The sequence below is a fragment of the Ipomoea nil genome, unplaced genomic scaffold (genome assembly GCF_001879475.1).
Source record: "Ipomoea nil cultivar Tokyo-kokei standard unplaced genomic scaffold, Asagao_1.1 scaffold0805, whole genome shotgun sequence".
Classification (NCBI taxonomy): Eukaryota; Viridiplantae; Streptophyta; class Magnoliopsida; order Solanales; family Convolvulaceae; genus Ipomoea; species Ipomoea nil.
Window position 1 is genome coordinate 3,440,134 of NW_017617233.1, and position 72,089 is coordinate 3,512,222.

The 72,089-nt window shown below is 34.2% G+C and overlaps 7 protein-coding genes across 7 annotated transcripts in view; 4 read left to right on the plus strand and 3 right to left on the minus strand.

Moving 5' to 3' along the window:
- The first annotated feature begins 13,030 nt into the window (after positions 1-13,030).
- Positions 13,031-13,792, plus strand: LOC109177580 (flagellar attachment zone protein 1-like). The gene has a single exon (XM_019326963.1). It carries the CDS (start codon positions 13,031-13,033, stop codon positions 13,790-13,792), a length of 762 nt encoding a protein of 253 aa, XP_019182508.1.
- A 386-nt stretch (positions 13,793-14,178) lies between these two features.
- On the minus strand, positions 14,179-37,789 carry LOC109177511. The gene is made up of 4 exons (XM_019326879.1): positions 37,765-37,789; positions 14,836-14,948; positions 14,636-14,746; positions 14,179-14,508 (listed from the first exon to the last, which is right to left on the minus strand). The coding sequence occupies exons 2-4, from the start codon at positions 14,917-14,919 to the stop codon at positions 14,368-14,370; spliced, it is 336 nt and encodes a 111-aa protein (XP_019182424.1). The 5' UTR covers positions 14,920-14,948; positions 37,765-37,789; the 3' UTR covers positions 14,179-14,367.
- LOC109177510 lies at positions 36,953-39,695 on the minus strand. The gene is made up of 11 exons (XM_019326878.1): positions 39,527-39,695; positions 38,863-38,946; positions 38,675-38,749; positions 38,553-38,595; positions 38,406-38,463; positions 38,141-38,305; positions 38,003-38,065; positions 37,831-37,925; positions 37,653-37,734; positions 37,453-37,563; positions 36,953-37,262 (listed from the first exon to the last, which is right to left on the minus strand). The coding sequence occupies exons 1-11, from the start codon at positions 39,633-39,635 to the stop codon at positions 37,122-37,124; spliced, it is 1,026 nt and encodes a 341-aa protein (XP_019182423.1). The 5' UTR covers positions 39,636-39,695; the 3' UTR covers positions 36,953-37,121.
- A 3,893-nt stretch (positions 39,696-43,588) lies between these two features.
- On the plus strand, positions 43,589-51,389 carry LOC109177936 (histone-lysine N-methyltransferase CLF). The gene is made up of 17 exons (XM_019327438.1): positions 43,589-43,867; positions 44,961-45,062; positions 45,153-45,475; positions 45,916-46,077; positions 46,315-46,399; positions 46,561-46,701; positions 46,790-46,837; positions 46,907-46,978; positions 47,159-47,865; positions 48,325-48,475; positions 49,092-49,312; positions 49,630-49,761; positions 50,131-50,221; positions 50,352-50,399; positions 50,481-50,609; positions 50,697-50,774; positions 50,857-51,389. The coding sequence occupies exons 1-17, from the start codon at positions 43,808-43,810 to the stop codon at positions 51,046-51,048; spliced, it is 2,742 nt and encodes a 913-aa protein (XP_019182983.1). The 5' UTR covers positions 43,589-43,807; the 3' UTR covers positions 51,049-51,389.
- Positions 51,390-52,028: 639 nt separating this feature from the next.
- Positions 52,029-53,121, minus strand: LOC109177504 (caffeoyl-CoA O-methyltransferase-like). Its single transcript, XM_019326871.1, has 2 exons — positions 52,603-53,121; positions 52,029-52,504 (listed from the first exon to the last, which is right to left on the minus strand). The coding sequence occupies exons 1-2, from the start codon at positions 53,035-53,037 to the stop codon at positions 52,211-52,213; spliced, it is 729 nt and encodes a 242-aa protein (XP_019182416.1). The 5' UTR covers positions 53,038-53,121; the 3' UTR covers positions 52,029-52,210.
- Positions 53,122-58,630: 5,509 nt separating this feature from the next.
- Positions 58,631-59,661, plus strand: LOC109177856 (caffeoyl-CoA O-methyltransferase-like). The gene is made up of 2 exons (XM_019327328.1): positions 58,631-59,101; positions 59,200-59,661. The coding sequence occupies exons 1-2, from the start codon at positions 58,667-58,669 to the stop codon at positions 59,491-59,493; spliced, it is 729 nt and encodes a 242-aa protein (XP_019182873.1). The 5' UTR covers positions 58,631-58,666; the 3' UTR covers positions 59,494-59,661.
- A 10,002-nt stretch (positions 59,662-69,663) lies between these two features.
- The window catches only part of LOC109177581 (E3 ubiquitin-protein ligase RNF12-like), a 2,542-nt gene continuing 116 nt past the window's right edge, over positions 69,664-72,089 (plus strand). The window contains exons 1-5 of the mRNA XM_019326964.1: positions 69,664-70,086; positions 70,430-70,495; positions 71,309-71,386; positions 71,568-71,699; positions 72,071-72,089. The exon at positions 72,071-72,089 is cut by the window's right edge and continues 116 nt beyond it. Coding sequence (XP_019182509.1) covers positions 69,664-70,086; positions 70,430-70,495; positions 71,309-71,386; positions 71,568-71,699; positions 72,071-72,089 — 718 coding nt within the window. The remainder of the gene's footprint in view (positions 70,087-70,429; positions 70,496-71,308; positions 71,387-71,567; positions 71,700-72,070) is intronic.

Genomic DNA, 72,089 nt, shown 5'->3' on the forward strand with positions numbered 1-72,089 from the left:
GGATGGACACGTGTGAAATACTTGTTGAGAGAGAGTTGAGCTGAGCCTGAAGTACAGTGTGTGACAGGTACGGAGGGACATGCGCAAGGTAGCTGAGCCTGAAGGACAGTGTGTGATAGGTACGGAGGAGGGGCATGCGCAGGGTAATGGTTGCTTTCAAAACTAACTCAGGCGTGTATTAAAATGCTTAATCCTTTTTACAGTACATTTTCAGACTTTTTATACAAGCCGGATGACTGTTATACACAATTAAAACTTTAAATGCTACTTAATCATTATTTCGGCTCCCTAATACGACTACACAATTAAAACTTTAAATGCTACTTAATCATTATTTCGGCTCCCTAATACGACTATTGATTTGAACTGAATTAATACAATAAATGAAACAATTAAAACTTTTGAACTGAATTAATACAATAAATGAAACAATTAAAACTTTAAATGCTACTTAATCATTATTTCGGCTTTTTAATACGATTATTTATTTGAACTGAGATGAGAACTGGGGAATAATTGAAAATATATATTGGATGGGCACGTGTGAAATACATGTTGGGTTGAACTGAGCCTGAAGGACAGTGTGTGACAGGTACGGAGGGACATGCGCAAGCTAATAGTTGCTTTCAAAACTAACTCAGGCGTGTATTAAAATGCTTAATCATTTTTACAGTACATTTTCAGACTTTTTTATACAAACCAGATGACTGTTATACTCAGCCAGTCATTAATACAATAAATGAAACAATTAAAACCTTAAATGCTACTTAATCATTATTTTGTCTCCCTAATTCATTTTCTCTCAACAATCGATCTTATCATTGCCATTCACTTTCACCTTAATTGCATCATCATTGTCCAATCGCCAGGTACTTAGATCATTCCACACTTGGATACATCTTCCCAACTCCTTCTATCACTTGGCCAAGCTTAATTGCTTGATCCCGTAAGACTGATTCCTACACTTGCACTACTTCTTTTTCGGCTGGCTCACTCATGCTTTCTCCCTTCTCAAACGACTGGATCCTTTAACCTTTCACCCTTCTGCATCACTGGTCACTTCACCATATCATCTTCCGCTCGTGCCTGCTGCCTAGATATAAAGCCAACGATTCATATTCCAAAATTAATGGCCCCTCACCGGAGAATTGTGCAAGAAAGTAAATCAACACTTTTTTAGCCCAAGACTAGATTCTTCCTCATTGAAGATTTAAACTCGGGTATTTGTTGGGTCACTACATCTACACTCAATTTTACCATCATTAAGTTATGCACCGGACACTAGTACAAAACAGCTCATTCGCAATGTACTTCAATCAGAAAGCTTCATCCAATTCCTTGCAAATCCCAAAATCTAAAAGAACTGCATTTACAGAAATTACTGCTAAAGAAATACAGGAGGGTATTTCTAAATTGTTCATTGATCAGGGAGCAAAGTGAAGATTTAAGACGGCGCACAAAAACATACCTAGAGAGAAACTAGCACATTACCAGGATGTAGATCACCATAGAATGTCACATACCAATTAAGCTCAAAAGTAATAGATTTCCTAAATTCTAATACAAGCCACTCAAACCTGCATTCTAGGAAAAACTGAAGAAAGAATAAAATGGCAAGTTATTGAGTAGATTAGGCCAAAGGGGAGAACTCTGCAACTACCAATACTAAATCACTGCAGATATTTGAAATGTAAAAAGATTATCATTGCATCCTCGTTTCAACTGTAGAGTGTTAGTATATCTGTATATGTGTACACAAACAAATTTAAGGATATAAACCAAATAACAAGACTTATGGCAACACACCTATATATATAATTATATAGTCAACAAACCATTGCAAGCTAAAATAAATTTGATATGATATTATTTTTACAAAGTAGAAATATAATATTGATATATTGACTCTGTAGGCTTTCAAGAGACCAATATCTGGATACGGAAGAATTATACTGAAGAATTCATTGATGCCATGGCAGATGAGCTGAACTAAGAGTTTTGGGCAGTCTGCCGGTGGTCCAACACAACTGGAAAAGGATTGTTACTTGTCGTAAAATAATGCAAAACACTCACGTTGTCCTCACAAATCACTAGTGTATATTCAGAATGCTCTCTCAAAACAGTGTCTTCTTAGACAGGGGCAGATCCAGAAATAGTTGGGTGCGGGCAAAATTTCAAATGATAATATATACGAGATCATACACTTGACACTTTAATACTACCATGAATAAATGAATCCTCAAAAGAATTTTATTTTAAAGAATTTCTCCATGACTGAATTAAAAAAAAAAAAAATGCATTCATATTATTAAAGAATTCTCTATTAACACAAATAAATTTCAGAAGCAAGCATGAGCTAATTTAACTTTAAGACATTAAAGTTTTAACCAAAGCAGACCGAAGACTACAGAGTTACTGAGTTAGAAGGTTTCATTTGATGCAGTAAATATTGTACAGAGTATTTGTTTTTCCTTTCTAGTTTCCTTGTTCACACAATATATTCAATCACATGCATGATCACAAAACCATTATCATCAAAATTAAAGCTATTGAAAAGAAACGTGAAAAATGGGCTTTAAAAGAGAAAAAATGCTCACCAACAAATAGAGAAACAACAATCTGCAATAAGAGATGATTTAGGTTGACTTTAATTTTCTTAATCGAGCAATTGTCGCTTAATCTGAAAATATCTTTCATTCTTCCTAAATTTTTAATCCAAATAGATTTTTGGAATTCTTTATTTCACCTTCTTTTGCTGAGAGGACTCCCAATATGAGTTTTAATATAACAAGGACTCTCAATATTAGATAGTTTAGGATTTCTATTCCTTGTCTAAAATATGTATAAATAGACTCCAACAAATTAAACAATATTCAGCAATACAATACTGATATATATTAGATCACTATGCCACCACCGCGCGCCGCTGCTACTCCACCTATGCCACCGCCGCCTGCCGCTGCTACTCCGCCCATGCCACCGCCGCCTGCCGCTGCTACTCCGCCCAGGCCTCCGCCGCGTGCCGCTCCTACTCCGCCGCCCATGCCACCGCCGCGTGCCGCTGCTACTCCGCCCATGCCACCGCCGCGTGCCACTGCTACTCCGCCGCCCATGCCACTGCCGCGTGCCGCTGCTACTCCGCCTATGCCACCGCCGAGTTGGAACGAAGAAAAAGGAGATGGGCCATGGACGAGTACGAAAAGGGCTGGTGAGTATCAAAAGATGATACAACAGCAACATATGAGGGCCGTTGAGTATCAAAAGATGATACAACAGCAACATATGAGGGCCGCTGAGTATCAAAAGATGATACTACAGCAGCATATGAGGGCTGGTGAATATCAAAAGATGATACAACAGCAGCATATGAGGGCTGGTGAATATCAAAAGATGATACAACAACAGCTTATGAGGGCTGGTGAGTATCAAAAGATGATACAACAGCAGCAAATGAGGGCTGCTGAGTATCAAAAGATGATACTACAGCAGCATATGAGAAGTGCTGCTCAGTGGCAAAAGATGGTACAACAGCAGCTTTGAAGCATAAACTTAAAAGCATCCCAACTCCAAACAATAGCCGCCACCCACCTCACAACACTAGAGTCTCTTTCTCTGCATGAGACTGTATGTTCAACTGCATAATTTTGTTGGTTTTGAGAATATCACTACATAATTCTTTTAGAAAGTCTTCGAATTCTTTTGGTTATCAAATTAATTTAATACAAGCCGGGATCACTTCTCTCAACTCTCAATATTATCATTGCCATTAACTTCACCTTATTACTTCATCTTTTAGAAAGTCTTCAAATTATTCAGAGCTGCTCCTTTTTTTGCCCATTCGCCTTCTTCGTCTCTGAGTCTCAGAATTTGGTTATTGAGACGTCTTTTCCGAACAGAATTGTGGAAGAATGTTGTGTTCACACCATCTTTTAGCCAAAATTCTTTGGCTCTCTGCCTCCAAAACCAATTTTGATGTTCAATGGGTCTCTGGTGTTGAAATTGTGCATCCTTGAACAGCGCACAGCCATACTGGTCCTCTCTTCGTTTCAATAATTCCATGCGCCTCTCCCAGTAGCTGATTCTTTTTGGAAAATTCTTTGTATAGTTTTTTCCCCAATTCCAAATGGCTTCTGTACAATGATTGATTCTGGCCGGTAAGTCCAGGCCTCTCGTTGTCGACCAGCTAGTAATGACAATCTCACGGCATTTTGTCTCTTGTCGAACATGCAACAAGATTGGTAGATGGTCACTCCTGGAAGAAACTATGGATTGCGCTTTAGCTCCCCCAAATTTTTCACGCCAGCCATCAGAAACTAGGACTCTATCAAGTTTAGCTTGAACCCAATCGAGTTACCTTTCCCAGGTAAGAGAGAATGAGAGATGTAGATTTTTTATTTTTTTTGGTTGCTCAAAGTATCCCTCCAGCCCTCCAGCCCAAGAGAGATGTAGATGATCTTTCATGTGATTCACTAAGGCCTTTTATGATGGAAAAAATTACCCTATACATGGTAGTAGAATATCCTTATGGTTCGATATTTATGGTAGAGTGACGTAATTAATGGGATATGGAGGTGAATTAGTAAGAAGAATGATATTTAGGCAATAAGAGATGATTTAGCTTGACTTTAATTTCCTTAATCGAGCAATGTCATTTAATTCCTTCTTCTACCGCTAAAGCTGGTAAGTCCTGGAGTTGAGTGCCTGTCTAACTACCATCCAATACCAGACTGACTTCTTGATTGACTACTCCTAGTCCATATTCCATCAAACATAAAAGTATACAAGTCCTTACCATGGTAAAGAAAATCAAACATTTAGAAAGAATAAGAAAGCAAATTGTAATGCACGGGACACTTTAATACACATTTATGAGATTTCTTACATCCTTCTACACCTCTCTTGAACTTTTATATAGCTTCTTATAGTTGGTAAAATTTTTCTAGAAACATGTATATAGTAATCTATAGAATATTGTGGAATGAATATAAATACCTCTCAAGGAAGCTCATTTATAATCATCAAATGATTTGAAACTTCATTAATTACCTAGAACGAACACAAACCACTGCCATCTCTAGTCTTACGGCAATTCATATAAGCACCAAGATATAAAGTGCAGTAAACCAATAGAACAATACAAGCCTACATAAATAGAGTAGGACAAAAATAAAGAGTATGAATTAGCAGCAATTAAAAAAAAAAGTTAGTAATGGCGAATTAGTTCAATATTCTTATCACGTACATAAAAACATAACGTATCAAAAGCTTTTTTTTGAATGCTACTGGTTCGAGACTCAAATTTACAACCTTCCAAGTGGAAGTCCAACCCAGGTACCATTAGACCACATAGTCCTGGTACATTCTTACGATTTTGAGGTAGGCCTATCCCTAAAATACGCTAATAAATAGAGGCAGACCTTTTCTGTTAAATATTATATTTTCTGTTAATTTTCATTAGTTTACCTTTAACTTATTGATTGCAATAAAAAAGGTTTTAAGTTCGAACCCCATCCAATCAAAGTCGGCATAATTAGTACTCTATTTTACTCTTATTAAATTAAACTAGTTTTTTTTACGCGCTTTGAGCGAATGAAATAATGCCCAATGATTATTTTTAAATAATTATTTCAAAGTATATCAATGCAATATTATATCGGAGATGTTCATGCATAGGTAAATAAATATTGAATTTGTTTATTTAAATCGTTAATTTAAAGTATATAAATGCAAGATAATATATGAGAGATTTTTTTTTTTTGAATGTATATATGAGAGATTGATTATATTGTCACTAAAATAAATGTTTGCAACTTTGTAATAACGCTAGTCTAAAAACGATAGTCTAAATAAATACTATTTTTATTTAAATTTCTCTAATTCTTTTTTGAGTAGCATTGTCATTGTCTTCATCTTCAGTACATGTCATCTTCTTTTTTAAAAAAAAAAATTTATTTGTAGTGTGTCATGTGCAATTGGGTTACTGGTGGTAGCATAGATAGATTCCTGGTGCAATGTGCAATGAGATTATGGTGTAGGAAGCTTTGGTAGTGGTAGTTTTTCCCTACAGGTTTCATGCGTTGTGAGATGTGTGTCGTAGGTTATCATGTGAAAGTATTGAACAAATTAAAATATTAATATTTATTATATTTGTATAAAATACTTGGTATATATATAATATATTTTGTGTTATAACTTTGATATTTAATTACAAGATAATGTAAAAATTAAAAAAAAAAAAAAAGACATTGAACAATGTAATGAATATAATAAATTAATAAATTTGAAGGTAATGAATCTTTGAATTGTATAAAATAAAGATAATATAACTAATGAAATTATCTCTTTTTAATTTTTTATAATGAATAATTTTTTTTTTTTTAAATAAAGACATTATAGACATCTAATTCTAAATTAATTAAATGCATATTTATTATTTTTTATTGTCGCTACTAATTTATTTAATTTAATAAGAGTAATAAAGTGACGTCCATACTTTTCATCAACAATAATGAAATTATTGATTTTTTTTTTTTAAATTTACATTCGTTGTTGAGACAAATTGTTTTGAGAGTTTGTCCATGACAATTGTTACAATTTCTGTCAATAGAGGATGATAAGAAATAATTCAAAATATATAGTTACAATAGATATTGTTATAATGATATAGTAAAAATTAACTTACAAATTTCTTTAGAAGTTTGATAAAATTCTGATGTGTAAACTTGCTCAATTGGAGTCAGTGGGATGTCAACATTGTCAATTCTTTGGAAAATGGTCCTATCGTTTTAGAGTCCAGGTGTAATTGTATTTATGATCAACAACTTTGTAGCTAGGTCGCGGAGGTCTGACAATGATGTAAGAACAATTTTGTCCGATAAAAAAAAATAACAGTATAATATTTGTAAAGTAATGTACAATTTTACCACTATAAAAATACATACAAATAAATATTAATACCATAACAACCTAAATCATACCAATAATGCGAAAGTATAATTTAAATATTATGTTTTGTTATGATCTAAATAATCAAAAGAAGATTAATTAGACGGGAAAAAAAAAAAAACTTCAACCTAAATTTGTTTTTTTTTTTAAATGCATAAAAATCAAATAATTTTTAAAGTTCTTGATTTATAATCTTTGGTGCTTAACTTTGAATGTTATGTATTTAGTTGGACTAATTATTTGACCAAAGTTTATGTTAAATTTTATATTATTTTTTTTTTGAATGCTACTAGCTCTATTACATTGTAGTATCTGTTCTAAATTTTATATTATATATTTTTAATACTTTTTAACATATTCGTAGTATATGTTTAACAATTATGCCAACTCTAATTGGGATGGGGTTCGAACCTAAGACCTTTCTTATAGAAATTAATGAGTAAGTTAAAAATAATAAATAGTTAACGGAATATTCCGTTACTAAAGTTTATACTTAACGGAATTTAGGTTATTTAAGGGAAGAAAATAATATAATAGAGGGTAAATAAGGAAAATTATTTAAAAAATACTAAAATCAAAATAATATGAACCATTCATTTTAAAAAACAATACTACCGACATTTTTTTGTTCCAGTTAAGGGCCTAATATTATTGGTTCTTATTAGAATTGTATGTATGTATTGTATGTAGATGTAGATGTTGATGTAGATAATAATTTAATAGCTAAAACAAAAAAATAATACATATGCATTTCTTTATTTTAGAATTATGTGTCTACATTGTCTTTATTCAAAAAAAAATTATTCATTATCAATAAATTAAATAAAAGAAATAATTTCATTAGTTATATTGTCTTTATTTTTCTCCAATATAAAAATTCTTTACATTCAAATTAATCAATTGATTACATTTGCTACATTATTGTCCCTACAATGTCTTTATTAAAAAAAAAATCCATTATCAATAAATTAACTAAGAGAAATAATTTTATTAGTTATATTGTCTTTATATTTCTCCAATGTAAAAATTCTTTACATTCAAATTCATCAATTGAATATATTCACTACATTGTCTATTATCTTTTTGTGCACTATTTTTTAATTAAATATCAAAGATATAATTCAAAATAATGCTATATATTTATTTACCAAGTATGTTATTAATACCATGAAAAAATTAAAAAATATATATAATTAATGAAGCCAACCATATTAACTACAAGAGGGATTTGTTGACAAAGAGAGTATTCAAATCACACAACAAATTGAAGTGGGAACTACCTCGCAATGTCCTTGTTTAACAATCAAGAGTTAGCGGTTATCGCTCAGATTATATTAGCGGATTTGACCAGCGAATTATATCAACGGTTGGTAAAAAGATATTTGAAAAAATTAACTGTTTAGATTAACATGTAAAATGACCTAAGGGTATACATATAATAATAATAATAATAATAATAATAATAATAATAATAATAATAATAATAATAATAATAATAATAATAATAATAATAATAATAATAATAATTGTTTTAAAAAATAAAAAAAATATAATTAAACCAATCATATTAACTACTTGTCGGATTTATTGACAAAAGAGTATTCAAATCACACAACAAATTGAAGTGGGAAACTACATCGCAATGTCCTTGTTTGGCAATCAGCAATTAGCTCTTCAATATTAGTATATATTTAATATTTTATGCTCTAATTTTTATTTGCTCTCTCTTATGTCCCGTATTGGTTTCAACCATACATATACAATTGTTTTATTGACAATTATAATCAATCTTAATTATATTATCTTAGCTTGCATTTGTAAACTTAGAATTACCTATTTAAATACGCAAATTCAACATTCAATTAGAACAATTCTCATATAATCTTGCATTGATATACTTTAAAGTATTTATTTAAAAAAATGGATATTATCTCAATCGCGCAATGCGTTTAAAAAATTAGTATAGTATAGATTTGGTGTTTGGATGAGGAAACGGCTCCCAGCACTGTGGAATCGATTAGGTGCTTCATACTTTGTGGAGCCACGAGTGGTGAGGAAAATAAGAGTGGTTGCTGAGAGGACTCCCAATATGAGTCTTAATATAAGGACTCTCAATATGAGACAGTTTAGGATTTCTATTCCTTGTAAGTTCTTAGTCTAAAATATCTATAAATAGACTCCACAATATCCAGCAATACAATATTGATATATGTTATATCAACCGTAGAGAAGAGAAACTATGGATTCCGATCATTATGCCGTTTTAGGCTTACCCTCCGGCAAAGAAGGAGCCAGGCTTTCTGATAAAGAGATAGCTAAGGCCTACCGTCGTAAAGCTTTGGAGTTACATCCAGACAAAAGACCTGACGATCCAAATGCAAAAATATATTTACAAAAGCTGAAGGCCTCATATGATATTCTTAAGGATGAGAAGGCTAGGAAACAGTATGACAGTCTGCTCCTTGCAAGGGCGGCAGAAATTCGCGCGAAGCATAAGAGAAAACATGAAGAGGAATTAGCTTCCATGTATGCTAAAAGACGTGCCGCTGCTACTCCGCCTATGCCACCGCCGGGTTGGAAGGAAGCAAAAGATGGGCCGTGGGCGAGTATGAGAAGGGCTGCTGAGAGGCAAAAGATGGCACAAGATTTAATGTTACAAAATATGTTACGGAATATGAGTGGCAAAATATGGTAAACTAGCAGCATATGAGGGTGCTGAGTGGTATGATACAACAACAGTATGATACAACAACATTATTATTGCCATTAACTTCATCGTTATCCTATCGCCGGGTACTTCCCAACCCATTCCACCCCAACTCATTCCATCACTCGGCCAAGCTTTCTTGAGCCCGAGCCCGGCATCACTGGTCACTTCACATCGTAGTGTATAGTAGAATTGTGCTAGAAAGTAAATCAACACTTTTAGCACGAGGCTAATTAAGATTCTCACTCATTAAAAATTTAAACTTAAGTATTTGTTGGGTCACTACATCTACACTAGTACAAAACAGTTCATTCGCGCCTATTGTAGGCTATTGTCAGTACTTCAGGCATCAGTTGTTCACAGTCGCCTAATGTTCAAACTAATATTCTTTTGCCTGTCAAATTTTCCTAATTCAATCATTTAAATTGGGAAGGAGGCATAAAAACATTAAAAAATGAAAGGAAAACAATATACTTCAATCTGCTGAAAGCTTCATCCAATTCCTTGCAAATCCCAAAATCCAAAAGAACTGCATTTACCGAATTGAAGTTACTGCTAAAGAAATACAGGACGGTATTTCTAAATTGTTCATTGATCGATCAGGGAGCAAAGTGAAGAGAGAGAAACCATTCATTCCTTCGGGAGAAACTAGCACATTACCAGGATGTAGATCACCAAGGACAAATATCATTTCTGAAAAGGCCTCTGCTAAGGCTTTTCCAACTTACAATAACATCAAAGATGGGAAATTTCTTCCATTATATCCTTATAAAACTTTGGAGTTGAAAACCCAAAAGAAATTCTTGGAGTGAAAAAACATTGATTGATTTCATGTGATAACCAAACAGTCAAATAGCTAGGTTTTACTTTCACTAAACATGAAATTCCAAGTGTAAAGATCAGAAAAAGAAGGAAATTCCAATTGTCATCTTGCCAATCCTAAATTTGCAAGGATAATGTTAGTCTTATTCAATATTGCAAAACGACATTGTTTTGAGTGAAATAATCCTAAATTGTTCAAACTCTAAATATTTTTTAGGTTAATATTTAATATTTTATTATTAACTATTAAAGTATTAAATAGTTTATAATTAAAAAATTAAAAACAAATTTAAAGAAATTTTTAAAAATAAAAAATGCACGGGCGCCTAGGCGTCGATTAATTCCCGCCTAGGTGCCCTAGGCGCTAGGCCCTCCCTAAGCGCCCGATGGGCGCCTAGCGATTTTTTCAACCATGGTCTTATTATTGGTGTAGTCATTCGGCAGGTCAACATGACCGATTGAATGAATGATAAAGGTAGATGGGTAGAAAAATTAAGTAAAGACACAACAATACTTTTTGCGTGAAAATCACAGATCTTTTTGGGCGGTACGAAGTCAAAATCCACTATTTCTTTAGGTGGTTTTGTAAATGATCAGTCTTTCTCTCCAGAGAGATGTAGATTTTTTATTTTTTTTGGTTGCCTAAGGTATCCCTCCAGCCCAAGAGAGATGTAGATGATCTTTCATGTGATTCACTAAGGCCTTTTATGGTAGAAAAAGGTGATTTAGGTTGACTTTAATTTCCTTAATCGAGCAATGTCATTTAATTCCTTCTTCTACCGCTAAAGTTGGTCAAGTCCTGGAGTCGAGTGCCTGTCTAACTATCATCCAATGCCAGACTGACTGCTTGATTGACTACTCCTAGTCCATATTCCATCAAACATAAAAGTATACAATTCCTTACCATGATAGAGAAATCAAACAATTATAAAGAACAAGAAAGCAAATTGTAACGCACGGGGCACTTTACTACACATTTCCGAGGTTTCTTACATCCTTCTACACCTCTCTTGGACTTTTATATAGCTTCTTATGGTTGGTAAAATTTCCTAGAAGCATGTACATAGTGATCTATAGAATATTGTAGAACCATTAACTTTGTGTAAAGATTTATGGAAGATTCTATAAATTAATTAGTCCTAAGATTTAGTAAATCTACACCATTCATTAAAGATGTGGAATGAATATAAATACCTCTCAAGGTAGCTCATTTATAATCATCCAATGATTTGAAACTTCATTAATTAGATAGAAGGAATACAAACCACTGCCATCTCTAGTCTCTAGTATATATGGCAATTCACATTAACACCAAGTTATAAAGTGCAGTGAACCAATAGAACAACACAAGCATACATAAATGAAGTAGGACCAAAATCAAGAGTATAAATTAGCAGCAATAAAAAAGTTAATAATGACAAATTAGATCAATATTCTTATCACGTACATACATAACGTATTAAAAGCTCAAAACATTTTTATGATTTTGAAGTAGGTCTATCCCTGAAATATTCTAATAAATAGAGGCAAAGCATTCGAGCTGAGCATGCTAAGGAATCAATGTATTATCACCTCTTCAAATTATACCAATTGTGTTGAATTTTGGGGTAGGTCTATTCCAAATACTCTAATAAACCGAGGCAGAGCAGTCGAGCTGATCATGATAAAGATGACAAGTTAAAAAGTTGTTGTTGTAAGTCCATAAAGGAGTTCACAAGTAAGAGTTTATAATCTATCACCATAACGTTGTTGTAAGTCCATAAAGAAGTTCATAAGTGAGTTAAGAGTTAATGTATCTTCTTTACTCTATTTAAGCTAAAGCAGGTGCAAAGACAACGTTGTTCATATCATCGGGATAAATCCACTAATAATTTTGTTGTTTTCATTTGGTTACAACTCTGTATTGTGTTTATGTCGAGGATCTAGTCATTCAGAAATTAAATTTTTATCAATGAAAATAACAAAATTACTAATGAATTTGGGATTATCTGGATATCCCGTATAATCAGAATCTGAAAATGCATCAATGTCAACATAGAGGCTAATTTTGTAAAAGAAGAAAATAACCAAGTGTGATTCCCGAACATATCAGCCTTGGCATGCCACTAATCAACTAGAGTAGTAATCTAACATTATAAACTTTCCAAATTTCACTAAAAATAAAATTGTTAACAAATGAAAAATGATACATTTTGAAAACAATATATTTTTTATCTTTGTGTAATGTCTCGTATTTGTGCACCGTCGGGTCTGTGATTTTCATTGTAGTGAGATTTTTCCCAACAAATTTGGTATTTGGATGAGGAAGCGGCTCCAAGCACTGTGGAGTCGATTAGGTGCTTCATACTTGGTGGAGCCACGGGTGGTGAGGAAAATAAGAGTGGTTGCTAAGAGAACTCCTAATATGAGTCTTAATATAACAAGGACTCCCAATATGAGATAGTTTAGGATTTCTATTCCTTGTAAGTTCCAGTCTAAAATATCTATAAATAGACTCCACCGTATCTAGCAATACAATACTAATATATGTTAGATCAACCGTAGAGAAGAGAAACTATGGATTCCGATCATTATGCCGTTTTAGGCTTACCCTCCGGCGAAGAAGGAGCCAGGATTTCTGATAAAGAGATAGCTAAAGCCTACCGTCGTAAAGCTTTGGAGTTACATCCAGACAAAAGACCTGACGATCCAAATGCAAAAATATACTTCCAAAAGCTGAAGGCCTCATATGATATTCTTAAGGATGAGAAGGCTAGGAAACAGTATGACGATCTGCTCCTGGCGAGGGCCGCAGAAATTTGCGCGAAGCATAAGAGAAAACAGGAAGAGGAATTAGCTTCCATGTATGCTAAAAGACATGCCGTTGCTACTCTGCATATGCCTATGCCGTGGACGAGTATGAGAAGGGCTGCTGAGAGGCAAAAGATGGCACAAGATTTAATGTTACAAAATATGTTACAGAATTTGAGAAGGGCTGTTGAGTGGCAAAATATGGTACAGAAGCTTATGAGGGCTGCTGAGTGGCAAAATATGGTAAACCAGCAGCATATGAGGGGGGCTGCCGAGTGCCAAAATATGGTAAACCAGCAGCATATGAGGGCTGCGGAGTGGCAAAATATGGTAAACCAACAACATATGAGGGCTGCGGAGTGGCAAAATATGGTAAACCAACAGCATATGAGGGCTGCGGAGTGGCAAAATATGGTAAACCAGCAACATATGAGGGCTGCCGAGTGGCAAAATATGGTAAACCAGCAGCATATGAGGGCTGCCGAGTGGCAAAACATGGTACAACAGCAGCATGTTTTCCATATATGAATATTTTTGGTTTTTAAATTGACATGGCATATACATTTCATAATGAGTCCCTTTGCATGAAACTATATGTTCAACTGCATAATTTTGTAATAAGTACTCCTCTTTGTTCTTGTGACAATTAAGTCCGTTTCATATTTATGGTGTTACATAATTCTTTTAGAAAGTCCAATTCGAATTTTTTTTAGTTATCAAATTAATTTAATCAATTCAGTTGTGATTTTGATATACTAACCTTACGTTAGGAAAGAAATTAAAATTTATCATCATATAAGAAACTAGTTTAACACCCTAGGATCACTTGCAACTAAAACTTTCAGTTGCAACATACTCTTGTCTTTGTGAGTGAAGTTTAAGTGAAAATCACAACAAAAGTGAACATGGAGGCATTTAAAGCTTTCACGGAGCAGATTAAAAATTTTGTTCTCTGGTGTTTTTCTTTTCCCCGTCTATAGGGTGAAGCACGATAATAATGATGATCCCGGTAAGAGAAAGTACAAAAAATTGGAAAGTATATTATGTTTCCAAAACAATCTAATGAGAATTGATGGTATTCCACATGATAATTGGCATTCAATTCAGTCCCTATAAACTACAAAACTGGCAATGTCATGAAGCCCAGCCTCCTTGTAACATTCAGCAATTCTCTCCAAATAGTCATCCCATTTACCATCAATAGAAGCTAAATCCAACAGGAATGCAGCTTCATCCAATGCAATCTACAACATATATATAAAGTGAGGGAAACATATTTGCATTTCTTTTTGGGTTTTCCCTAGATAATTGAAATCTATTTTGAAATTGACAATAGGACAAAATCAAAATTCTGGTTGAGGGGTTATAAACCTGAGCGGGATCTTTTCCTTTCTTTAGATCTTCTTGTCTACCCTCCTGAGTCACTTTCTCTTTGACAAATTCAATCTGTTCATCTTCCCATTGAGCCATATTTGCCACTTTCTGCATAGAATTCCATAAAAAAATTGGAGAATTATCAGACAGACGGCATGCTAAGAAGACTATATTCATTACTCACAGAGGAGGCAGGCCTGGTATTCACAACCCAAAGTCCACCATGGTGATTTTAAAGCACCCCTAGCCGCATCTTTAGCTTCCACATTACGCCCAACCATATATGAATGAAATGGAGATAATATACAAAATGTTGGAAATAGAAATCTTGAGAAAAGCAAATGATTAGATATAATGACCTCAACAAAACTTCTGCATTAAATACAAATAGCAAGATTAATTTGATGCCAAAATTTCAGAATAAAAGCGGGAAACTTTTGAACTAATAAATGCAGATCATTCCAATGTAACAAGCAAAAATTTTGGAATGCCACTATATATATACACACCACACACAAACATATTTTGGAATGCTACACAAATGAGAACCGAGGCATAATGTATACACGCAAACAGTATACTCATATAGTATTAGCGAAGTACCAGGATAAAGAGTAGCGGGAAAGCTGGCGGCGCGTGAAACTCCGATCACCGCTCCGCCGCACGTTTTCATATCTATAAGTTATGTTGTAAAGATAGGAACTGCACACAGCATAGACTCGTTATGATTTATGAATAACAAATCATGGGCCGGGCTGTATTCGAATTCGAAGTGGGCCTCAGTTTTGTTTAGCGTGCTTTATAATTTTCTTTTCTTTTCTTTTTCAGGTGAAAATCAACATCTACCCAATCACATTTCACAGGCAATTTATATCCTACACCACGGCGCGCGTTGCACTATGTACCCAGATGCAAAACGACGTCGTTTTAATTATTTTTTTTTTTTTTGAAATTTCCCGCCCCAGTGAATGGCAGTAGTTTTTTCTTTAAAAAAAAAAACCCCGCTGTTCAAGAATGTACATAATGTTATACTAGAATACACATAATGTTATACATGAATGTACATAATTATATAACAAAATATACATACTCTTTTTAAAAGATAATACACATAATCTAACATAATACATAATAAACATAAACTTTTAACATAATACACATCAACTATTAACATAATACACACAAATTTTCTGATTTGGATGTACATAATTGTATAAAAAGAATGTACATAATTGTATAAAAAATACACATAACTGTATGAACCAATACACATAACGTTGTGAACAAATACACATAACGTTGTGAACAAATACACATAATCTCAGCAACTTCCTACCGCGCCTCCCAACACTACCCCAAAACGACGTCGTTTTGGGAGGCGCGCGGCGCACAGTGCTATGTGTGCCGTGGTGTAGGATATAACGATTGCATTTCACATTATAATTTTAATTTATTTTTTGTGGCAATTTATATAGTGCACCAGGGTGCGCATTGCATTGTGCGCCCTGGTGCAAAACGATGTCATTTAGAAATTATTTTTTTTCAGAATTTCGTTTCTTGTGTCGATTGTTAATTTTCTTTTTAAAAAAATCTAATGTTTCAAAAATGTACATAATTTTATATTAAAAGGTACATAATTGTATACTAAAATGTACATAATTGTATAACAAAATACACATACTTTTTTAGAAAAGATAATACACATAATCTAACAAATACACATAAATTTTTAATATAATACGCATGAACTCTTAACATAATACACATAAATTCCTTGTTTCGGATGTACATAATTGTATAAAAAAATGTACATAATTGTATAAAAAAAATGTACGTAATTATATAAACATATGTACATAGTTGTATACCCAGGCCTGGTCATATCATTTTATAGGCCAGGGCGTAGCAACAAAATGGACCGTATACTAAATTAATATATATTTTTATAATTAAATAATAGAAAAATACTAATATTAAATAACTTAAATAAGATTCTCAAATTTTTAACAATTATATATACACATGAAAACAATTCTAGATGCATTTCTAAATCCAAACTAATCAATAACTGTACCAGTGCTTTCATAAATAAAGAATTACGGAGTATAAATAAAGAATTATAGTTTATAAAAACGAATAAAACTTAATTATTGGGATAAATAAATCAAAATACTCTAAACGTTTATAGAGAATCACATTATAATTATAATAAATAATAAAGTAATTTTTAATAAAAATTTGTAAAACAAAACTTACAAATAAGAGCATAACATAAAATCTTAATTATTGGGAGTAATAAATCAAAATACTCTAAACGTGATAAAATAGTTTGAGTAAAAAATACATAATAAATCACACATCTTGTATATTGATATCATATTTATAAAAAACTTTTTCTTTTAGTTAGATCAATTTTGAATTTTTCTAGATTAATTTGAATACGATGACACACAATAGGACTTCTAAACTATATTGACTAGATAATTCATAGAAAAACTAATATATCTTTTAAAATATTTTTCATAACTAAATCACAAAATATATTACATTTACATAACTCATTATAAAGTTCACAAAGTAACACATATTTTAAATATAAGTAATAAATTATTCGAATAGAAACAAATTCAAAATTTGATATGCATCAAAAGTCAATCTATATTACAAATATTACTATAATTATAGAAGAGTAAAAAAAAATCACAAAATTTACAAATTAAATTAAAAAATACAGAAATATAAATAAATTTCATAAGTTAACTATATAATCATCTACTAAAGAAAAAGGAGGAAAATTTTGATATAATATTATATTAGACAAGATTCGATCACTAGATCTAGTTTAAACAAACTTCAATTCTTTCCAATTTAGCTAATTGTCAATTAAGAACAAAGATTTATTAATTTATTATTATATCAAACATCTAATAGTATATATAAAAGGTAATTAAATAAGAATGTGGGCCCCTTCCAAGCATGGGCCCTAGGCAAGGGCCAACCTGCCCTTGCTCAGGGCCGGGCCTGTGTATACGTATACCATAATGTACATACTCGCGTCAACTTCCTACACAACTTAACAAAACGACGTCGTTTTGGGAGGCGCGGGGCGCACAGTGCTGTGTGCGTCATGGTGCAGGGTATAACGATTGATTTTTTGTCATACCACAATGTGTCCAAGCCTGTATCATACTTAGACTAATCTCCGTTCGTACCGGACCAGACCAATTAAGGGCAAAGTGTTGGCCATATTGATTTTTTTCATACGAGAGGGAGTTCGAACTTCCGACCTCTCTTAGGGAACGAGAGTGCACAGCCACTCACGCCAGCCAAATTGGTTATTTTTGTCCAATCAAGTCAGACTTTGACTCGAAGTCTCGGGCTTGGTACTGAAAGATTGACTTTATCTTTCGTTTTCTTTCCAAATCAAACGATCCATCTTATCATTTGATGTTTACACGAGAATTAGACCCTTCCACACTTCGGTCTTGACTGATCTCTCGGTCTTCTCTTGACCTCCTCTTTTCTTCAAAACGTCCTAATAGACTAAGAGAAGCTCTGATTCGTGCTAATATTGTGCTGATCATGAATCACAAGTTGAGCAAAGGAACTTTCGTCTAACACGAAAGATATACAAAAACAAGAACAAAAGAGGGGTCTACTTTCCTAGTAAGTTTGGTATCATCAAAATCTAAGTACACTTGTTCCTAACACATAGCATACTCGCATGCTCTGCCTCTGTTTGTTAGAGTATTTCAGGGATGGAATCCACTTCAAAATCCAACACATGGATTAGAGATTGTTTCGTCATGGAAGAATATGTTGCAAGACAACTCATCTCTTTATTGTCAGCTGTTGATGGAAGTAGTTTTTCCTGTTGAAAGAATGTCTGTGATTAACACTTGGCAGGCTTGGGATCCAGAACCCATGCTTCGATTTTTGGATTCCTGGGAGAAGTTGTTGCCTCCGGTAGTCCTTCACACCATTCTGGATAACATTGTTTTGCCAAAATTAGCAGCTGCTGTGGATTCGTGGGATCCACGTGGAGAGACAATTCCAATCCATTCTTGGATTCATCCTTGGCTGCCCTTGTTGGGACATAAGCTGGAAACATGCTATCACACTATAGGTTACAAATTGGAAAGTGTACTTCATGCTTGGCACCCAAGTGATATGTCTGCATACTACATATCAATGGAAGTTGATACATCAAAGGAAGCTGCACGCCAACGCATCCAAGAGCAGCTAAATGCGGTAACTGCTGATATGGTTATGCTAGCTTTCAATAGATGACACAGAGAAGCCCAAGACAACTAAGAAGGGTCATGGAAGTTGAAAGGCTAAGGCAAAAGATGAAGTCTCCCCTCTTGAGAGGCTTGCTGAGGAATCGAAGGAAATTTTGATATTCTGGAGGAAGAAAATATAGTTAAATGCTATGATGAGGGTCTTAAGAGCAATAAGGACTCTCCAGTTTGGAAGAATGCTAAACCTTTTGTCAAATGACTTCAAAGTGCAGTTTGGATGAATGATATCTTTGGCATCATCATCATATCATGCGAAACTGTTACTTCTGAATTGTAGACTCCCCACTTTTCTCCATCTCATTTAGAGTATTACTAAATACTTTCTTTATCTTTCTGTTTCAAGTGTGTTTGCCTCATGTGAAAATGTTACTTCTTACTCGATGCAGACTGCCTTATTGCCTAAGGGGATTTGCAAAGTGATGCGTGCTTCATTTTCTTGATCAGCTTTCTTCTTCAGTTTTCAGAACGCACATTCTCCTCCAATTCTAGTAGCACTCTGTTAATGGATATAGTTCTTACTTCTTAGGTCAAGAGAAACTTTGTTGGAGATTTAGGCTCTGATACCATGTTATGATAATACAAAGCTGATATATTGATGAATGAAATAGACCAAGTATAAATAGAGTACAGATGAGAAGAAGTATAAAAGAGTTACAACAATCCTAAACTACAAGAATACAAAAAAACTTTGTTTGAGATTTGGGCTCTAATACCATGTTATGATAATACAAAGTTGATATATTGATGAAAGAAATAAGCCAAGTATAAATAGAGTACCGATGAGAAAAAGTAGCAAGGAGTTACAATAATCCTAAACTACAGGAATACAAAAAAAACTTCGTTTGAGATTTAGGCTCTGATACCATGTTATGATAATACAAAGCTGATATATTGATGAATGAAATAAGCGAAGTATAAATAGAGTACAGATCAGAAGTAGCAAGGAGTTATAACAATCCTAAACTACAGAAATACAAAAAAAACAAAAAAAACAAAAAAACTTCGTTTTAGATTTAGGCTCTGATACCATGTTATGATAATACAAAGATGATATATTGATGAATGAAATAAGCCACGTATACCAAAAAAAAAAATATCAAATCGAAAAGCATTTGTAAGTGTACAAAATTATAAGCACAATGTACAAGTCAATAATGCAACGTATTATATTAACACATTTCCTTTTATTCTTAATGATTAAAAAAAAAAAAAAAAAAAAACTTTCTAACATTGGTCTTTGTATAATTTTTGTTAAAAAAATATTTATTTAATCTATTTTCTATTCAATTGTAAATCCTTCGCCGGAAAAAAAAAATCATAATTTGATTACTCCACATTTTATACCAACAACATACAGATATCAAAGCATAAGAAAAGGGGGTGACAAATTGCATTAAATTGGAGTGCAAAACCTGAATTACCAGTTTTACCCTTTATTTAATACTCACTTAACACCAAAACTAACGGATAGCCATTTTGGCTTAAAATTCAATAGTCGAAAGACCACTTTGGGTGCAATTAAAGTCAAGAAACCAATTTGAGAAAAAAGCCATAGTCAGAGGATCATTTTAGAAAAAATAACTCTACACTCATTTAAATAGTCAGCAAATTAATAAACTTAAGGTTAAACTAATATATAAAACTTGTTGATGTGTTATTTTGTAATGAGATTACACCACCGGCTGTCTGAGATGGCAATGACCGTCCGTCTTCCAAATCTGGACCTCAAGTTTGAGGTCCAAATCAGGAACGAGGGTGGTAGCCAAAGCCATGGTCGCCGCCCTCGTTCCTGACGGTCATAGCCGTCATGCTTAGATAGCATCGGCTGCTCGGCGAGGACAATCAGTGCTGTAATCTTTTTTTTTTTATAATTTTTTTAACTTCTAATAAATAAATTTTAAAATTTTAAATAAAAATAAAAATTATTTTTAAAAAACACGTGTCAAATTTTTGAAGAAATAACTTGCTAAATAGGCCAACTTGGACTTAATTGAACAATTTTACAGGTTTAGGGGATTTGAATGGAGCTTTTTTTAGGGGCCCCAACTTAGGGGCCCTAATTGCACTATTCACTTGACTTAGGAGGATACTTTGACCCCTTTTTTCGAAAATATATAAATAGAGATTACTATAAAATTACCATAGTAATTACACGAAAGAATAAGAATGGTAATTTATTTTGTTCTCCTAGTACTATACCATAAGTATTATATATATATATATATATATATATATATATATATATATATATATATATATATATATATATATATATATATACATTAATTGTAATTAATTAATTATAAAAAAAATCCAATAACTCATGTTTAATTACAATTATACTAATTTCTGTGTAATTTTTAGCTTAATTACCATAATAATTATTAGTCATTTATAATAATATTTATGTAATTAATTCCTTAATTATCATTATAATCCTTGTGTATTATACTAATATTGTGAAATTATACTTTTATACATTGAGTGTGTGTGTATATATATAGAGTAGATCGAGTTCAGGTGCGGCCCCGCCTTAACGTGTGGTAAGTGCGGCCACACCAATAGTTTTGCAAATATACACCAACAATGTTAGGAAATGCACAACACCAAGTGTACTCTACTATACATTTCTGTAAATTCAAAACAAGAGATTTTTTTTAGAAGTTAACGGCAGAAAGTCAGGAATGGGAACCATAATTTCAAAAAAAAAAAATACAAAACGACGTCGTTTTGGTCAGGGCGCACAATGCATTGTGCGCCCTAGTTCATGATATACCATCATTACCAAACCATACAATCCCCCTATTTTATTTTTGGAAATAATAGTAATTTTCAAGAATGAACTATTTCCCTTACAAGGGAAATAACTATTAATTAACTTATTTTGTTTGGTAAGTTATTTTATTGGCGATAATAGTATTCCCGAGGAATGAGCTATTCCCTTGCAAGAGAGATAATTATTAGCTTATTTTAAGAGCTCAAGATCCCGAAAATAGAAGCATATTGTTGTTTTGTAAGTCATTTTATAATTCAAAATAATAATATTCCTCAATAATGAGTTGTCTCCCTTGAAAGGGGATCATATTAAAAAAAAAAAAAAATCATACTTATGAAGTTCACGCACAAAATTACACTGTACCCACGCTGTCACTCCTTTCGAGGCATTACATTTTTTTTATATAGTATAAACTTTCTAAAAAATTATAGTTGTTAATTGTTATCCATGAGTGAGGAAAGATTGATATATAGGATTTACCCAAGTGTAAACTAGAATATTTTAAAAGTTCTCTAATAAAATGAAAGTTAAAAAAAAAAAAACATTTTTGAGGTTTCGAAATATTTTTTGAAAATATAACAAATAAAAATATTTTAATCAAATAATCCATTTCATCCACTTGTAATTTCAAATCAAATTGTATGTTTTAATTCTTATATAAGTTGGTTGAGAGCTTATCATAAATCAATAGTATCTTCTTTATATTTTAAAAAATTTGAGATGCAATCTTATTTTTGAATCGATTAACTTTTTATATTTCAAAATTATGGAACCAACATTAATACAAAACTTTAAAGTCAATAATGAGTTTCAATAATCTCAACAAAAGTTAAAAAATTCCAAATTTTAAAATTTAAATAAAAAAATTATTGTTATATTATAATTTTAATTTTAATTATTATTAATTATGTTCTAAAATGTCCTATTATTATTATTAACTACTAATTCACCCGCGCGATGCACGGGAAAAAAATTATGTTATTATAAATATAAATATAAATAGAAAATAGAAAAATTAAAATATTTTAAATTATTTAATATAATAATATTTTTGAGCTTCCATTGATCAAGTATTTATTATTTTTATAAAATACAAAATTACAATTAAAATTAAAATTAAAATTAAAATTAAAATTTTGTATGGTTAATATAATCTCTAATTATGTGCATATTCAAATAAACTTATAGAGAGAATTTACATAATTACATGGATTTATTCTTAATTGTATTTCATCTATATTATAATTTTCACAATACGAACAATAACTAAGATAATTACATTTGGAAAGCAAATTTCAAATTTTGTATGAGTAAATTTAAACTCTAATTGAACACATTTTTATATTATTATATAATATATACCTATTTTATTTTTCAAAAGTACATTTTTTATATGATTATATAATATATAGCTATTTTATTTTTCAAATGTTGTTTTTTTTTTTTTAATAATAAAGGATGTTGTGGCATTAATTGTAACATTAATTACTTCCCAAACCATATAGCTTTATTATAGTTAAGATTACTCCCACGTTATTTGTTGTCTCCATCTTCAATCTCTATAATATAACATACACAAACTCAACTCTAAATCAAGAAAAGTCTTTAAAAACGAAGAAGAGTTTGAAATACATGCTGAGTGTGTTAGCAATATTATTATTATTACTATTGTTAGTTTAGTATTATTATTGTTATGTTGACTAGTCTTTGTAATAGGCTTAGTCTTCCTAGTTGATAGGGGTTACTTAGAGTTGTTACAGTATTTGAATTGTAATCCTTATCGTTGTTAATGTTGAATGGAAAACTTAGACCAGGGAATTTATTTTTTTCTCTCTCTCCTCTCACCACCCTCGGTCGATCCTCTCCCCAAAACAATCGACTAATCGTCGATATGTCCACCAATTCTTCCGAGCGTACCATTACCGCCGGTGGAACCCCCTCTCCGGCCTCAAGCCAAAACTCTTTAAACAGTGCCCATCATTTTGTTTCGTAAAACTCACATATCGAAATTTTTTGTTTTGGAGAACCCAATTGGTTCCCTTTTTACGTGGTCAGGAGCTCATGGAATTTGTTGATGGTGAAAATCCATGTCCTCCCGCGTTGACTGAGGCTGAGTATAAAGCCCTAGCTGATGTTGCAGCTGAGGTTACTTGGATTGTGTCGTTGTTACGGGAACTAGGGCTTCATACTGGTATCCCACCGACGTTGTGGTGTGACAATCTAGGGGTTACTTACATGTGTGCGAATCCAGTTTTTCACTCCAGGACTAAGCATGTGGAAATAGACTTTCATTTCGTCCGCGACAAGGTCACATCCGATCCGGTGATCTAATGGTTAGTTATGTTTCAACTAAAGATCAGTTAGCAGATATCTTCACGAAGCCGCTACCGGGGCCACGCTTCGCGACTCTACGTAACAAGCTCAATGTTGTGACATACCACCCTTGTGCTTGAGGGGGTGTGTTAGCAATATTATTATTATTACTATTGTTAGTTTAGTATTATTATTGTTATGTTGACTAGTCTTTGTAATAGGCTTAGTCTTCCTAGTTGATAGGGGTTACTTAGAGTTGTTACAGTATTTGAATTGTAATCCTTATCGTTGTTACAGTATTTGAATTGTAATCCTTATCGTTGTTAATGTTGAATGGAAAACTGATTATCTCATCGAGTGGAGGACCGTGTTTGACAGATACCGAGGGGCATGTGCAGGGTAATGGTTGCTCTAAAAACTAATTATAGAGTAGATGACTGTTATACTCCGCCACTAATTATGGAGTAGATGAAGCCAAAGGAGAGAACTCTACAACTAATTATAGAGTAGATGACTGTTATACTCCGCTACTAATTATGGAGTAGATAAAGCCAAAGGAGAGAACTCTGCAACTACTAATACTAAATCACTGCAGATATTTGAAATGTAAAACGATTATCATTGCATCCTCGTTTCAACTATAGAGTGTTACTATATCTGTATATGTGTACACAAGCTAAGGATATAAACCAAGTAAACAAGACTTATTGCAACACACCTATGGTCAACAAACCATTGCAAGCTAAAATAAATTTGATATGATATATATATATATTTTTTTTTTTTTTTGAAGATGATATGATATTATTTTTACAAAGTGGAAATTTATAATATTGATATATTGACTTTATAATATTGATATATTGACTCTGTAGGCTTTCAAGTGACCAATATCTGGATATTGAAGAATTCATTGACGCCATGGCAGATGAGCTGAACTAAGAGTTTTGGGCAGTTTACCGGTGGTCCAACACAACTGGAAAAGGGTACTTACCGAAAAATAATGCAAAACACTCAAGTTGTCCTCACAAATCACTCGTGTATATTCAGAATGCTCTCTCAGAACAGTGTCTTCTTAAACAGTGACGGATCCAGAAAAATAGTTGGTTGGGAGCGAAATTTCAAATGATAATAAATACGAGATTATACACTTTGACACTTTAACACTACCATGAATAAATGAATCCTCAAAAGTAATTTTATTTTAAAGAATTTCTCCATGACTGAATTAAAAAAAAAATGCATTCATATTATTAAAGAATTCTCTATTAACACAAATAAATTTCAGAAGCAAGCATGAGCTAATTTAACTTTAATTAAGGCATGGGAAAAGGGTCAAATAGGCCCTCGAACTTTAGCTTAAAAGTCAATTAGGCCCCTAAACTTTTTAAAGGTGCAATTACACCCATCAACAATTCATTTAGGTGCAATGAAGTCTAAAAACAAGTTAATGACCTGCTATCACAGGTCATTAGGGCTCAAGCCACCTTTTGGCGATTTTCCCGGCAAGAAAAAGTGACCAGCAACCAACCCAGATTTGCCGAAAATTTCGCCGGTCACTTTTTTTGCCGGAAATTTCGCCGGTCACTTTTTTTTTCTTTTTTTTTTTTTTTGCAGAAAATTCACCCAGATTTGCCAAAAATTTCGCCGGTCACTTTTTTTTTTTTGCTGGAAATTTCGCCGGTCACTTTTTTTTCTTTTTTTTTTGGGGAAAATTCGCCAAAAGGTGGCATGAACCCTAATGACCTGTAATAGCAGGTCATTAATTTGTTTTTGAGCTTCATTGCACTTAAATGAATTGTTGATAGGTGTAATTGCATCTTTAAAAAGTTTAGGGGCCTAATTGACTTTTAAGCTAAAGTTCGAGAGTCTATTTGACCCTTTGGCATTAAAGTTTTAACCAAAGCAGACTGAAGACTACAGAGTTACTGAGTTAGAAAAGGTTTCATTTGATGCAGTAAATATTGTATAGAGTATTTGTTTTTCCTTTGTAGTTTCCTTGTTCACACAATATATTCAATCACATGCATGATCACAAAACCATTATCATCAAAATTAAAGCTATTGAAAAGAAACGTGAAAAATGGTCTTTAAAAGAGTAAAAAAATGCTCACCAACAAATAGAGAAACAACAATCTGCAAGAGATGATTTAGGTTGACTTTAATTTTCTTAATCGAGCAATTGCCATTTAATCTGAAAATATCTTTCATATATTCTTCCTAAATTTTTAATCCAAATAGATTTTTGGAATTCTTTATTTCACCTCCTTTTTATGTCTCTTCAACTACCGCCTGATCAGAGTAGGCAGCTTCTCTTGGAAGCTGAGTGGCCTGGGATGGAAGAGAAAGAAACCCAGCATTGCAAAACGCCATTCATAGCTTTTGTTTCGTTCGAACATTTCACAAAGTTCACTTGAGTTCCCGAAGGAATTGAAGTAGCTTCAATTCGAATTGAAGAGTCCAAAATCAATTTGGTGTTTGGATGAAGAAGCGAAGCGGCTCCAAGCACTGTGGAGTCGATTAGGTGCTTGGTGGAGTCACGGGTCGTGAGAAAAATAAGAGTTGTTGCTGACAGGACTCTCAATATGAGTCTTAATATAACAAGGACTCCCAATGTGAGACAGTTTAGGATTTCCATTCTTTGTAAACTCCTAACTGCTTCATCCTAACTCCAAACAATAGCGGCCACTGAAATTTTCCACCAACGTGCAACGTAACACCACAGAACACTAGACTGGGAATAATCAACAAACAACTAAAACAGAATCACACAATTTGTACCAGGACTATGTGGTCCAATGGTACCCGGGTTGGACTTCCATTTGGAAGATTGTGAGTTCGAGCCTGTGTTTCAGTAGATTGAGAAAGTATATGAACAGATATTACATTGTAATAAAAGTTAGTAGCATTCAAAAAAAAAAAAAAAAAAAAGAATCACAATTCGCTACAGCTAGTATGTTTCTATATATGAAATTTTTTGGTGTGGTCATGTTTTTAAATTGACATGGCATAGACATTTCATTTCATAATAAATGTGAAACAAGATAAAGTATGTTTAACTGCATAATTTTGTAATAACTACTCTTTGTTCTTGTGCATAATTAAGATGTCTAGAAAGAGACCCACTTTTGGATAACCTAATCTCTAAACATCAGAGGTCCTTTGTGCCGGGGGAGGATCATAACTGATAATAATGTCTTGGTAGCTTTTGAAGTTCACCATTATCTTAAAAGGAAAAGACAAGGGAGAGTGGGTTATGCTACTTGTAAGGTGGATATGAGTAAGGCCTACAACAGGGTAGAGTGGGACTTGTTAAGGACAGTTATGCTCAAGCTGGGATTTTGCACAAAATGGGTAAATCTGATTATGGAATGTGTCACTAGAATTGAATACTTTTAATTCTTGAGGATGGAATGAAGTGGGTCATATTTTGCCTCAAAGGGGTTTAAAGCAAGGTGATTTATCCCCTTATCTGTTTATTTTGGTTGTAGAAGGTCTAAGTAGACTGATAAGTAGGTCTGTTAACAGGGGTTGTTTGAGTGGGGTGGCAATTGCTAGAAGTGCCCCTAAGGTTACCCATTTATTGTTTAATTTGTGGACGATAGCTTTTTCTTTTTCGTAGCAAATCTGCACGAATTGAAGCTCATACTTTCAAAAATAAAGCTGAAGTTAGCACTTGTACAAATTAAAGCTTCACTATTGCAAATCAACGTGCTAGTTACGTTAAAAGTCAAGCTAAGGGCCGGGAATACTTCATCACGTACATATACTACACATATATAAAGAATAGTTAATTCCATTTTTGAACTCAAGTTTTTCGCGGTTGTTAGGGGTATTTGTGTTTTAATTGCTTTGTTCAATTTCTTGTTCAATCTAATAAGTAGGGGTGTAAACGAGTCGAGTCGAGCCCGAGTCTGGGTAGGCTCATGCTCGTGCTCGTTAATGATAGCACTGCTCGAGCTCGAATTCGAGCCTGAACTCAAGCTCGAGTTCAGGTTCAAATTCGAGCTCGAGTTTAGGCTCGAATTTGAGCTCAATTTTGATCTCGAATTTGACCTGTTTGATTTAAAATTTAAATTACTTTGTTTTATGACTTTTATCCATACATACTTATTAAAGTATTTTAATTTCCCTCCCCTAATTATTATTTTTATATACTAAATATAATATAATTATATTATATATTATATATTATACAATATATTATAAGGCTCACGAGCGGCTCGTCGAGCCGCGAGCCTACAATACTTAAGCTCGGCTCGTGCTCGTTTAATTCACGAGCTGCTCGAGCTCGAGCCGAGCTCGATTTTGACCGAATTCGAGCCGAGCGTTGACCAAACCGCTCACGAGCAATTCGCGAGCGGCTCGGCTCATTTACACCCCTACTAATAAGGTTTGTTAAGTGTTTCAGGATGGATCCTCTGAGTTTCTCAGTTAACAGGTGACAATTACGCCTATAAGGTGAACTTGTTTGGCGTTCAGTTTTAACAGGTTGGTTGCATCCTACCAAGGCCGGAGCAACTCTAGAGGATCCTTTAGTCACTAAATCTGAAACTGAATGGACACAAACTGAATTAACCAATGCTGGATATAGTGATAAAGCACTTACATTATTTACACAACCTGAAACAAACAAACAAACAAACAAACAAACAATATATATATATATATATATATATATATATATATATATATATATATATATATATATATATATATATATATATATATATATATATATATATATGTTCGATTTCATGCGAATGGCCATCCAGGTGCGAAATGTGAACCAATCAGCGCGCACCATGTGTCCTACTGTCACTTACAAGTGCATGTAATTTTGCCTTGTTAACATTCACTGATCATGTGCACATACTTTCACCTACAAGTGCACCTACTTTCACCCAGGTGCACCTAGTTATAACTATATGTGCACCAAGATCTGGACATGTGGCACACGCTGATTGGTTCGCATTTTCGCACCTGAGCGCGCCATTCGCACCAGAACGTGACTATATATATATATATATATATATATATATATATATATATATATATATATATATATATATATGGTTGTTCATATATCATTCGGGTTTGGGGCAGTGAAAGGATGATACAAATCCACTAGTGATTTTGTTGTTTTCATTGAAACCTCGGTTATAACATTGTATTATGTTTATCTTGAGAATTTTGTCATTATTTTTTGTTTGTGACATGTTCAAGAAATTAGATTTTTATTAATAAAAATAATAAAATTATTAGTATAAAGACAATTATACCTTTACATAATAATAACAACAATAATAATAATGGTAATTAACAAAAGTTAGTGAATGCATAATTGTCTTACTTGTATTCCCTAAAAAAAAAAAAAAATATCACGGGACAATGAAAAATGTTTTCCTCAGTTTTGAGGAAAATATTTTTCAATGAAAATTGTTTCCCATGAACCAAACAAAAAAAAAAATCTAATTTTTCTCAAATTCAAGAAAAACATTTTCCTTTGAAAAACATTTTCCAATAACCAAACTAATTATTCTAGAATTTAGGGGCAGTATTACTTCCCAAATAATTTGGAATTGAAAAGTGGTAATTGGTATAGTCATTATGGTTAGGGAAAATAATTTGACGACTCAGGAATAAGTTAATACTAGGGAGGTCATGGTAATAGCTATGACTTTATTTGGGATAATGGACTATTATTAGGAATATTATTTCTGGTAATAGAAATGGTTACCAAACAAATGAATATGTCCATTACTAGGAATGATATGTCATTCCCGGTCTATTCTGTGAACCAACCAAAGATATGGGAGGTGGAGTTATATTCAAACTCATACAGTGGCGGATCCAGAAATTTTGTTCAGTGGGAGGCGGAACATTAAAACAAAAGGGATAGCTTTAAAAAAAATGAAACATTTACAAGGTGTTTGGTTGGAGGGGAGATTTATGTGGGAAATGAATTGTAATTCCATGGGAGTTGAATTACTGGGAATAAAGTGGGAATTTAAATTCCAGTGTTTGGTTGACAGGAATAGAATTACTGGGAATTTCAATTCCAATGTTTGGTATACATGGGAATTGAAAGGGAATAAGTAGTATAAAGTCAAAAATGTCCATTGTTGTTGTTAAAAGGAAAGATCAGACATTCATTTTAGGTTTTGAGGTTAAGTAGTATAAAGTCAATAAGTAGTATAAAGTCAAAAACTATAATATTTTAAAGTTCTCTAATAAAATTAAAGTAAAAAAAAAAAAAAAAAAAAAAAAAAAAAAAAAAAAAAAAAAAAAAAACAGTTTTGAGGTTTCGAAATATTTTTTGAAAACATAACAATAAAAATATTTTAATCAAATAATCCATTTCATCCACTTGTAATTTCACATCATCAATAATTGTATGTTTTAATTCTTATATAAGTTGGTTGAGAGCTTATCATAAATCAATAATGTCTTTTTTATATTTTAAAAATTGTGTGATGCAACATTATTTTTGAATCGATTAACTTTTTATATTTCAAAATTATTAAACAAATATTAATGCAAAACTTTAAAGTCAATAATAAGTTTCAATAATCTCAAACAAAAGTTTAAAAACTCCAAATTTTAAAATTTGAATAAAAAATTATTGTTATATTATTATTATTATTACTATTAATTATGTTCTAAAATGTCCTAACATATGGAACATGAATTACTAATAATAATAAGATGATACTCATATTCATAATCTTTAGGGGTAGCGGCGGTAGGCGTAGCAGGGCCAGAGGGGCGTTCGGCGTCGTAGGCATCCTCATTCTCTTTGGCGGATAATATTAAGCTCGGGTTGGAGTTGCAAAGTAATTCTTGATTCGTTTTCTTGATTAATTCAGTTCGTATTGAAATTGTAACAATATTATTGAATCTCTTTCTTGATCAAGTTTTTTCAAAATTTGCCTTTTCCTCCAATTCTAGTAGCTCTATGCTAATGGATATAGTTCTTACTTCTTCAAGAAAAACACATACAATATATATATATATATATATATATATATATATATATATATATATAGTTTACTGCCGTTTCATCCTAGCTGTAGGAATTCTCCAAGAATCACGCCTATCCTCCTTCACATTCTTTAGAAATTCTTTTTCAGCAAGATTATTGTCATCTCCATCTTCAATCTCTATAACATAACATACACAAATTCAACTCTAAACAAGAAAACTCTTCAAGAAACAAAAGAAACTCCAAACTAAACTCACCTTCAACGACTACTGATTTGAACTGAGAGAAAGGGGTTGCGGGATAATTGAGAATATATTGGATGGGCACGTATAAAATACATACAGAGTAATTGATAATATATATCGAATAGGCACGTGTGAAATACGAGGGAGAGTTGTCCGGAGAGTTGAGCCGGAGGGACAGTGTTTGACATGTATGGAAGGGCATGCGCAGGGTAATGGTTTTTTTTTTTTTTTTGTGTGTGTTTGAAACATTACCTGGAATAACTCGCAATGTTACGTTGCCGGAAATAAAGAAGTTGCTCTCAAAACTAATGCGTGTATTAAAATGCTTAACCCTTTCTATGGTGCTTTCTCATACTTTTTATATTCGGATGAGTGTTATACTCAACCACTCATTAATACAATAAATGAAGCAATTATTCTCACCAGCGGCAGTGTATGAGCAACCTCTCAAAGTGAGGGGGTTCCTTGTGCGTAGTGAGCATGGTTTAGCCTCTGTGGTTTATGTTCAGTTGAGTTACCATGATTTACATCCTCCCAAATGCTCTGTCGGGTCGGGGTGTGGGGGGCCCTTAGGGTTGGGGTTCAGCCTTTTGGAAGAATAAATGAAGCAATTATGCTTATTTGTGCCCACATGGGCAGCTCAACGGGTCATAGAGGTGAAAGTTAGAAGGATCGATCAGGGATCGAGTCTCACCAGCGGCAGTGTGGGAGTAGCCTCTCAAAGTGAGGGGGGCTCCTTGTGCGCAGTAAGCAATGAGTTACCATTATTTACTCCTACCAGGGTGGGAGCAACCTCTCAAAGTGAGGGTTACCATAATTTACTCCTCCCAGATGCTTTGTCGGAAGCAATTAAAGCCTTAACAGGGTGTTTGGTTGGAGGGATTTTAAATTCACTTCCCACTTAATTCCCATGTAATTCCAAATGCCATTAAATTCCGTAGTTTGGTTGGAGGAAATTCCAATTCTATGGAATTGCAATTTCCCCCATTTTCATGGAATTAAAATCCCATGTCTCCCCCTGGGATTTTAATTCCTGGGAAAAAAAATAGTGATGAGTCAAAATTACCCCTACCTTTTTTAACTTAAAATTAATGTCTAACAATAATAATGAACATTTTTTACTTTATACTACTTATTCCCTTTCAATTCCCATGTATACCAAACATTGGAATTGAAATTCCCAGTAATTCTATTCCTGTCAACCAAACACTGGAATTTAAATTCTCACTTTATTCCCAGTAATTCAACTCCCATGGAATTACAATTCCTTTCCCACATAATTCCCCCCCCCCCCCCCCCCCTCCAACCAAACGCCCTGTAAATGCTAGTTGAGTTACCATAATTTACTCCTCCCAGATGCTTTGTCGGGCCGGGGTATAGGGGGCATTTTGAAAAGAATAAATGAAGCAATTAAAGCCTTAAATGGTACTTAATCATTCCCTAATTCCTTTGTGACGAGTAGTTATGTTGTGCATCCGTATGCACCATGCATGGTGCATACGGATGCAAAAACGACGTCGTTTTATTACAAACGCGCGTCTCCCCTTTTAAAAAAAATTCAGGTTCGATTCCCAGCAACAACATTCATTCTAGAATTTTAATTCATAGATTATAGAATTATAGTTCATTAATTCTGGAATTATAGTTCATAGATTCTGGAATTATAGTTTATCGATTCTGGAATTGTAGTTCATCGATTCTGAAATTTTAGTTCATAGATTCTGGAATTTTAGTTCATTCATTCTGGAACTTTTAGTTCATAGATTAGATTATGTAATTATAGTTCATCGATTATGGAATTATAGTTCATCGATTCTGAAATTTTAGTTCATATGTTGTTGCTGGGAATCGAACCTATTTTTTTTAAGGGGAGACGCGCGTTTTTAACAAAACGACGTCGTTTTTGCATCCGTATGCACCATGCATGGTGCATACGGATGCACAGCATAATTTGCCCTTTGTGACGGATCATTACTCTAAATGGCCTTAATTGCATCATCGTTGTCATATCGCCAACAATGATTTACTCTTCCCAGATGCTCTGTTGGGTCGGGGTGTGAGGGCCTTTTGAAAAGAATAAATGAAGCAATTAAAGCCTTAAATGCTACTTAATCATTCCGTAATTCCTTTGTGACAGATCATTTCTCTAAACGGCCGATCTTATCATTGCCATTAACTTCACCTTAATTGCATCATCATTGTCCTATCGCCGGGTACTTAGATCATTTTTCCCCGTAAGACTGGTTCCTACACTCACACTACTTCTTTTTCGACTGACAAACTCACACTTTTCTCCTTTCTCAAACGATTGGATCCTTTAACCTTTCACCCTTCTGCGCCACTGGTCACTTCACCATCATATCATCTTCTGCTCTGCCTGCTTCCTAGATATAAAGCCAACAATTCATATTCCAAAATTAATGGCCCTCACCCTTGTCCGAGAAAGTAAATCAACGCTTTTAGCCCAAGACTAATTAAGATTCTCCCTCATTAAAGATTTAAACTCAGGTATTTGTTGGGTTACTACATCTACACTCACTTTTGTGATTATTGAGCTATGCACCGAACACTAGTACAAAACAGTTCATTCGCGTCTATTGTAGGCAGCAATAGACGTCTGTTTAACAACAAGGCGGCCTATGAACAAGACGCTATTGTCAGTACTTCAGGCGTCGGTTGTTCACAGTTGCCTAATGTTCAAACTAATATTCTTTTGCCTTGGCAATTTTTTAAAGTTATTCTCGGTTAAATTTTCCTAATTCAATCATTTAAATTGGGAAGGAGGCATAAATAAAAACATTAAAAAATGAAATGAAAACAATGTACTTCAATCTGAAAGCTTCATCCAATTCCTTGCAAATCCCAAAATCCAAAAGAACTGCATTTACAGAAGTTACTGCTAAAAAAATACCGGAGGGTATTTCTAAATTGTTCATTGATCGATCAGGGAGCAAAGTGAAGATATAAGACTACCCACAAAAACATATCTGGAGAGAAACCATTCATTGCTTCCGGAGAAACTAGCACATTCAAGGTAAAAACATATGAATTACTTGTGGCAGGATGTGTGAGATTGAAAAACTATAGTTGTAAACTTGTAACCACATTCAAGGTAAAAATAAAATAAAACGGAAGTAAACATAAACTGATAAACAAACATGAATAATCAAATGATCAGGTCCACCTACTTAAGGTTGTTCATATATCATTCGGGTTTGGGGCAGTGAAAGGATGATACAAATCTACAAGTGATTTTGTTGTTTTCATTGAAACCTCGGTTATAACTTTGTATTATGTTTATATTGAGAATTTAGTCATTATTTTTTGTTTGGGAAGAACTAGTCGATTATATTTTGTCATTTTGGGTTGTGGAATTATTGTATATATATTCAAGTGTTACTATAAAGATTATGAGAGATATGTATTGGTTGGGCTTCGTATTGTTACAGGTCTTCACGTACTGATACAGTCGGGTCATGTCCTAAAAGTGGAGCGTGACAACAATGCGCGCCCCAGTGCACGATATAAATTTTCCACTATAGTTTGTTGGACCTCCATTTTTCTTGAGCCCTAATTAATTATTGTTATTATTATATATTTATATTTATATATATAATATAGAGAAGTGTGGCGGCAGAATGTAAAGGAAACCATGTTCTTCTTTGGTTTCATCTGTTATTTATATATGTAATGTTATTAGAGATTAGGAAACAAATAAAGTTGGGATTGGCAGCAGTAATAAGGAGAGTAATTTCCTTTGTTTGTTGGGTCGGCTAAGGAGAAAAGGAAATCAATTTCCTTTACTTTTGCATTCATTCAGTAATATATATTCATTCAGTTTGTGATTTTCATTGTCTGAGATTTTTCCCAACAATAGTAGTGTTAAATCAACCGTAGAGAAATTATGGATTCCGATCATTATGCCATTTTAGGCTTACCCTCCGGCGAAGAAGGAGCCCGACTTTCTGATAAAGAGATAGCTAAAGCTTACCGTCGAAAAGCTTTGGAGTTACATCCAGACAAAAGACCTGACGATCCAAATGCAAAAATATACTTCCAAAAGCTGAAGGCCTCATATGATATTCTTAAGGATGAGAAGGCTAGAAAACAGTATGACGATCTGCTCCTGGCGAGGGCCGCAGAAATTCGCGCGAAACATAAGAGAAAACAGGAAGAGGAATTAGCTTCCATGTATGTTAATCTTTTTTTTTTCTTTTTTTTCTTTTTTCTTTTTTTTAATTTCAGATTCGTTATAGTTATAGGAGTATATGTTCATAATTTTATTACTATATGTTCATAATGTCAGAGCTCTATGTTCATAATTCAATAACTGTACATTCATACTTCCATAACTGTATATTCATAATTTCGTAACTGTACATTCATAATTCAATAACTGTAACTTCATAATTTTCGAAGCTCTATGTTCACAATTTTAGAACTCTATGTTCATAATTTTATCACTATATGTTCATAATGTCAGAGCTCTATGTTCATAATTCCATAACTGTATATTCATAATTGCATAACTGTACATTCATAATTGCATAACTATACATTCATACTTCCGTAACTGTACATTCATAATTCAATAACTGTAAAATCATAATTTTTGAAGCTCCATGTTCACAATTTTAGAGCTCTATGTTCATAATTTTATCACTATATGTTCATAATTGTAAGTTAGTAATGTCAGAATTCTGTGTTTATAATTTTATAACTTACATTCATAATGCCATAACTGTACATTCATAATGTCATAATTGTACATTCATAATGGCACAAACGAATAACGCCATTAACGCTGTTAACGGCGAGACAAAATCAAAAAAAAAAAAAATTAACTGGAATGACGCGTTTTTCTTAAAAACGACGTCGTTTTGGACCCGTGTCCACAATGCATTGTGGACACGGGTCCAGGGCATAATTTGCCCTAAAAGACGTGCCGCTGCTACTCTGCCTATGCCACCGCCGCGTGCCGCTGCTACTCCGCCTATGCCACCGCGTGCCGCTGCTACTTCTCCTATGCCACCGCGTGCCGCTGCTACTCCGCGTATGCCACCACCGCGTGCCAATGCTACTCCCCCTATGCCACCGCCGCGTGCCGCTACTCCGCCTATGCAAAAGATGGTACAACAGCAGCATAAGAGGGTTGCTGAGTGGCAAAAGATGGTAAACCAACAACATAAGAGGGCTGCTGAGTAGCAAAAGATGGTAAACAAGCAGCATATGAGGGCTACTGAGTGGCAAAAGATGGTAAACCAGCAGCATATAAGGGCTACTGAGTGGCAAAAGATAGTAAACCAGCAGCATATGAGGATTGCTGAGTGGCAAAAGATGATAAACCAACAGCATATGAGGGCTGCTCAGTGGCAAAATATAGTAAACCAGCAACATATGAGTGCTGCTGAGTGGCAAAATATGAAATATGGTAAATGAGGTTACATAATTCTTTTAGAAAGCCAAATTCAAATTTTTTTGGTTATCAAATTAAATTAATCAATTTAGTCGTGATTTTGATATACTAACCCTACGTTAGGAAAGAAATTAAAATTTATCATATAAGAAACTAGTTCAACACCCTACGATCACTTGCAACTAAAACCTTTCAATTGCAACATACTCTTGTCTTTAAGATTGAAATTTAAGTGAAAATCACAAAAATGAACGTGAAGGCATTTAAAGCTTTCACGAAGCAGATTAAAAATTTTGTTCTCCTGGTGTTTTTCTTTTCCCCCGTTTGTAGGGTGAAGCACGATAATGATGATCCCGGTAAGAGAAAGTACAAAAAATTGGAAAGTATATTATGTTTCCAAAACAATCTATAATGAGAATTGATTGTATTCCACATGATAATTGGCATTCAGTCCCTATAAACTACAAAACTGGCAATGTCATGAAGCCCAGCGTCCTTGTAACATTCAGCAATTCTCTCCAAATAGTCATCCCATTTACCATCAATAGAAGCTAAATCCAACAGGAATGCAGCTTCATCCAATGCAATCTACATCATATATATATATAAAGTGAGGGAAACATATTTGCCTTTCTTTTTGGGTTTTCCCTTATCTTTTTGCCTTATTTGTTAGATATTTTTGTGAGTACTGCAGGGAATTTCCTCCTATAGATGTTTGAAATTTATTTTGAAATTGACAATAGGACAAAATCAAAATTCTGGTAAAGGGGTTATAAACCTGAGCGGGATCTTTTCCTTTCTTTAGATCTTCTTGTCTACCCTCCTGAGTCACTTTCTCTTTGACAAATTCAATCTGTTCATCTTCCCATTGAGCCATATTTGCCACTTTCTGCATAGAATTCAATCAAAAAATTGTAGAATTATCAGACAGAGAGCATGCTAAGAAGACTATATTCATTACTCACTCAGGAGGCAGACCTGGTATTCACAACCCAAAGTCCACCATGGTGATTTTAAAGCACCCCTAGCTGCATCTTTAGCTTCCACATTACGCCCAACCCTATATAAATGAAATGGGGATAATATACAAAATGTTGGAAATTGTTGGTCAGCAGAACAGAAATCTTGAGAAAAGCAAATGATTAGATATAATGACCTCAACAAAACTTCCGCATTGAATACAAAAGGCCTGCCAAAACCAGGAAAATGTTCCTTCCTAGTGTAGAATTCACCGGTCACTAGAGCTGAAATCTTCCATCACCATGCATACATCACCAACAATGTCATAAAATCTGTATTGCATGGAAAGTAATTCAAATATATCTTACGTCATCCCCCTTGTCAAAATGCTGCTTAATTTTCTGCTCTATTACATCTGGAAACAAGCCAACCTATAAAGCACAAAATTTTCAATGAGCAGGATACTTAGAAGAGTCAGACTGTATGAAACCACAGCCTTCAACTACCTTCTTCAAAAGATAGATATCTAAGCTTGAAACTTGAGACGCAGCAAAATCACCCTTTTTATAAAGTTTCTCTCCAGCACCAGCTGAAGCATGAAACAAGGCATCACTCTTTTCTGGAGAACTAGCATCTTCTTCCACCAAAATTCTGTGAATGTATTGATCTACCTATGGTTCGATTAAATGGTAAGTGAAAATAAGTGTCATTTCTTGCAGAAAAAACCTTTGAGCAAAGTCTTGTGTGCATCACATACTCAAATTAGCTTACATTCTTGGCTAAAAGCCAAACTCCATACTTCCGAACCTCCACTACCGGCATCTCCATCCTGTGGACATCACAATAATTCTTTAAAAAATAATAAGAACCAGCCAAATCATGTCAAAAGGTTTTCAGCAGTTTGGCACATCACATTACCCAGGTGGAGCAGTAGGCCATCGCAGTAATGCAGTTACAGTACCTAATGTAAAAAACAATTGCCATAAATACAGATATCAGAGGCTTTGATTTTACACAATGGTTGTGCACTCATGCCAGACCTGAGCTCTTTTTGGATAGAGGAATAGCGAGAGGAATCAATCCCTGCTTGGTACCAGGAGAAATTATCTGCTCACCTGTCAAGTGAAGCAACACCCTGATCTTAAATCTTAATACTGCCAACAAAAAAAAGAATGGCAGATCCAAGCAGTCTCAAAGGAAATGGCTAAGGTCTTGACCAATGTCTCACCTTTCATCTGAAGCATGTTAAGAAGACCATTCAAATGCTCTGGAGGTTGAGTTGCAGCGACATCTTTGATGAAAGATACATGATCTGTGTTCCAGCACTAAAACCATTTAATTCAACATCCACATTTCACTAGACCCTAGTCACAGCTACAGGAGTAAGCAAAGACAGATTTTTAGTTCTTTCTTTCCCCCCCTTTAATCTCACCAGTCACCACCAAATATTCACATTTCACTGTCTGCTCTGGACTCTGGTGCCCAGTATCCACAAAATTAAATTAATTGCACGCCTGGCAAGAAAATACCTTTGTACACCAACATAGATGTGTGTGCGTGTTTATGCATCTATTTAATAACATCAGAGCTAACAGAATTCTGTGGAATCCCTAATCCCTAATCTCTAAGTATAGCAAGATTAATTTGATGCCAAAATTTCAGAACAAAAGCGGGAAACTTTTGAACTATTAAATGCAGATCATTCCAATGTAACAAGCAAAAATTTTGGAATGCCACTATATATATACACACCACACACAAACATATGCATATATGCATCTGTAAGAACTGAAATGGAAAAGGAATGCTACAGAAATGAGAACCGAGACATAATGTACCCAACAAAAAAAAAAGTATTATTTATAGTATTAGCGACTGAGAAGTTTCAGTACCAGGAGAAGAAGAGTAGCATCTGAATGCAGTTCTGCAGCGACTATAAAGAGTAGCGGGAAAGCCGGCGGCGCGTGAACCTCCGATCACCGCTCCGCCGCACGTTTTCATATCTATAAGTTATGTTGTGAAGATAGGAACTGCACACAGCGTCACAGCATAGACTCGTTATGATTTGATGATTTCTCTCTCAATGATTTATGAATAACATATCATGGGCCGGGCTGTATTCGAATTCGAAATGGGCCTCAATTTTGTTAAGCGTGCTTTATAATTTTATTTTCTTTTCTTTTTTAGATGAAAATCTTCGAGTTTACAGATACATAATTTACATACTAAATGTTCATAATTTATCTTTGAGAAAATTTTAATTTTGGCCATATGATTATAGGGTCTTTGTTAATTTCAGCACCTGACTTTTAAATGTGTCAATTTAGTATCTTGACTATGTAACTTTTATCAATTTTGGTCACTCCGGTCAAAATTGCCGGTCAAATTTCGTCAAAAAATTTTAACAGTTAAAATAATGAGGGTATTTTAGTCATTTCACATCTCTTCCTTCTTCTCCGACGAATTCATTTTTTCCGGCGAATCTGTCGCAGCAGCACACCTTCCAAAGCAGACTTAAACTCATTCGTCAAAGCCGTCGCCAGCGATTTATTAGGGTTCATATGGCCAAAATTTCGGTTGAAAACATATGGCCGTTTGTGTAAGGGGAGCTTTTCTTTTTGGATAATGTTGAAAGCATCGCATCGCACCTCATCCTCGGATTCGCTCGAAAAGATGAATTCGCCGGAGAAAAATGAAAGAGATATGAAATGACTAAAATATCCTAATTATTTTAACTGTTAAAATTTTCCGGCGAAATTTGGCCGACAATTTGATCGGAGTGACCAAAATTGATAAAAATTGCATAGTCAAGATACTAATTTGACACTTTTAAAAGTCAAGTGCTAAAATTAACAAAATCCCTATAGTCAGATGACCAAAATTGAAATTTTTTCTTTATCTTTTAAAAATTCACAATTTATGATAATCTTGTATTGTATTCGCAAATTCTCAAATTTTAAAAATATAGTTTATATTTTAAATGTTCACAATTATAATACTAAAAACATACAATTTAAGACTAGGATCTACCTAGACCCTGATCCATGGTATAACAATTGCATTTCACATGATATTTTTTATGTCGGGAGAAAAACTAGTTTTTTTAATATGAAGAAAATGTTAACATGATTGTTTATATGTAAAAACATTTACACAAAATTTTGAGATTAGTTTGTGCTTTATTTATGACTTTCTTTATAATATTTTACGCAATAAAAAAACCCACTCCCTCCCAATCTCTAGCAATTCCGACATGGAGATTGATGGTGTCGTGGGACTCAGGGTCTATTTATTGTGAAAGTCCTTCAATATCTCATGTAATAAAATATAGAATGTTCTATTTACCTGTGTGAAGATTGCTAGCATCTAAGTAGCGGGAGACACGTATATGGCTAGGAATAAAGGTAAGCTAGAACGGTATATTTGTTGAACATTTAAATATATGAAGAGTTAATCAACGATTTGGTCCCTCAATTATTGCCAAACTGTGAATGTAGTCCTCTAATTCCTTAATCATCGATTTAGTCTCTGAAAATAATTCTTTTTAGTCATTTTAGTCCCTCCGTCCGTTCTCCGGCAACACTTCGATTAGACCTCCGATTTACCAAGGTCAATTTTGTCATTTCATTTGTTTATTCACTTCGTACTTGCTTAACCCACACCGACGCTTTTGGAGGAGCTAACTCGCCGGTCGGGAGGGCCTCCGTCGCTTGTCAGGCTCACAGTCATCGACAATCACCACTTCACAAGTACACCATTTATAGTTTCTCCACCAGGCTATGACTTCTCCAAATACCTTCTTGGTTATGCAAAGAGGATTAACATCAACCTGCAGATCAACAAGCTTGAAAGTTTCCCACTTCAGAACCTAAATTCCCAGACCATAAACTCCTCCCCAGATGAGATCTTGATCATTTCTGCCCAGTTCAGGCTCCACAACCTGAGCCACCACTCCCCAGATGACAGGTCGGAGTTCTTGAGAGGGCTGAGGAGTTTGGGTCCAAAAGGCGTGGTTTTGAGCGAGAACAATGCAGATTGTAGCTACAGCCATTGCGGGGACTTCGCCAATGGATTCTCCAGGAGGGTGGAGTACTTGTGGATGGAAGGAGAAGCAGCAAAGACATTGACAAATGTGGGAGAAATGAATGAGTGTAAAGAGAAATGGTGCCAGAGAATGATGAGTGTTTGGTTTATAGGCCAAGCATTTGGAGAAGATGCAATCGACACAGCGCGAGCGTGGTTGTCGGAGTGTGGTTCCATGGAAGAGAAAGATGCCGACGGGCTAGTGAGAAGGAAAATATTGAGTAAGAAGAAGATATGGCTAGTGAGCCATGGCGACGGGCGGCGGCGGAGCGGCGCAGTGGATGCTTATCTGGTTCGGCACCGCCAACATCGCCGTGTGATCCAAGAAATCTTTGAGCTCCACAGTCGACTGTAAAATCGTTCTCAGATCGTAGGCGTGAGAGAATCCCAAGTTTCCGGCTCTCCTCACGGCGTAGATGTAGAATGTTATGCAGCCATTTCTGAACTTGAACCGCGCCATTTCGCAGCCGCTCAGCCCTTTAATCAGCTTCTTGTGCACCTCCCCGAGCGGAATCTCCGGTGGCCACTGGCGGTCCACGGCGGCCTTCATGGATTCCATCCCTACACTATATATGATGGAAGGAGAAGCAGCAAAGGCATTGACAAATGTGGGAGAAATGAATGAGTGTAAAGAGAAATGGTGCCAGAGAATGATGAGTGTTGGGTTTGTAGGCCAAGCATTTGGAGAAGATGCAATTGAGAAATGGTTGCCGGAGTGTGGTTCCATGGAAGAGAAAGATGCCGAACTCAAATGAAATGAAATGACAAAATTGACCCTGGTAAATCGGAGGTCTAATCGGAGTGTTGCCTGAAAACGGACGGAGGGACTAAAATGACTAAAAAGAATTATTTTCGGGGACTAAATCGATGATTAAGGAATTAGAGGACTACATTCACAGTTTGGCAATAATTGAGGGACCAAATCGTTGATTAACTCAATATATGAATGATTTATATTTTCTAAGTAATTATAATTATTATGACATTTGTTATTTGTTAATTGTTATATGAAAATATATTCATATCGTTATAAAATTTCTTACATTTTAACTATAAATAAAAGTAAAAAGAATTAACAGAGCGTTTGGTTGGGAGTAAGGAATTAGGGTGTTAAGGAATTGCAATTCGGTGGGAAAAAAATAAGGTGTGAATAAAGTAGGAATTCAAATTACATTGTTTGGTAGTGATGAATAGAATTATTGGGTAGGGAATGAAAGAAGTGATATAAAGACTAAAATGTCATTGTGTAATAATAATAGTAGTAATAATTAATGATACTTTTGTCATTTCATCCATTTTTTCTTTTCCCACAACCATGGAATTGCAATTCATAGGGGGGTGCCCATGAATTGCAATTCAGCAAAATGAGGGAATTCCCTCCAACCAAACGGCATAATTGTAGCTTCCACTGAACTGCAATTTAACTACAGCCAAATTACACTCAACCAAACAGGCCATAATTGTACCAAACACGCAAACACATTCTACAAACAACTAATGCAATCTCAACCAAAATCACTCATTTATTATTAATCACTAATTGAGAAATAAGATTTTTTATTTTAAAAATATTGCTTACTAAAATTAATGTTTATTTTGGAAACTTGGTCCACAAACAGCACAAAAACTGACGCGTTGGGTACAAATTCAAAATAATGAGTGGAGATGTAAGTTTCCCCCCAAATTCTCATCCCAAGCTTTGGCCTGCCCTTCACACTTAACAATATTATTAAATTAAATATTAAATATTATTATTTCGTCTCTTTTTCATCCCCCACTGTAATCTGTTCTACGTTGTTTTTTTTTTTCTTTTTTATTTTTCCCATAAAATAAAATAAAATAATAAAAACAATAATTACTTGCATCCTCGTCAGCACCAAACGGCCGCCAAGAAAAATTAAAACTACTAGTAAAATCTGTTCCTCCTATAGGCTTCTCCATCTATCTACTCCCAATCTAGGGTTTCATTTCCGCCCCGTCGCTTCAAATTTCCCTCCCTATCGTCCCGGGTTTTGTATGAATCCAATCTTCATTCGGAGCTCCATTGCCGGATCGAGCTTCACCTCGCGTCACCAGCTTCGCCACCGGCAATGTCGGCGCCCGATAATACTCCCTCCTCGTCCGAATCGGACCCTTCAAACGATCTTCAGGTATCGCGTTTAGCTAGCTCGATCTCAAAGTCTTTATCTTTTTTTGCGTCTGCATTCTCGATTTCCGTTGCCTTGCGATAATCCTATTGTTTACGTTTTTTTTTTTACTTTTTTATTGGGAAATTTTAGGCTTTTTTTCTTGTTGACTTCTGTAGTCTTGAGAGTTGGTACTTGGTAGGCAGCTGCATTGTATCACCAGGGAGCTATTGAGCTAACATATCTTTATTTTAAGCCTTGGGCTTAAAGTTTTCCCTTTTATTATCTGATCAACTGACAGAGATTATATGAGGTTCCTTACCTCCAGAAAATCAATTTAACTCGATAGCAGATACCATTCATTTCAAACCATTACCACTTAAAGTTTCTCTGGTTAGGGAATTTTATTGGTCCTCAAACATGTTTGCATAATGTGGGAACATCACGTCCATGGTTTTTTTTTTTTTTCATTGCAAAGTTGTAATATTTTGAGTAATAAATTATACTTTTGGTCCTTTATGACACATTTGGGCCTCAACTTGCAAAAAAAAATATTCACATTTAGTCCCAAATTGGTCCACTCGTGGTCTGAATTTGGACAGAAAACAGAATAATTTTGCAAGTTAGGTCCTAATGTGTCATGAGGGTTGAAAAGTGGAATTGTGCCATACTTGAAAGGACCAAAAGTGGAATTTATTTGAGTATTTGTTGCTAATTGAAACGAAAATTAAGCTTGAAATGCTTACAACATGTATTGAAATTGATATTTATTTTACACCAATGTGTTGAGTGAACAGCTTCAAATACTGAAAAGTGGTGATCCATTTATAGTTTACTTAAAAAATATATCAATCCCATTGGAGGCTGAATTATGTAGTTCTGATGTATCTTTTACAATATTAAGTACACTATTTTATTTCAAGTTAATGGATCTTAAATGGTGTTGTTGTCTTGCACTTTTTGTTTGGAAAAACAGCACAAATAACCTCCTTGTAAGTATTTTTCATGTGGAACCTTCTAGTATCTCACCATTGATTACTTGTCTTGTTTCTTTTAAACATTGTTTGGGAATATCTATCAATTTTAATAGTTCTTAGAGTTATGATGCTTTTAATAGATTGTGGCAATGCAAGATGCATGTCCAGTATCAAGTGAAATATCTGTTGTTATCGATTGCTTGAAGAGAAAGGTTTCCTTGGAACGTGATTTGTATATAAAGGTACATTTTTCTCCATGACTGCCTTTGAATATTGATTTAGGTAGTCTGATAAAAACTTTACAAATTTTGAGTTTTTGTACCTTCTCACAGAAAAGGATTCAGGAAAATACACAGAAGCTTGTTGATGTAACAAAAGAGCTTTATGAAATGTCAACAGAAAGGATAAATCTTAAGATTCATGGTGTAGATGGAAGCATTGATCTACTGTCAAAGAGGCAGAAGGATGCTATTGATATGCAAAATGGCATTGATACTTGTAATGGAGATGATGACAGCAGTAGCTCTAAGGAAGATGGTTATGCTTCTGCAATTCTTTTAGGATCTAGCATTGCAGTAAAGAATGCTGTTCGCCCAATTAAAATTCCAGAAGAGAAAAGACTACCTCCTTATACTACTTGGATATTTTTGGATAGGTGGGTTGAATGCTGTTTTTTTTTCCTCAGTCCAACTACTAGTAACTCTAGTCTCTGTATTTTAGCTCCTATCAAACATGATAAGTGCTTGTTTAACAGTCAATGCCCTTAAAATTGAGACTTTTGATCCTTGTTTGTTTCCAACATTCTGTTTCATGATGCCCACTCTTTTTTCCCCAACCATGCTTTTTATAGGGAAAGAGAATGCAATGCTTTGTATAGTAAGGCAGATATTTGTTGTTAAAATGAGCTAAATTATAGAAGTATTTGTGTCTGTCATTGAGCATATGTGCTGTTATTATTCCTGCATTAATAGATTATGAGACATTTTATGACACAAGTGTAGTCCTTTAACCTTGCATTTAATTCTGTGTTCATACATATTGTATTGTGTTATTGGGATTGTTAAAAGAATTTTCATCCTACATAAAATTGTGCAGAAACCAAAGGATGACTGAAGATCAGTCTGTAGTAGGTCGAAGACGAATCTATTATGACGAGAATGGCGGAGAAACTCTAATTTGTAGTGACAGTGATGAAGAAGTAATTGACGAGGATGAAGAAAAAAAGGACTTTGTAGAGTCTGAAGACTATATTTTGCGGTTTGTACAATTTCCCTACCAGGCTTGTTATTGAATCCCTGCACGTTTGATCTGTTTTCTGTGTGTGCTACATTAGAATCCTGTTTTGTTTGAAGTTTCCTTCTCATGAAAGAAAATGGTGTTATCGTTTAGTGAAACTAAAATTTCTGCACATTTTGTTGTTGTGACTTAAGTGGAAATGCATCGATAGAAATGCTCACTATAATACTATCTTGCTTTATCTTTTGTTTTCATTAGAATGACTATCAAAGAGGTTGGCTTGTCTGATATGGTGCTGGATTTGCTGGCTCAGTGCTTTTCTAGAAAGCCCTGTGAAGTGAAGGTATGCCCTCTAATTGATGTCGGTGTTGATTTTGTAATGCTTATTTAATCTTAACATTTTCTGATAAAAAACTGGTCATAGTGTGAACTTTGGTCCAGCTGTTTCCCATTTGGTTTTTGCTGGCTTTACAGATATAAACCACCATCACACGTCTTATACAGGCCAGATATGAAGATCTTATCAAGGAAGAAAATGCTGTTTCTAAGAATGATAACGCTGAAGGCACTATAAATTTGTATCTTGACAAAGATCTTGATGCAGCTATGGATTCATTTGACAATCTATTCTGCCGTCGATGCCTGGTAAGCAACACGTATTTAAACTTCCTTTACTATATGCATTGGATAAATCTGTATGCTAAATATAGTTTGTTTTCTTTTTGGCTTTAAGGTCTTTGATTGTAGATTACATGGATGTTCACAGGATCTTATCTTTCCGGTGAGTTGAGTGTTTAGAGCTGTAATTGTATAAGTTGCAGGTACTCATGGTGCCTTCTTTATATTTTAGGCTGAAAAACCACCTCTGTTGTTTGGAGCTGATGTAGAAAAGGAACCTTGTGGCCCTAATTGTTATCGTGGGGTATATTACTTTTGCTCTCATCTTCCCAACCTGATTTTTATAATTTGTTTAGCATTTTTCAGACCTCAGCTTTTTCAGCTTAACATATACAATTCCTTGCCACTTCATTAGATATGTACTTCCTTTCTTTGCTTTTTTTTCATTGCTAGCAATTGTAACAAGGATCACAATTAATTTCAGGTCATAAAACCAGAAGGTAACTCCAAAATGACCCCTTTGCATCTATGTAGTCACGAAGATAAGCCTGTCCCATCATCTGATGGTGCTACTGTTCAGTTGCCTGTGAGGAAGCATGTGGAGAAAAGATCAAAATCTTCCCCTAGTGAAAGTGCTTCATCTACTGCCAAAAACACATCTGAAAGTAGTGACTCAGAGACTAGGCCTATAAGTGATGTCACTTCTGTGCACCGTTCTGCATCACCATGTAGAGGTAAAGAAAGTAAAGGTGGAAATAATAAAAGAAACAGTAAGCGTATTGCAGAGAAAGTTATTCTTGCCATAAGAAAGAGGCAAAAGAAATCAACAGCTTCTGAGTCTGATGCTGTTGCTGTTGCAAGCGGAAGTTCAAAAAGTTCGAGCCATCGTTCACTCAAAGACAATGAAAACATTAGTTCTTCCTCACAAAAAGAGCAATCTAACAGTAGTAGAAAGTCTAGGAGGAAAGTATCTCCACTTATGGATGCTAACAAATCTTCCCATTGTGAGGCACTTTTTTCAACCCAAAATGATGTTATAAGTGACCGACCAGTGACAAACAATGAAATTCAGATGGAAGATGAATCTGTAAATGAGATTATTTTGAAGAAAGAAGTAAATGAAGATATATCTTGGAGACCAATTGAGAAGGCTCTCTTTGAAAAGGGCTTGGAGATGTTTGGTAGAAGCAGGTTAGTATACTTGAAGTTATGGTTCCTAATTCCCATGTTTTTACTCATTTGTGGCCAGTGCACACTTGTTTCTGTTATCAGAGATGGTTAAATTATTCCTGGGCTCTTTTGATTTGTTTTGCACTTGGTTGGAAATGTTTTTATTAACTCATTTATATTATAATTGCAGTAAAATGACACTGTAGTTTGTCAAGCCCATATTTCTATGCGTTTTATTGGACTTGCAAATTGTTTATCTGACATTTCTAACCTGATGCATTTTTACTTGAGTTTTCACCGTGAATTTATTTTAATATAATGATATAAATTAATATAATATGATGTTGCTTCCGTTTCATTCAGTATGTTTTTACCTATGCTAGTGGTGCCCTATGATGGTAGAAGTAGCTATAGAGTTGTGTGTTTCGTCAATTTGTTTCTTGTCAATCATCTTGCAAGAACTCTCTCTTTGTTGTACAGCTGTTTGATTGCTCGCAATCTCATGAATGGTCAGAAGACATGCTTGGAGGTTTTCCAGTATATGAATCACTCTGAGAATAAGCTATCCACTCGAATAGGTGATGGAGTAGACTGCATGCTTGAAGGTGGCTCCAAGGGCGATGAAATTGTGGTCAGTATTTTCTATTGGTTTAGGGTCCGTTTGGAAGTCATTTTCTGGTGTTTGGCTATCCAAGGAAAAATGAAATTAGAGGAAAATACCCCTTTTGGTCAAAGGAAAAAACTCATTTTTGAAGGAAAATGTTCTCACGGTTGGCTCTCCCTCTCTCTCTCTCCGAGTGGTGTCAAATGAGCAGGCCGGCTTTCCATATACCCAGTTAAAATTCTGGCTGGGCCAAATAGTTACAAAATCTTGCCAAGCTTGACCCACAACCAAAAAATAAAAAAAAAAAGATTTTACCAATTTTTTTTCAATTTCTTTAGTTCGGAGTTAATACATTTTCAATTTAAAATTCTTAATATTTTATAAGAAATAACTTTGTAATAAACTTCTGTTTATTTATCATAAAATGAACCAAATAAAAAAGATAGTTTTCTAACTTTTTGCCAAATACCAGAAAATGAATTCATTTTCCAGAAATCATCATCTGGATTTCCAAACAGACTCTTAATTTAATCTGTTTGCTGCTTTTATTTCTCTTTTGGCTTAGATTTTTTTTTGGGGGGGGGGGGGGGGGGTTGTTTATTATACTTGCTCATGTTAATTTTATTTTGATAACTTATCCTAGGGTAGTGAAGCACGAAGACGATCAAGATTTTTGCGTAGGAGAGGTAGAGTCCGTCGTTTAAAATACACATGGAAATCAGCAGGATACCATGCAATTAGGAAGCGAATATCTGAGAAGAAGGATGAGCCTTGTCGGCAGTATAATCCTTGTGGTTGTCAATCTCCCTGTGGAAAGGAGTGTCCTTGTATTGTAAATGGTACCTGCTGCGAAAAATACTGTGGGTAAGTTACTGTTCTTTTCTAGATCCTAAAATATTTTGGAGTAGTCCTAGCCCAAGCCCAAGACTACATCAGTTGAGTGTCCTTATATTGTAAATAGCACCCATCTACAAAAAGTACTGTAGGTATGTTATATACCTTTCTAGATGGTGAAATATTTGTGATCCGCAATTTTAGACCAAGATTTCTCCCGGTAAAGTTTGAGTCCATGTCCAAGCCCAAGCCAAGCATCATATATGTGTTTTATTTATTTATTTAAATTTCCCTCCTATATAGCATCGATTAATGCTGCTCAATTGCTTCATTACTCCTATGTGTAGATGTCCAAAGACTTGCAAGAATCGATTCAGAGGTTGTCACTGTGCCAAAAGTCAGTGTCGAAGTCGTCAATGTCCTTGTTTTGCTGCAGGCAGGGAATGCGATCCTGATGTTTGCCGAAATTGCTGGATTGGGTATAGCTGTTTAACCTCTGCTGGAGTACTTGCTTTCTAAAGCTGGTGGCATGTGTTAGCAACATACTAAAAATTGCATCCTTGAGCTGACCTTTTATTTTTTAATATAAAAGTTTTTTCCCTCAGAATGGACGAAACAAATTTACCTTTTTTCATTCAACTTCAGAAGCCACAGAAATGAAGTTAAGAAAACCCTTGTCCATATTTAATGCCTAATAATTGTGGCAATAAAATACAACATCAAAGGTCTCTTAAGTATTAGCTGGGTTTTATATTTTGTTCTATAGTTGCTCCAACCTTTTGATCGAGTGCCTTTTTGTTCATGTTGTTTTTATAAAACTAAATATACTGTTTGTTTTTGCTGTGTAGCTGTGGTGATGGGTCTCTTGGGATTCCTTTACAAAGGGGTGATAATTATGAATGTCGGAATATGAAGTTACTTCTCAAACAACAGCAAAGGGTAACTATTCTTGATATTTGAATTACTATTCCTTTCATTTTCTCTGTGGATGTGTAGGACGAATCCTGCAATTTACATTCCTCATCTTTTGTATTTTGTTTTTCTTTAAAAATTTTTGTTTAATGTACAGATTCTTCTTGGAAGATCTGATGTATCTGGTTGGGGAGCTTTCATAAAGGTACATATTTGAGTATGCTCTTTTTTAAGCTTAAATTGTTGCATTTTAGATTCATGTTTCTTCAATTCTGCCTACCCACAGAATAGCGTTAGCAAGCATGAGTACCTTGGGGAGTACACTGGTGAATTAATTTCTCACCGGGAAGCTGATAAGCGTGGAAAGATCTATGATCGTGAAAATTCTTCGTTCCTCTTCAATCTAAATAATCAGGCATGATAAATGCTTTGCCAGATTTTCAAACCTACACTTCACCGACCTTGTTTACTAACCCTTTTTTTTTTTTTTTTAATTGTGTAGTTTGTGCTTGATGCTTTCCGAAAAGGTGACAAATTGAAGTTTGCCAACCATTCTCCCAATCCAAATTGTTATGCAAAGGTAACTACTCAAATCTACATGCTTGAGAACTCTGCACGTCATCGTGGCATTTTGGTAACACCTTATGGGTCATCTTGGATAGGTCCTCATGGTGGCCGGAGATCATAGGGTTGGTATATTTGCAAATGAGCGTATCTCTGCCGGAGAAGAACTGTTTTATGATTATCGTTATGATCCAGATAGAGCTCCTGCCTGGGCAAAGAAACCCGAGGCATCGAGCTCCAAGAAAGATGACGCTGCACCTTCCAGCGGTCGTGCTAGGAAACATACATAATTCAGCATTCAATTCATTGATTAATGATTGGTTTTGTGATTCTCATCAACTTGTTGCCGGAGACTATTGGCAGCTTGTAGTTTAACCATAAGGATATTTTTTGACTAAGCCCCTCAGTGCCTGAGTGTAATCACCAAACGGGAAAATAGAATTCAGGTTCTTAGTTTAAATCCATTTTACTGGGTCTTCTTATTAGAGCCTGCAGAAGTTGTATTACATTCTTTGACCAAATCAAATCCAGAATGGAAGCTCATTTCTTAAAAAAGAACATGCAACTAAGAAATTTTCTTTGGTTTTTGGTTGTCTGAAGTGATTGTTTCATTTGTTGGGCTTGCTCTGAATACTCATCTTCAGGATTGTACACTTGGCAAACTTGTGTTAATGCTGATTTTTTTTTTAATTATAATTTAAATTCCTCTGAAATTATAATTTTTTTCCTTTCTAATTTCCTCATTCTCACTAAATGGACTGTTATATCTCTTTTCAAATTGTTGAATCATTTACCTTTAAATTTTGAGTTTTGTTTATTTTAACTCACATAATTTTATTTTATTTTAACTTCTAATGTGTTTATTTATAAAAAATAGTAAAAAAATATTGTTTTATTAATTGTTCTTTAATTTGTATTTTTACTATTATCAAGAATAATTATTAAAAAAATATATTTTCTTATTCATATGCACAGAGTAATTATCAATAAATAATAAATTATTATTATTATTATTATTATTATTTTTTTTTTGTGACTAACTCAATCTATAGTATCTGCCCAACATGATTATGTCAACCTCAAATGCCATCAGCACAAGGTACTTGGTTTCAAATTAATTTTATGTTCTTAAATGTTAAACTGGTCATATTAATTAGCACTTTTATGTATGTTATTTTATAACAATAATTTATTAAACAAATAGAAGAAACAAAAGAGAAAAAGGAGATTGATGACCAGGCGGGATTGCGGGAAGAATGAAGAAAGAGAAAACCAAAAAACATTATGCATTTGATTTGCTAAATTTATATTATATTGTAAATAGGTTGAAGTAGAATTTTGGAATACAATTGTTAATTCACAGAATTGAAAAGGGTGAAAATTACAGAGGAAACTAAGTAATGAAACAATATAATAGAAGATGGGCGTAACGGCGACGATGAAGTTAAAGGTTTAGTAGAGACGGCGGCAGAGGGTGATCCCATCGCCGACGGGAAGTTGGCAAATCTCAATTCTTGGGTCATCAGCCAATGCTTTGTTCAGCTCCAACACGAAATCTCTGTAGTAGCGTACGTACTTCCTCAGCGGCGCATCCGCCGGCGCCACCACCGATCCATTCCACAACGTGTTGTCGTATCCAATCAGTCCACCAACCTTAACCAGATCGATCAGCCTCTTGTGATAGTTCAAGTAGTTGTCCTTGTCGGCATCCACGAAGATAAAATCATACGAGCCCTGGTATTTTCCCTGCAAATTAAAAACCACTCCAGTTTAATGATGATTGTAAATATATATGCTAATTTAGGAAGTTGGGAAAATTTAATTTAATGGTGAAACGAACTTACATCTTGGATCATTTGATCAAGAACAGGAAGTGCAGGGCCTTCCTTGAATTCAATCTTGTGAGCTACGCCGGCCTTTTGGATGACCGGGAGACCCAACTCGTAGTTTTCGCGGTTGATATCCATGGCCAAAATCTTGCCGTCATGAGGGAGAGCAAGGGCAGTGGCGAGAAGAGAGTAACCAGTGTAGACGCCAATCTCCATGGTGTTTTTGGCATCGATGAGCTTGAGAAGCATGTTCAAGAACTGGCCTTCATCAGCAGAAGTGGTCATGATGTTCCAAGGGTGATTTGCTGTTATCTCCCGGAGTTCTTTCATGGTTTCTGGCTCTCTTGGGTACACACTAGTTTCAAGAATATACTGGTAAAGAGCATCACTTTGCAAGAGACTCTTGTGCCCAACTTCTTGGTGTCTGCCAGTTTCTTCATTGGTTGCCATTTTCTCTCTTTCTAATTTGATATTTCTAAAGCTTTCTTAATGTGAAGATGGGAATTGGGAAGTATTGTTGAACTGTGTTCATAGAATGATTTCTCTCAACTTTATATAGAGAAGGAAAATAGGTGAATGTTTGGGTTCTCATGATTTTTTATTTTATTTATTTATTTATTTATTTATTTATTTATGTTTATAATTTTTATAATTGGAAGTTGGTGAGCCTTTCTTTTAAAATTAAGAAATTCTTAGTTCCCCTCAAAAAAAAAAAAAAAAAGAAAGAAGATATTTCTTAGTTTTATGGTCAACTTTTACTCACTGACCTACTCAATGTTGACTCCACTATTACCAGACGTTGGTGTGTCTAGTCAGTCCACCAAGATTGACATTTTCTAGTGTGCACAAAACATGAATGCTATGGATATGATAGGGACTTGGGGGTTGGTGGGAAGTGAATTTGGTATACCAAAAATGAGGAGGACCTATGTAGCTTCAGAAAAGAGTTAATTCCAGCAATGGTCCCCCGACTATTACGATTTTCTAAAATTGGTCATTGACTTTTAATTTGAACGAAAAAGACACTCGACTTTCTAATTTGTTCCACTAATGGTCCTTCCGTTATCCATCCATCTCTTAACCGTTAGTTTTAGGGGCAAATTAGTCTTTTCATTAACTTGCTTTCTTCTTCCCCATTTTCCTCCTAGCCTAGCTTATTTGACGCAGAGAAATTTCCCATTTTCCTCCTAGCCTAGCTTATTTGACACAGAGAAAACAATTGGCCAGCCAGCACTTGTGAGACTCTTGCTTGCATATAATTTCAGTGTGTAATATGCAACAAAGCTGTTGTCTTATGAAAGCTTTCTTCTATGCGAGACTCTGCTTATTACAGGGGAATTCCATTTCTGGTGGTGCTATCAAAAAATTGGTAACCAAAATCATAATCTTCGCACTCAAAGCTGAACATGACCTAGAAATACAACTAAGCAACTTCCTTCTAGCCAAACACACCTCCAAAGAAGAATCTAATTCCTAGAAGATCCATCAAACCTTGCAAAAAGTAGCCAAAATTGCGGCTGAGTTTTTCCAGATTATCAACAGAGAAAAAGAACATGAGAAAGTGAGGGAGGGAGGTGACTTGTGATGCTTTAACTTCACTCAGGAAAACAATTGATCAGATGGAGTACATAATATCAATGGAGTCTCTTCATGATAAAGATAAAGACGAAGCGGGAATCAAATCTAATTTATTGGAAAAGCTTTCTTTTTTGCAACTATCTCTGCACAAGGAATCCAATGGTGGAGGTGCTGCAATGACAGATTTGAAACAACAATTGAACACTTAGCACGCAAAGCTAGATATGACATGAATCTACAACTAAACAGTCTTCTTCAGGCCAAAGATACAGAGTATGAAGAACAAATTTCACATGAACTCCATCTGACCATGCAAGAAGTAGCAGAAAGCGCAGCAAAGTTGTTGAACATAATCAACAGTAGAAGTTGATGATGATGAGGCAAATGAAATTCAACCATCAAATACTTGGTTCCTCACAAACTGCGAACTCTGAGCCACGAGTGTGGGCAGTGGCTCAGCTCCATAGATCGCATCCCCACCACCACCAACTCTCGCCAGCCGGCCCACAAATGTTCCACCCGCAGCGGCCACCATCGGCGTGCCTCCATCAATCTCAACCGAAGGCTGTCAATGTGCATCCTGGCCGGAGAAGTAATCGGCTGACAACAAGTCCCACAGACCATCCCCCTTCGTCATGTGTAAGGCCGCTACGACGACTCCCCTCACCATCCCGAACAACGTCAGACTCTGCAACCTGCCGGAATTCTTCGTGGAACGAGGCTGGATTGGGATCGCGATTGTTCTCCAAGTGGAGTTCTTCGTGCTTCGTTGCGTCAAATAAGCCAGGCAACGCCAAGTGTACTGATATACTAGGAAGAAGAAAGCAATATACTCAAAATACAGAATTGCCCCCTACACTGACGTCCAACAAACGTTTATTAGACGGAAGGACCTTTAATGGAACGATTTAGAAAGTCAAGTGTCTTTTTTGTCCAAATTAAAAGGCAAGGACTAATTTTGGAAAATCGTTATAGTCGGAGGAATATTGTTGGAATTAACTCTTCAGAAAATTAACGTTGTTTGATAACTTAAAAAATGAAAAATATTTAGTGTATTTTAGCAAGTTAAACTTTTGTGATATGTTGATTTTGTGGGAGAGAAAAACAAAAGAATGTAATTAAAAATTATGATCCACAATTTGTAGGGTTTATTAATATTTTTTATTTAAAAAGTAATTTACAATTTGTCCTTCCACTATTCTCCATTATTAAATGTGATCTTTTTTCTTTTTTCTTTTTAACACTCAATTCTTTACAAGATAGTATCTGTTATATACTTTCTCAATCTATTCCATCTCAAAGGATCAATACTTCCACTACCAAAGTTCAAATATGTGACCACTCATTATTAAATGTGATCCCTTTATTTATAAGTGAACAGATGTGATTATTTAATGAGTTAATTTCAGCAATGGTCCTCCGACTATTATAATTTTTCACAATTGGTCATCGTCTTTTAATTTGGACAAAATAGACCATTGACTATCAGATTTGTTCCAATATTGGTCCTTCCGTTAACAATCAGTTTGTTAGGCGTTAATAAAGGGCTAAAATGGTCATTTCTTGTGATTGCTTTCTTCTTCACTTTAATGCAACCATCGGTGCACACAAAAACGCCCCTTTCTGCTGGAAACTGATTAAATTTTTTGTTCGCTCCTCCAAGAAGCTATTACCATGGTAGCAGAAACATTCAATCCCAGCTCCCGTCAAGACTTTAGCAACAACTTCCATTGCATCAACAATGTTTGCAAACACACCATTGTGCGAAGTATTCCAGACCCATCATTTAATGGAGGTAGTTTCCACTGACCCATGCTATAAGATGATCAGAAAATAGAAGAAAAATATAGGAAAAAAAAAAAACAAGCACCTTGGGTTGTGGCAATGGAGGTAGTTTCCATTGACTCAACTTGCGTCAGGAAACATATGTTTTAAAACTGCTCCGGCAGTTTTCTTTCCATTCACAGGAAGCGTGGCAGCAACAAAAATGTACTGCTTACTTCGCTCGTATGTTTTTCTCACCTTGCTATCAATTTCTGAGTCCATTACACGAGTATCATCTACTTCTTTGCTGAAATCTACTAGTAGGTCCCTGTTGTCCTCCTGATTAGAACCGAGAGGAGAATCGGGAATTGAGGCCGTCACTATCTCAACTTCATAATTTCTTAAGCGGGACAACTGCTTTTCATCAAAAGGAAGCATATTCAAGAGTTGAATAACATGGTTTTGGAAACTGCCACAAAGGAGCATGTCTGCCTCATAAAAAACCTGGTGTTTATTTATAATAAAATAATTGTTAATATTTAGGTATGATGAATTTGAAATAAGTCGAATGGGCGAGTGATGATGCATTTTTATTGGAAGAAAAATTTACCAAATGTTTCACACAACGTATAAAGTCAAATCGGCCATGATTCTCAGCTTCAATTGTACAAAGATAATTCGAAATTGCAGCTGGTGTTGACATCATTATATCTAGTTCTTTCACTGGCCAAGTCTGCGGTAAGGAACATTTCATATGGTAAAAAGATATGCCAATCAAAAGAGAAACAAGATGCTATGCAAGAATGACTAGCCATTTAGTTCACCACATGACCGTTAAGAATAATTTTGATAATAGTCAAAAGTGGTGGTGTCCTCCTAGGAGGAAGCCAAGGCGTTGGGGAAAGAAACGGTGTTTACAGAGCACCTTTTGCTAGGACTGATCGTAGAGGATCGCGGGTCCGGAGGGTTTTTGAGTTCTTGTATCACGATTGAGAAGGTCCGCGAAGCTGTACAGAGCATTTGGAACGATGGAAATGAGGATGAGGATGCGAAATCGGGCTCTGAAGACTCTGCTTCGGCTACGACGGAAGTGAAGAAGAAATCAAGGAAATGACTATTTTATCCCTTTCACTAACGCCTAACAAACTGATGGTTAACAGAAGGACCAATGCTGAAACAAATCTGATAGTCAAGGGTCTATTTCGTCCAAATTAAAAGACAAGAAACAATTTTAAAAAATAACAATAGTTGGAGGACCATTGCTGGAATTAACTTTTATTTAATTCTTACTCAAGTTTCCTATTTAGTTGTTACGCTGGTCTGTTAGGAAGGAATCCTCTTTCTCAAAATATTTGTCTTTAGAGTTCACACAATCCTAATTTTATGGAAAAAAAAAAAATTCTAATCGTTTAATTATCTTAATTTACAAAATGTACTGTGGTACTTAAATTTTTAATCAAACAACTATAACCAGACATTTTTCATTCAAGTTGTCAATTTGGTTCCTCCACTTAATAGAACTTATCAATAATTCAAGAACCAAATTGACAACTTAAAAATTATTGAAAAACTACAAGTGTAATTTCTTTTGTTAGCTTCATTCGGCAATGGGACCAAATTGACGATAGGAATCACATTTGTTCAACAAGAATAATATTATTCTTAAAAAAAAAAAAAAAAACTCACCAACTCTTTTCATCATTGAATTCATCAAGCAGCGTTTTCATGAAGCTTCCTAGTTCCTCCTCATTCTTGGTATACCAAATACCAAATACCAAATACCATTATTCAAAAAAAAAAATTAAAAAAATACCAAATTTCCTTCCCACCAACCCCCAAGTCCCTTTCCTACGAATAGCAGTCATGTTTTGTGCATCCTATTGGGCTTACGGTTTGTCATCATGTGGCTCATTTCTATTTGGCTATTAGATAAATTATCTTTCGGACCACAAGAAAGATTTACGGTTGTTATTCGAAAATATGTACTGAGTAAACTCAATTTTGGTGTAATAGTTAACAAATCACACACAAAAGATAAACTGCACTAGTAAAGATCATATGTGACGGACTCAATCGATAGTATATGTTGGCCAAAAAAACATGCTTAATTGAGTCAATAACCCATTTGTATTTTATAGTGTTATAATAAATATTTACTGACAGACACACTGTGAAAGTTTCATCCAATATAATGGACCCTTTGTAGGCACTCTAATTCTCTCACCTAATGGACTACTGAATTACTGTGATTTATTCTTTCACTATGCTATCAACCGGGGTGAGAGCCTACAAAGAAATTTAAATCCAACTATTAAACCACCACAATTTATTGAATCAATTAAGCATGTTTTTTTTTTTTTTTTTTTGGAAATTAAGCATGTTTTTTAGTCCACATGTTAGCATATGGAAAACGTCAATTTTGGTGGACTGGCCAAACACAGCAACTTCCGGTAATATATAGTGGAGTCAGCATTGAGTAGGTCAGTGAGTAAAAGTTGACCATAAAACTAAAAAATTTCTCAATTTTATAGAATAAGGAGTATTAAAAGAAAGGCTCACCAACCTCCAATCAATCAAACAAATTAAAAATACAAGTACCCAAACACCCCACCTACTTTCCTTCTCTATATAAAGTTCAGAGAGATCATTCTATGAACTCAGGTAATACACCAATACTTCCCAATTCCCATCTTCACATTAAGAAAGCTTTAGAAATATCAAAGTAGAAACAAAGAAAATGGCAACCAATGGAGAAGCTGGCAGACACCAAGAAGTTGGACACAAGAGTCTCTTGCAAAGTGATGCTCTTTACCAGTATATTCTTGAAACTAGTGTGTACCCAAGAGAGCCAGAGGCCATGAAAGAGCTCCGGGAGATAACAGCAAATCACCCTTGGAACATCATGACCACTTCTGCTGATGAAGGCCAGTTCTTGAACATGCTTCTCAAGCTCATCAATGCCAAAAACACCATGGAGATTGGCGTCTACACTGGTTACTCTCTTCTCGCCACTGCTCTTGCTCTCCCTCATGACGGCAAGATTTTGGCCATGGATATCAACCGCGAAAACTACGAGTTGGGTCTCCCGGTCATCCAAAAGGCCGGCGTAGCTCACAAGATTGAATTCAAGGAAGGCCCTGCACTTCCTGTTCTTGATCAAATGATCCAAGATGTAAGTTCGTTTCACCATTAAATTAAATTTTCCCAACATCCTAAATTAGCATATATATTTACAATCATCATTAAACTGGAGTGGTTTTTAATTTGCAGGGAAAATACCAGGGCTCGTATGATTTTATCTTCGTGGATGCCGACAAGGACAACTACTTGAACTATCACAAGAGGCTGATCGATCTGGTTAAGGTTGGTGGACTGATTGGATACGACAACACGTTGTGGAATGGATCGGTGGTGGCGCCGGCGGATGCGCCGCTGAGGAAGTACGTACGCTACTACAGAGATTTCGTGTTGGAGCTGAACAAAGCATTGGCTGCTGACCCAAGAATTGAGATTTGCCAACTTCCCGTCGGAGATGGGATCACCCTCTGCCGCCGTGTCTACTAAATCATCGCCGCCGTTACGCTCATCTTCTATTGTTTCATTACTTGAGAGTTTCCTCTGTAATTTTCACCCTTTTCAATTCTGTGAATTAACAATTGTATTGCCAAATTTCTATTTCTACCTTATTACAATATAATATAAATTTAGCAAATCAAATGCACATTGCTTTTTGGTTTTCTCTTTCTTCTTTCTTCCCGCCGTCTGGTCATCAATCTCCTTTTTCTCGTTTGTTTCTTCTATTTGTTTATCCATTGAATGATCGAAATGAGTCGTGGAGATTATCACTACTTCATTATTATCTTTACTGTTGATTTTTCACGGTATGAATTTGTGTACTTAATGAAGTACAAAGCTGAAGCACTTGAAAAGTTCAAGAAATTTAAGGTAGAAGTAGAAAATCAAACTAGTAAAACATTCAAAGTTTTACAAATAGATCACGGTGTGACATATATGTTAAATTAGTACACACAAAAATGAATTGTGATTTTTTTTTTCTATTTTTTGCAACTCTTTTCTTGTTTGTGGTAAGAAATAAAATATACAGAGTAATAATATTTACTTAATTTGATTTATTTTTTCAACATACTATTAAAACAAGTTAAATGTACATACTAGAATTATTCTAAGAATACATTTTCTTTTCTTTGTTTATCTCTTGGTGCATTTCTCCTTCTTGGCTCAAATTGATCTTTCCTCTCATAATACTCAGTTCTTTCATCTGGTTTCTCATAATAGGGATCCCTCTTTTGATACTGCCTAAGGTTGGGCGGTAGCCTTTCTTGTTGACCCCTTTCTACCGGTTGAGGAAGTTCCTCGTTTTCCTTCACTTCTCTTAGTGGTGTCCGATTCTGAGGTTCACTCAGGCCTGCACTTCTCAATGTCTCACCTGTGACCCTATCTAGATGTTCACGGGATCTACTTGGTGAAGCCATTTCTTCTTGTCAATATTGCGTCAATTTCATGGTCAATTGCTAGCAAGCCTTGTACCCCTTTAGAACGGGTTTGCATACAACTAGCTATTCACCTACAAGCACAGAAACAACAAGAGTTCTTCGCAACTAACAGTAGTTGCAAGTGAGAGTGATAACAAATTAACAACTTAAAATATAAAAATAGAACAAACAAAGTAATTTGCAAAAACAACAAGTAAATAATGGTGGTTAGACTCTCTAACTTTAATGATTTTATCATGTTAACCCAAATGGACTCATTACTCAAAACTGATGCCTATTCTCCGACAACGGCGCCATTTGAAATGTTGTAATTTATGTTGGATGGAAAGAAAATATAAGGAAGATGGAACTTCCCCGAGATGTCGTTCTCTAAGGATGGCGAATAAGAATTGAACAATGCGCGGCTAAACACAAGTGCGTAAGAACCGTAGGAAGCTAGGTCTCAAGACTTAAACAAAGTACATTATCAAAGCAACAAGTAATTGCAAGGAAGCAATTAAGTGAATGGAGGGGACTAGGACTAGGTGTTCCTTGATTGGGTGCAACAGAATGACCCTAAGTATAGGAAGTAGTGTACGCATTGATCATGTTTCTTGGAAGATGTTTCCATTGCCAAGCCACTCTCGTGGTCTAATTGGCTTATCAAGTAGTAAAATCCTACTCCCATAGCAACTTTACTACATCTTCTTCCGAGCTCTACCTCTCGGTGCAAGGTGGGAAATGCAAGTGGATTAGGCTACAGTGTCGTCTCAATCTCTTGGTAACTACACATCTCCAATACCTATTCCATGATGTGGCCATCACCAAACAATAGTCTATACGAAGTCCACTTCCAACAAGAATCAAGTCAATACATCAAGTCATTTCCTAATTACAATCAAAACATTCTAGCATCCCATCAAGTAAACCTAATCCTAATTCCCTAAGAATTAGCTAAACATTGTCGCAATTGAATAGCCAATATGAAGAATCAATGGAAGCATTATAAAGGAAAAATAAATTGCAATTGAAATGACACTTAGCTTTGATCATGAAAATTGAAGATTGAAAAGCAATTACAAGTTGAATTCTTCATCTAGATCTTCAATGATGTTGATTGATTACAATGTATAAGTGTTTGGGAGAGTTTCTATGGAAGAGGACCTAGAGGAAGGAACTCCAAGAACAAAAAATGAATCAAAACAACCAATCCCAGCAATTTAAAGTCGAAGTTTGCCCCAAAATAACCGTCTCAGATTCGCTACAGGGCTTGTAGTCACGCTGGGGTTCACGCCGTGACCTTGACCGTGACAACCCACTCTGCACAGCATCTCTGGTTTCTAAACCATTTTTCACCTTGTAAACGTTCGAAGTAGCCTTTGTGGTTTTCATGAAAGTTGTAGCTCTTTGAGTTTCCGTTCTAATGCCACTTGAACCACGTTATTTGGACACTCCTAGCTCGAGATATGTTCAAATTACCGAGACTTCGCCTGACAGAAAAAAAATACAAATTAAAGCAAAATGGTGTCATGCTGGCAATCACGGCGTGACCACCAGCGTGACCCATGTTTTTTACTTCAAAATGCATATTTCTTCATCTCCTTTGTTCCTTTGGGTCCCCGGGTCATGTCATGATACTTCCACTCGCTCTCTTTCATTTTCTTGACCTCTCATGACTCCCGGAACTTGCCTTTCTGTCAAGATGACTTCAAAACACAACCAATTGAGCTCCAATTTACATGAAGTTACAACCAATGCCTCCAAATAACCTAAATGACACAAAGGAATCAAATAGGCACATACTTACCTTCCAATTAACATGAAATCATATGAGTTTATATCAATTATGCACATAAAGTACTAAGAATTAGCACTTATCAATGAGTTATATACGTAACATTTTTAACACCTAAATTATGCGCAAAGTGACAATTCTAGTCCCTAGATGATCAAATCAATCATTTTATTAAGTGAAATATTGGTAGCAAATAAAAATAGTCCTAAGAGACTAAAATCGTCACTTTTAACATAATTTAGGGGGTTAAAAGATAATCACGCATATACTTTAGGAACTAAATATGTATCATAAATATAACTAAAGGACAAAATATAAATTTTCCTTAATATAAAGAACTCTCAGTGTCTTAAAAAACATTTGTGAAAATAACAAGAGAGAGAAAACTAATAAAAAGAAATGGTATCCTCCCAAATGCTCTGTTAGGGTCAGTTGTGGGGTCCTTAGAATTGAGAATTTAACCTTTTGAGATAAGAAATAGAGCGTGAAAGCAATAGTCATATGCCAGCATTTTAGTTAAAATATCTGTGTTAACGGATACTATAAATTTATTGAAAATATTACATTTTTAACAATCAAATAAAAAAAATTTGTTCAAAAAAAAAAATCAATGATAATGTAATACTTGTAAAATTCACGGAAAAAAATATATATTTTCACTAAAATATATTACTTCTTTAAAATATGTCTTGTGTGAAAAAATACCCCACTTCAGGATAAAAAAAATATTGAGAAAATGTACAAATAGGCCATTGAACTATTTTGGGATAATAATTAAGCCATCGAACTTGAATAAGCTCCAAATTGACCAATAAACTTGGAAAAAAAAAGTGCAATTAGCATTTTTAGCAGGTTACCAACAAGTTTTTGCTGATTAGGATGCCAGGTATATATTTTAATTTTTTTTTTATTATTATCCTACTAAGCATTTCACCCTTAGAAAAAAATAAACTAAGCAAAATGATACCTTTATATTTTAATTTTTATTTTTGCTTAGTTTTTTTTAAGGGTCAAATGCTTAGTAGGATGATAATAATAATAAAAAATTAAAATTAAATATTTACATGCACTCATTTGGGCTATAGTATCTAATTAAATATATTTTCCAAAATTGCATGTTTGGCTGGATATGACAAATTTTTCTGCATAAAGAAATATTTAATCATAGCATATATACCCAATACAAGGGAATTTTTTTTTTCTTTCTTTCTTTGCACATTACAAAATTATAATTTTATGTCTAAAAAGTATTGTCGAGTTTGAATATACATATACAGATTTAGATATATATATATTTTAATGCGTTGATTAAATGATTTATTTCTATTTTTGCACTTACTAAATGTAATGTCGTAAAATTTAAATGGTGTTCTATATTTGGGGATTTGACAATTTTTGTGGAATATCTCAATTTGGAGAAAAAACTATTTACAAAGAAAATATTTTTTGTTTGGGAAAAATATATTTTTAGTCCTTCAATTGTTCTTTACTAGTCGTTTTAGTTTGTAACTCTATCATTGCAATATACATCCCTAACTTTTTAAAAAAGTTACATTTTTAATTTTTGCATCAACACAAAATTAAAATCTACTAAAAATTACTTAATACATGAATATTTTAAAATTTTATTTTTATTCTTTATAATTTTTGGACATTTCATTTGTGAAATAGAGAATTGACAAACTTTTTACCTAAAATTTTTTCCTCTTCACAAACATTAATTGTTCCTATTTTCATACACAAACCTTTTAAAATTAAGTTTTTTTTAAAAAAAAAATTATAAATGAAAAATCTAGACTAAATAAGATTATAATTAAAGAAAAATATATTAAAAAGTACTAAAATAATTATTTACTAAGTAATATTTTAATATAATTTAGTAGTTTTGGTAATTCATGGATTAAAATTGTAACTTTTTAAAATAGTTAAGGGTATGTATTGTAACGGTAAAAAGTAAATGACTAAAATGGTTAACAAAGAATAATTAAACGGGGATTAGTAGGGTGGGCCCGCGCCATAACACGGACAGAGAAAGATTCTGAACACCTCGTGGTTTGCACCCAAAAAATATTTTTTTCCATATCTGATTAAATTTCTTGTTTACTGAATTTTATTTTTTCATATATGCTTTAATATAAATATGCAATGAACGCTCATCAGTATCTGCAAAAACATTTGTATGTGAAAGTAATAAGAGAGAAACTAATTTCCAAAAAACAAAAAAAAAAAATGGAGCGTGAAAACAATAGCCGTTCGCCACCATTTGGGTATGCACGGACCGTACATATCTTCGGCGCGGCCATCACGGTGCCGTACAGTGGCGGTACGCGGCGGCGTCATCCTCGTCAACCACGAACTTCGAATCCGACGGAAGCTGCTCTGTTGATCGACTTCTTTGCTGATGAGTCCGATAACATCTCAACAGACTCAACGGATCGTTCACCAAACGACGGCGGCGGCGGGCCTAGCAGCAACCCGGCGGGCTTGGCGAACGTGACCGGCGGTTTTCCTTTCCGGTTTGAAACCGGTCCACCGCCGCCGAGAGACTTCCTTCGAATTGGGGATGCTACTCCCAGGCGTCACCGTCAACCTGTTGTGCCGCCGCCGCTGTTTGATGCTGATTATCTTAGAGCTCAGGTGGCTAATCTTCTAATGGTATGTTAACAGAGTGTACTCAAAATTTTATATATATATATATATATATATATATATATATATATATATATATATATATATATATATATATATATATATAACCAACATGATTGGCGTGGTGGTTCAGCACTTTGCCCCTTAAGCATGAGGTTAGGGGACAGGAGATTAGTCTTTGGCGTTCAGCCGGAGGGATACTTTGGACAACTAAAAAAATACAGAATATATTAATGAAATCTTTCATTATTCAATTCAAAATAAAATTCCAATTATATTAGACTTTGATTATAAATTCATGATAAGATCTTCTATGGAATTGTTCTAATATATTGTCATTTTAGATTCGACGATTTTAAATTAATTAAAACATATTATATATACATATGTATGTAAATATGTATAATGAAACATCATTAGATCATTGCATGTTTAGTTAGTTTGTTATGCAGATTGTAAATGAATAATTCTTATTAAATAGGAAAACATATACAGATATTTGTGATTTTTAATAATCGGATTCTATATTTTCAGCAAATAATGGCTACTCTGCAAGAAGCAGTTGGAAGACAAGCGGAGCCTGGTGTGGTGGATGCCTTAGCAGAGGTAAATAAAACTGCTCAAAATAATGTATTTATTATATTTCGTTTAAATTAGAGTAGTGTCTATTATCTATGAGTGATATTAAATATAGAATAAGATCTATTAGAAAGATGTTTTAATTTATATATATATATATATATATATATATATATATATATATATATATATATATATATATACTCTTAATTTAGGGAGGAAAATATAATTATAGATTTCTATAATTAATTTTCACATTATAATACTAATAAGATTAAATGTACACAATTAAAACAAAATATATGGGGTATAATTAGTATCTGTGATGTATGTTAGTTGTTCAAATATGATTTTTGGGGATTATTAGTATCTTTGAAGATTTTTAATAATATATAGATTACTAATTACTAATATTATAATTTGGGGTACCCCAGTAAAGTTTATTGTACAATTGAATTGGTAACTACAAGTTTTTAAGTTCGATTCTCTATGCAAGTTTTTTATTTGCCTTTTTGGTGTGAGTTAGTCACCTAAGCGTAACCTTTGTTAGTTACCTCCTTATGGTCTTTTGACGTACTTTTTCGACCACTGAAAGTGTTACGGAATCTAATATTTTTTTCAATTTTCAATTCGCCATTGTTTAAGGTGGTCAGAAAGATTAAAAAAAATTAACAATCAAATATAGGTGGTTAGAGAAATAGTATTTTTTTTATCCCTCAATTATACTCATCACCTGTTTTTGTCTTTTAGTTGTTTGCGAAATGTTTTTTTTTTAATTTTATTTTTTATCTATAATTTTTGTTAGGATTTTATTTTTTTAAAAAAGTATTTCACATACAAAAGATGAAAAGGTACTAGTGTTATAATTGAGCGACGAAAAAGTGAGAGATGATACAACTGATAAAAGAAAAATACAATATCTCTATAATTTAGACACAAACGATGCCATTTTCCTATTTTATATAGCTTGAATTTGGATTTGTCTTGTTTTACTTAATTTTTTTAGTAGCAATCCAACGAAACAACAATAACTAATTTTATGATACACAAAATTATAGTTTTCTTTTATTTGTTCATATTTTGATTTCAATGTTATGCTGTTAATTAATTACTAACTCTAATTAATAATTCTATATTTGCAGCTTGTAGAGTCAATGGTGCAAGCACTTGAAGCAGCCCAAATGTTGCTGTGTCCAATTTGCAGGGCTCAGAATAATTGTCGTTATTGACTTCAGTTGAAATAGCATTCTTTTCAATATTTTCTTTTGAGGTTCCAAACCTTCATTTCAGTATAAGACTTTCTTATGAAATTTTCTATAATGTCGTATAGACTGAATTATATTATAAGTTTTTAATGTTATGATTACAATAATTATTGATTATATATTCGGAGGTGTTTTGTTAAGGGTTTTGAGTTTTAATTTAATGGGGGTTTAATTGTTATTCCCAAAACGTTGAATCCCCAATTCCAAGAGCCCCCACACCCTAGCTCGACAGAGCATCTAGGAAGATGTAAATCATGGTAACTCAATCGTTGAACACAGAGTTGAGGCTAGACCTTTGTTTACTGTACTGCGCATAATTAAGGAGTCCCTTCACTTTAACAAGTTGCTCCTACAGTGCCGTTGGTGAGACTCGATCCCAGATCATTGTTCTCAGACTTCACGCTTGTGATCAACTGAGCTGTCTATGCGAGGTTATTGGAGTTTTAATGTTTTAGCCCTTGCTTGCTGGATTATTACCATTTATTTCCTATATACTATATAGTCCTAATCTGCTATAATCATATTATTTCCCAGTCACTACTGCCATCCTCTTTTTCAGATGGAGCGTGGATATTACAGGAGCAGTCCCCATGGTAACGATGTGGTGATTTTTAAATTTAAAAGTGTTTAAAATATATTCACTCTAGAATATTTATTACTTCATTATTCAACAATCATTATATGATGGACCATGATTGCATGTTTGGCTGGATGTGACAAAATTTTTTGGATAAAGAGAGTATTTAATCATAGTATATACTATATAGCGAGGCATTCAATTTTTTCCTTTCTTTGCACATTACAAAATTATAATTTGATAACTATATATGAAACCTCAATAAAATGAATATATATGAATACTCCATCTCTCAAAAAAAAAAATATTGTCGAGTTTGACTAGACGTATATAGATTTAGGTATATATTTTAATGTGTTGATTAAATGATTTATTTCTATTTTTGTATATACTAAATGCAACATAAAATTTAAATGTTGTTCTATTACTGCACATACTTTGCACATAATTTAGGAATTAAAAAGGGAGTTATGCATATGATTCAGCGAATAAATATGTACTATAAATATAACTGAATGAAAAAAAAAAAAAAAAAAGAAGCAAATTTTCCTTAATATAATGACCTCTCAGTTTTTGCAAAAACATTTGTATGTGAAAATAATAAGAGAGATGAAATTAAAAAGGAAAGGGAGTGTGATAGCAATAATCGTATGCCGGCATTTTGGTCTGCACAAGATTTAGTATTTTAATAAATTGTAAAAGATAACATAAATATTTTATGATATTTTTCATATTTGATAATCAAAATTTAGTATTTTAATATAATTACTGTTTTAATATTGTAAATTAATTTTCGTACGTGCGTGGTGCGTGCGATGGACAATTTTTTACTTTTATTTTTTATTTTTTGAGAATGAAGAAACATTTATAAATACTATTGGAGTTGTTTGAATTAATTTATTATTATTGGAACTCAAGAATGGAGCGTGAAAGTGGAAGCAACAATGGCACGCCACCAAGATTCCGGCCGGTACGTCTGTTCGGAGTGGACATAACCCTGCCGGTGAATGGCGATGGTCGGCGGCAACCTACAACGCCGCTGCAGATTCACTCACTCACAATCACTCAACTAATCGATTCTTTTTCTCCCGGCATCACAACAAACCCGCCGGCATTTCATTCATCTATCGCCGGTGGCCTGTTTAGAAGCAGCTCTAGCGTAACCAGCGGTGCAACCACAATATTGGTTGTAGAAGAAGAACCTGATGTTGCTGCCCTTCTGCCGCCGTCACCGCCGCATAACCACCCTCACCAACCTGCTGGGCCACCCCCACCGCCGCAAATTGATACAAGGGATGCTAATAATTCTTCAATAATGGATGAACGCAATTTACATTAGAGTATATATATATATATATATATATATATATATATATATATATATATATATATCAATATCACAGAGACACACACATTATATTAGAGTAATACAATAAATAAAATTCAGTTCATTTACATTTTAATTAGTAAGGACTAATTAGTTATTTCCTAAAACATACATATTAAATTTATAAAAATGGTTTGCATTATTATTATTATTATTAGTATTATATTATTATTAAACAATAACAAAAGTATTTTATTTTGATATTGTTCAAATCCGATAATCAAAATTTAGTATTTAAATAAATTACAAAAGATAATAGGAATTTAAAAGTTCAAAAAATTTAGTATGACTACTATTTTAATATTGGACACAATTTTTCATGCAACGCGCTTATATCAGTTTTAATTTAATATAAGAAGGACAATTATTTTGAGAATGAAGAAAGATTTATATATAAGTAGGGTTAATTTCAGCAATAATTCTCAAATTTCACTATCTCGATTTATTTCCATCCTTTCAATTCAGTTTTGTTTTGACTTGCTTGAAATACCTATTTGATTGCACAAATCTAAAGTTGAACAAAGAATTCTAATCAAAATTAACTTATAAAGAAGTAATCGGGATTAGATTTTGAACCCTATTGCGTTTTCTTGATAATTAGTCTCTAGCGGTTTTTTAATAGTTGTTGTTAGTGGTTCTGGTTTAATTTTAATAGTCAAGGTTTAAGCTCCTAAACAATTAGAGATTCTGATATTATTCACAATTGGGGACAAAAAGGAAGAAAATATTAACGTTATGAAAAGACAAATATACCTCTTAACTCGACGGGAAAATAAGACTAAAGTAACCGATAAACCATGGGAGAAAATATTTTAGTAACCAAAGATTACATTTCACAAAATTTACAAAATAACTAAATTTAAATCATCACGAATTCACGATAGTCATATGACATTTATTACATTTACTCTCTATAAATACTACTATATTGGAGTTCTTTTTCTAAAGCAAATATTTTGAATTAATTTATTCTTACTGAAACTCAAGAAATGGAGCGGGAAAGTGGAAGCAACAATGGCACGCCACCAAGATTCCGGCCGGTACGTCTGTTCGGCGTGGACATAACCCTACCGGTGAATGGCGATGGTCGGCGGCAACCTACAACGCCGCTGCAGATTCACTCACTCACAATCACTCAACTGATCGATTCTTTTTCTCCCGGCAACACAACAAACCCGCCGGCATTTCATTCATCTCTCGCCGGTGGCCTGCTTAGAAACAGCTCTAGCGTCACCAGCGATGCAACCACAATAACGGTTGTAGAAGAAGAATCCGAGGTCGCCGTTCTTCCGCCGCCGCCGTCACCGCCGCACAGCCACCCTCACCAATCAGCTGTGCCACCGCCGTTGCCGCAAATTGATACAAGGGATGCTAATAATTCTTCAATAATGGATGAACGCAATCTTCAAATGGTACGAATTACACGCTAATTAATTAAATTTCCATATTACAACAAATTCGTTATATGATTTTAGATTTCTAAAATCTTGTTACTCGGCTTTAATTTAAAACGTTGTATATACATGTATCTATCTATGTGTATATGAACCTCCATCATCAGATTATTTTATGTATAGTTTGTATCTTATGAAGATTATAAAGTTCGAGACAACATAATCCTTATTATTAGAAATTAATTAATTAATTAATGAAATGGAAATTAATGTTTGTTACAAAATATAATAGGAAAACATATACAAATTAAGATTTGTGATTTTTAATGTGATCTGATGGTAATTCGATCTACATTTTCAGCAAGTAGAGAATGGTTTGCGGGAAGCAGGAGATGTGGACCCGGATATGGTCAATTCCGTAGTACAGGTAAAATGTTTTTCATACTAGACAGTAATATCATAGACAAAATTGAAAATGTTTACCAAAAAAAAAAAACATAAAATGTTTTTTTTTTAAATTTAAAAACCAATTATAATTTTGTGGATATATATTACATTATCAAATTCTAGTATTTCTCAATAATCGATAAAAACAAATTAGCGAGAAGTTTTTGTTTTTTTGGTACGCTGAGGGACTCAAAGGTCCCAAATTAGTTAACTCTTCTAGTAGTTGGCATCCTTTTCCATCAAAGTCATGATTCCCTCCGGGATTGCTCCAAGATCGTTGTATCCCAGTCCGTAGATTGATCAAGATTGGCTAAGTAGTCAGCACATTGGTTCTTTTTTCGGAGAACATGAACGAACTCAATGTCTTGAATCTGATTCATAATGTGTCTACAATTAGTGATCAACGTGTAATCTTCCGGTCTAGACTCGCTCTCTTTTCTTATGGCTTAGAGAACAAACAATGAGTCAATTTCAACTACAATCCTTTGGAACTCACAATTTTTAACGATGATAAATCCTTCTCTGATCTTAGGCCCCAAAGTTCTGCAATGAAGTTACTAACGATGCCAACCTTAGCCGTGAAACACACAATCCATACACCAAAGTGATTGATCTCGGATACTACGACAGTATCTCATAGACACTAACTCTACCCAAATAAATAAATACAAAAAATGTGTACATTTGTAGGTAGTAGCGGAGGCTAGATAATTACAATTTGTTTTTAATTATCTTTTCATTTTAACGTGATGATGTTAATTTTTATGTCTAATTAGTAATTCTAAATTTGCAGCTTATTTTGGATACGTTGGAAGTACTTGAAGACAATGTGGACCATGATGACATCCTGAACGTGCACTTGTCAATACAGGTAAATATATATAGCAATAATCATACATTACTGCCTACTTTTTTGTTGCTTAGAAACTTTACAATGTAACATAATAATTTCTAAGAATAAATCCATTTCATCATCTACTTTTGTTTCTTTTATCTTTGAAAATTGCATGGTTATACATAGACATATGTTAATGTTTCCTAATATATGATAGTTAGAGGAGATTATGGAGGACTCATACGATGAGCAGGCAGGACTGAGTGAGGAAGTTATTATGAGTCATTTGGGTACCTCTACTTTTGAAACATCATCTGATGAGGATAAGGACTCTTGCTGCATTTGCTTGGTAAGACAAAATACTTATTTAAATTCTCCATCATTAGTTTTGCTTCAAAATATAGGGTCAAGTTCGCGTGCTGACAATGCTTCCCGAGCGATCGTGTGGTCACTCACCATTAAGTACGCATAAATGCATCACAAAGTGTACAGAAATGCAACATTAGGTGTGGTACGTTTTGTTGTGCATTTGTACATTTCATTGTGGTACATTTGTGACCTGATGGTGAATCCGCACCGGCTACACAGGAAGTACTGTCCGTATTTGAACTAGATAGTGTCTCAAAATATATACCCTTTGACGTGATTTTACTTAAGTAATTTGTAATGAAATCAATCAATTTATGAATTATCTCAGATAGTTGGATTTTAAATTTGTAGGATGAGTTCTCAACCGGAG

Coding starts and splice junctions, on each gene's coding strand:
- LOC109177510 (XM_019326878.1), bottom strand. CDS start 39,635: ATGAAAACGTGCGGCGGAGCGGTGATCGGAGGTTCACGCGCCGCCGGC. Junction 38,947..39,526: donor ATGCTACTCTTCTTCTCCTG/GTACTGAAACTT, acceptor GCTGGAACACAG/ATCATGTATCTTTCATCAAA. Junction 37,263..37,452: donor AAGGAAAAGATCCCGCTCAG/GTTTATAACCCC, acceptor TATATGATGTAG/ATTGCATTGGATGAAGCTGC.
- LOC109177856 (XM_019327328.1), top strand. CDS start 58,667: ATGGCAACCAATGGAGAAGCTGGCAGACACCAAGAAGTTGGACACAAG. Junction 59,102..59,199: donor TTGATCAAATGATCCAAGAT/GTAAGTTCGTTT, acceptor TTTAATTTGCAG/GGAAAATACCAGGGCTCGTA.
- LOC109177936 (XM_019327438.1), top strand. CDS start 43,808: ATGTCGGCGCCCGATAATACTCCCTCCTCGTCCGAATCGGACCCTTCA. Junction 46,400..46,560: donor GAAAGCCCTGTGAAGTGAAG/GTATGCCCTCTA, acceptor CGTCTTATACAG/GCCAGATATGAAGATCTTAT. Junction 50,400..50,480: donor GTTGGGGAGCTTTCATAAAG/GTACATATTTGA, acceptor GCCTACCCACAG/AATAGCGTTAGCAAGCATGA.
- LOC109177580 (XM_019326963.1), top strand. CDS start 13,031: ATGGATTCCGATCATTATGCCGTTTTAGGCTTACCCTCCGGCGAAGAA.
- LOC109177511 (XM_019326879.1), bottom strand. CDS start 14,919: ATGGTTGGGCGTAATGTGGAAGCTAAAGATGCGGCTAGGGGTGCTTTA. Junction 14,747..14,835: donor CTTTGGGTTGTGAATACCAG/GCCTGCCTCCTC, acceptor AATTCTATGCAG/AAAGTGGCAAATATGGCTCA. Junction 14,509..14,635: donor AAGGAAAAGATCCCGCTCAG/GTTTATAACCCC, acceptor TATATGTTGTAG/ATTGCATTGGATGAAGCTGC.
- LOC109177504 (XM_019326871.1), bottom strand. CDS start 53,037: ATGGCAACCAATGAAGAAACTGGCAGACACCAAGAAGTTGGGCACAAG. Junction 52,505..52,602: donor TTGATCAAATGATCCAAGAT/GTAAGTTCGTTT, acceptor TTTAATTTGCAG/GGAAAATACCAGGGCTCGTA.